The following is a 72,089-nucleotide window of genomic DNA, read 5'->3' as shown; positions in this document are numbered from 1 at the left end:
ACATTTCAAAACTGACAGGGTGTAGGTAAAGCAGTGTTTTGAGAGAAATTTATATCAGTGAATACTTACAGTAGAAAAATGGAAGCTATAGAAGCTTCTAAGCTTTTGCTCTAACAACTAGAAAAAGAAGAGCAAATCAAACTAGAAAAAGAAGACCTTAATGTGTGGAAAAAGAAAGCAATAAAGAAAGTTAAATCTCTAAATGCTATAGATATGTGGTTAAAAAAAAAAAAGGCAGTAAAACCAGTGGAACAGACAAACAGTAGAGAAAATCAATGAAACCAAATGCTGGTACTTTGAAAACATTTTTAAAAATGTATAAACTCTAACTGCAAAATTTTAAGATTAAAAGAGAGAAGACACATATTACCAGTTATCAAAAATGAAAGTGAAGACACGCTATAGATACTATAGACATTAAAATTATAATAAGAAATCAGAATGCCAATAAATTCAACAACTTGTATGTAATAAACAATTTCCTTGAAAGACACAGTTTACCAAAATGGACAGAAGAAGAATTAGAAAATACCAGAAGCCCTATTAAAGGATTTGTATTCATGATTTAAATTTTTTTCACATCAAAAAACCAGTAGACCTAGGTTCTTTTAACTGATAAATTCCCTCTATTTAAGAAAGAAATGGTATTACTTTAAACAAACTTTCAAAATATACAAGAGAAGACTTCTCAACATTTTTTTGATGACAACATTAATCTGATGCTAAAATTAGACAGACATTATAAGAAAAGAAAATTTTAGTCAATATTTTTCATCTATGTTGCAACATAGGTGAAACAATTTTTTAAATATAGTAATGTAGCTAACATTGAATTGCAACATATAAAATTGACAGCATATCATAACTAAGAGGGATTTATTTGAGGATTGCAAATTTAACTGAACATGCAAAAATAACGAATAAAATTCATCATATTAACAGAATAAAATAGAAAATTTATATAATATTTCAATACATATTTATAAAAAGCATTTGACAAAATGTAACATTCACTCAGGCTAAAATCTCTTAGCAAACTAAGATAAAATGGTGCTTTCTCAATCTGATAAAGAGCATCTACTAAAAAACTAGAGGTAACATCATATTTCATGGTGGAAGAATGAATGCCTTCCTCACAAGATTAAGAACAAGACAAAGACATTTGCTTTCCTACTACTGAAGGTTCTAGTCAGTGCGACAGGCAAGAAAAAAAGATGAAAAGCATATATTTTTGAAATAAAGATGTAAAACTCAATTCAAGAATGGCATGATCATGTATGCAAAAATTCTAAAAAATACACAAAAAACTGCTAGAACCAATGAATAGTTTTAGCAAAGTCATGGATTAAAATATAATATAAAAATATTAGTAAACAAATCATTAGAGATAGAAACTATAAAAAGTACATTGTTTATAATAGATAAAAAACATGAAATACTTAGGGATATCTTTAAAAAATATATACACTGAAAACCATAAAGCATTGCTGAGGGAAATTAAAGAAGATCTAAATAAATAAAGAGATATACTATGTTCATGAATCCAGTGATTCAATTTTGTTAAAATGTCAGTTCTCTCACATTGATGTACAGATTCAACCAAAAAATCCCCCAAACTCAGCAACTTTAAAAAAAAATTGACAAACTGAGTCTAAAACATATATGAATGTAGACATGCAGATATATTTATATTACCTTGTTTTAAGACTTACTATAAAGTTAAAATAACCAAGAGAGTATAGTATTAGCACAAAAATAAACATGCAGATCAACTGAACAGAAAAAAGACCCTAGAAATAGATATACACATATAAAGTCAATAGATTTTTGACAGAAATGGTGAGATAATTCAATGGGAAAAGAAATCTTTTCAACAGACTATGCTGGAACAACTGGCTATTCTGTTGGAGAAAATAAATCTTGACTTTTATTTCACATTGTATATAAAAATTAACTCGAATGACAGGCCTAATATAAAACCTAAAAGTAAAAAACACCTAGAATAAAACATAGACAAAAATCTTCGTGATACTGAGATAGGCACAGATTTCTTATGCAGAACATAAAAAACACTAATCATAAAAGAAAAAAATTGATTCAAATAAAAGTCTTCAACAAAATGAAAGTCTTCTGGTTTTAAGTCACCATTAAGAAGAGTCAAGTTACAAACTAGGAGGACTTATTTATAAAACTTACATTAAAAAAGGCTCATAACCAGAGTATAAAGAAATAAAAATAAAAAAGCAATCTTATAACTCAATAATAAAAAGACAAATAACTCAATATAAAATAGGCAAAAGATTTGGAACGACACTTGTCAACAAAGATATGTGAATGACCAATGAAGGGTATCTAACATAATTAGTCATTAGAAAAATGCAAAGTTACACCACAATGAATATGCACACCTACTAGAAAGACTAAAATTTAAAAGCTGACCAGGTGTGGTAGCTCACGCCTGTAGTCCCACCAGTTCGGGAGGCTGAGGCAGGCAGATGGCTTGAGCTCAGGGGTTTGAGACCAGTCTAGTCAACATGGCAAAACCCCATGTCTAAAAAAAAAAAAAAAAAAATTAAAAAGTTAGTAATACTTTACATTGGACCATACTTAACAATGGGATAAATGTAAAGCAACTAGAACTGTCTAATATTGCTGGTGAGTAATTTGTCCAATAAAATGTACAGAGAGACAAGGAGATAAAAAAAAGAAGGAAAGGAAAGAAGAAAGAGGAGGGATCTAGGGAGGGAGGAAGGAAAGAAATAAAAAAGGGGCATGGAGGGGAGATGAAAAAACTTCAATACATGCACAGTAGAAATCCCAGAAGAAGAGAATGGTAAACAGAAGAGCAAACAGAAGAGCAGTATTTGAAGAGTAAACACATGCAATTTTTCCCAAATTGAATAGGGATATGAGTCATTAGATTAAAACTTCCCTCCGAATGTAAAGAAATATAATTAATGTAATCTACACCCGGACAAATCATAGCAAAACTTTAGACTAACAAAGATTAAAGAGAAATATCTTTAAAACAATAAAATAATATATTCAGAATGATGAAAGAAAATACAAATTATAATTTTATTTTCAATTAAACACAATTCAGGAATGAGAGAAAAATTAAAACATTTTCAGACATAGTCCAAGAGAAATTACTACCCATGCATCCTTACTAAAAAATCTGGTAAAATTTGTACTTCCATAAAAAGAAAAGTGAATTCAGAGAGAAAGCTTGAGATACAAGGGAGAAGAATGAACACAGACACTGATTGAAATACATTTGGAAATTTAATAGCTTATAGCAAGTAAAAAATGAAACAAAACAAAGCAAAAACAACTCGAATGTGTAAAACTAAAACACCAGAGAATAAAAAGTTAACAGAAGAGTGGTGTTTTATAACCAGGACACTAAATAACTCAGTGTTTGGGAAAACTGAAAAGCATGTTTAATATATTTAGTAATTGTTATAAAATTTTATATTTAAATGTGGAAGTAAAAATTAAGAGTAAGCACTAAATCAGTAGAAACTTAATGTTTAGCTTTAAAATTAGCAGCAGAAAATAATGTATCACTTTAACAGAAAGTAGGGATGGGGAAAGAAATGGAAGTGAAAGAAAAGAATAGTAAATAGAAAACACAAAATGAAATGGCAGAAATAAAGCCGAATACATCAGTAATCATAGTATATGTTAATGGATTAAATATTAGGAGATAGGGAATATTAAAGTAGACTTAAATATATACATCTACATGTTCCTTAAGGAATACAATTAAAACAAAGTCTCACAAACCTGTTAAAAGTTAAACAACAGGCTGGGCCCAGTAGCTCACACCTGTAATCCCAGCACTTTGGGAGGCTGAGGTGGGAGGATCGTTTGAGCCCAGGAGCTCACGACCAGCCTGGGCAACATAGTAAGACCCTGTAACTACAAAAAAATACAAAAAATTATCCAGGCTTGGTGGTGTATGCCTGTAGTTCCAGTACTCAGGAGGCTGAGATGAGAGAATTGCTTGAGCCTGGGAGGTTGAGGATGCAGTGAGCCATGATCATGCCATTGCACTCTAACAGGGTAAGACCTTGTATATATATATATATAAAAAGTCCAGGTTTTAATTGAAAATCATTTGTTATAACAACAAACTGGGGAGAACTCAAATTGAATGAAAAATAACAATGAACAGATGCCAATACTGAGATGACAAAGAAGTTAGAATGATCTGAAAATAAATTTAAAGCAGCCATGAAAAATATCCTTCAGTGAGCAACTGCAAAGACACTTGAAGCAAATGAAAATATAGAAAGCCTCAGAAAAGAAATAATTTCAGCAAAGACATAGAAGAATAAAGAGCCTAGGGGGTTTACTGCACTCCAGCCTGGGTGACAGAGTGAAACCCTGTCCAAAAAAAAAAAAAAGTTAAAATGCCATACAAAAAAACAACCAGAAGAAAGCTAGTGTAGTGGCGTGAATATCAAAAGAAAAATAATTTAAGACAAAGGCATTCATTGAAATAAGGATATCTAGAAATCCCCATCATCTCAGCAAAAAAGCTCCTTAAGCTCATAAGCAACTTCAGCAAAGTCTCAGCATACAAAATCAATGTGCAAAAATCACAAGCATTTCTATACACCAACAAAAGGCAAGCACAGAGCCAAATCATGAATGAACCCCCATTCACAATTACTACAAAGAGAACAAAATACCTACGAATACAGCTAACAAGGGAAGTGAAGGACCTCTTCAAAGAGAACTACAAACCACTGCTCAAGGAAATCAGAGAGGACACAAACAAATGGAAAAACATTCCATGCTCATGGATAGAAAGAATCAATATCATGAAAATGGCCATACTGTTCAAGGTAATTTATAGATTCAATGCTATTCCCATTAAACTACCATTGACATCTTCAAAAAATTAGAAAAAAACTACTTTAAAATACATACAGAACCAAAAAAGAGCCTGTATAGCCAAGACAATCCTAAGCAAAAAGAACAAAGCTGGAGGCATCACGCTACCTGACTTCAAACTATACCACAGGGCTACAGTAACCAAAACAGCATGGTACTGGTACAAAAACAGGCACATAGACCAATGGAATAGAATAGAGATCTCAGAACTAAGACCACACATCTACAACCATCTGATCTTTGACAAACCTGACAAAAACAAGCAATAGGGAAAGGATTCCCTATTTAATAAATTGTGTTGTGAAAACTGGCTAGCCACAAGCAGAAAATTGAAACTGGACCCCTTCCTTATACCTTATACAAAAATTAACTCAAGATGGATTAAAAACTTAAATGTGAAACCCATAATTATAAAAACTCTAGAAGAAAATCTAGGCAATACCAGTCAGAACATAGGCATGGGCAAAGATTACATGATGAAATCACCAAAAGCAATTGCAACAAAAGCAAAAATTGACAAATTGGATCTAATGAACCTAAGGAGCTTCTGCACAGCAAAAGAAACTATCATCACAGTGAACAGACAAACTAGAGAATGGGAGAAAATTTTTGCAATCTATGCATTTGACAAAGGTCTAATATCCAGAATCTACAAGGAACTTAAACAAATTTACAAGAAAGAAACAACCCCATTAAAAAGTGGGCAAAGGACATGAACAGATTTCTCAAAAGAAGACATTTGTGTGGCCAACAAACATGCTCAACATCACTGATTATTAGAAAAATGCAAATCAAAACCACAACGAGATACCATCTCACACCAATCATAATAAAAAGTCAAGAAACAACAGATGCTGGCGAGGCTGTGGAGAAACAGGAACCCTTTTACACTGTTGGTGGGAATGTAAATTAGTTCATCCACTGTGGAAGATGGTGTGGCTATTCCTCAAACACCTAGAACCAGAAATATCATTTGCCCCAGCAATCCCATTACTGGGTATATACCCAAAGGAATATGAATCATTCTATTTTAAAGATGCATGCATGCATATGTTCATTGCAGCACTATTCACAATAGCAAAGACATGGAATCAACCCAAATGCCCAAGAATGATAGACTGAATAAAGAAAATGTGGTACATATACACCATGGAATACCATGCAGCCATAAAAAGGAATGAGATCATGTCCTTTGCAGGGACATGGATGGAGCTGGAAGCCATTATCCTCAGCAAACTAACACAGGAACAGAAAACCAAACATAGCATGCTCTTTCTTATAAGTGGAAACTAAACAATGAGAGCGCATGGAGACAGTGAGGGGAACGTCACATACTGGGGCCTGTCAGGGGGTTTGGGGGAGGGAGAGCATAATGATAAAGGGCTAATGCATGCAGGGCTTAATACCTAGGTGATGGGTTGATAGATGCAGCAAACCACCATGGCACACATTTACCTGTGTAACAAAGCTGCACATCCTGCACATGTATCCCGGAACTTAAAATAAAATGAAATTAATTTTTAAAAAAAGAAATAAGGAGGAGTATTGCAAACAATAAATGGAAAAATCTAGGAAGAGAAATATTTTAGCCACAAACTTGTATGTACTAAATTAACAAAGGAATTTCATTTACAGTGAGGTTTACCATATCCTTGTCAAAAACTGATGAATCAAGTGGGCCAAAAAATGTTTTCAAACAACAAAATTAGCACTTTATCTAATATATAGAAATAGGCTTCTGCACCTCACAAAGAAATTATTTTCCAAGCACTTTCTATATGAGATCTATTTTTTCTGCTTTTATTGTATCCTATGTAACCTACTAGATGGGAAATTTTATGTTTTTAAAGTACATACTTTAAAAATAGACTGATCGAGAAAATGAATCAAGAAAATGAAAAGATAAAGGTACAAAGTAAAACAATACTAAGGACAAAAGTGGAGATATTAATTATAGAGATTAAAAAACATGACTAATGTGAACTTTAAATCAATAACTTTGAAATCTTAAAGTGAACAGTTGTATTGGAAAATTTAAATTACCAGACTTGACTGAAGAATAAATGGAAAATTAAATAACTCTTGATAATAAATAATCTTCAATCCTTAATTTTCTCACATGGTGAATTTGCTTAATCTCAAATTCACCAGGACTTGATAATTTTCCTAAATGTAAACTTTATGAAACATTCAAATAGAATATTGGATTAGTCATTCATTATGTTATAGAAAATCCTGTGTCATGATTGGTAGATCACACACACACACACACACATAACATCCATTGATGGTGAAAAAGGAGCTCCTACACGAGCAACACCAATTTCCCATATCTCCTGGATTTCTTAGTGCATTCATGTTTTATTTCCCATTTCTTTGCCAAAATATTCTCTAAAATCCTCTAAAATATGCTCAGTCTTAAATGACTAATAGTAGTATAAACTGTTACCACTGAGCAGCTAGGAAAATGATCTTTTACCAAATAAATGTTAAAGCTCAATATAGAGGGGAATATTTTTAACTAGGACCTCCTAGTGATCCCAGTAGTCAATGTCATTTCCTTCAGTGTGAGAATAAGCTGGCTAACCAAAAATAAATAAAATGAAATAAAATAAATCAGAGATAAAAAATGAACCATGCATTCATTTATTATGTATTTTTTTCTAATCATTAACAAAAAAATGATTTTCTGGCTAATTTCCAGAACTAAGTCTTAGATTTTGAAGAACTTGGAAATATGCAGTAAAATGCATTTTAGAATCAACATGCCATCTTTACTTTCCCTGGTTCCAACTATCTTTTGGATGGTAAAAGTTGCTCTGGTAACGTAGAAGTGTGTGTCTCCTAGTTGCTTCACCTAATACTGTGGGTACTTTATTACAATGAAGTAGGATCATGGTGGTTTGGAATCCTAGCAAAATGCCATAAAGAAAAATCACCATGAATATAGTAGAGTTCTTAGATGTTATTTAAAAGAAACGATATCTCCTTCTTCCCACATTTTCCTTGGTGTAATATTGATAACCTCCTGATTTCTAGTTCAACATAAATGGGAAAAGTGGAGTTGGAAAGCACAAAATCTACAATTTCTGAAGGTACACTTTTGATTGTGTTTAGTCTGAATAAAAAGCAAAGGGTGTATATTGAACCATTCAAAAGGAACTGGAAATTGCATACTTCAAGCACACCTTTGAAAGGTCTACTTCTGTCATTACTGTATTAACAAAAGGCTGTAGGGATGCCGGCAGTCGTATCTACCTACTTTCTGGGGAAGAAAATCTAAAATGAAAAGACCCAACAAAAGACAAGAAGATGGAAAGAGATTGTTGTGAAGGAAATGTCCTGGATTTCTTTTTTTTTTTTTATCTGTTACCCAGGAGCCCAGAACCTGTTTTACACAGAATGTTTCTTGGATATAGTGCTGCTAATAACCCTAATTGCGAGTCAGGTAAGACATGCAAATATTAATACATCTTTTTTTATATCATGTACAATCAGGCAATTGAAAATGCTGTGACTTGATAAAACAAATAAAGCATATACTTTTGGTGATGGATATGCATGATGAAGGTAGAAATAAAATGAACAGGTCACCTAAAGTAGAATAGATGAAAGAATACTTTAGAGTTCATAAGAAGTTTTCCTTGCAAAAAGATCAAAGAATAGTTGAAAGTATATTTAAAAGCTGCATTGTGGTAGAGCTTCTATTCTAAAATTCTTTAGCTATTCCATTTGAAAACACACACTAGCTGTTAGGTTAGCACCAAATATGGAAATGTCAAAATGACCATGGTCTCAGTAGGGTTAAAAGGAAAAATAAGAATTTGTTGTAAAAACACATCATTAACTATATTTGCACCTCTGGTTCTTTGGCCTTGATAATATAGGTTGTTTATCTTTACCACCACAGTCAGTTCCACCCTCTGGAACAATGAACCCTAAGCTTTGGCTAGGTGTGCCTGGCAGTTTTCTTTGAAGATATTATGTTGCATTGTAATGAGGTCTTAACTGGATTGATCTAAGTCACTCTCAGATCATCCTGGACATCTTTAAAAAAAATAGATTTCCTTTTTTAACAACAGGAGCATAAAACAACCACCACCACAACAAACATATTAAGTAGGTCTCATTTTGAAGATTTTAGTGACTAGTTTAGTTTTTCCAAAATCATCTACTTATCTTTTTATTTCAAAGCAACAAGGTAGGACATTCAACCAACTTAGACTTATTTGAATTAAACCAAGAGCTTGTTTCTCTCAGCAGCTTAGTATGGATTTAAAATGACATGAAGTGAACATACATGTTGGAGAAATTACATTGGAGTATATGATACGTTCAAGAGACTTCTAGGTTTATAACTGACAGTATAGCCAGGCTTGAAATATTCTCTGTGTTCCACTCTCCACTCTCTGATCATGTGGGCAGCATCTGGGGTGAGAAATTAACCTGGGCATCTCCACTGAACACATCTTCATATTTGCATTAATCGAAAATATTAATTCATTCCTCATAAGCTCCTTGATAATAAGGACTAGATTTATCTTCTAATGATGTGTATTTTTAGTGAATTTTGAAAGAATAAGCTAGATAATGATATCTTGATATACTACACTGTCCAATGCACCTCTTGTTCTTTTCCTTCTTGTACTTCCTTACCTGTTCTCTGTTGAATTTTCTCTGCAGCAACAGATGAAACAGTGCCATAACCTAATGCCATTAATTCAGTTTCTTCCCGGTCACCTCTCCACTTGTATAGCATTTTTATTTGTGGGAAATGATAAGAAACCCAAGACTTCAGAAAAGATTTAAGTAGCAGTAATGTATTCATAATTTAGATTCTGGGTTCTTTTAAGATGTAAAACTCACCTGAAACACATACTTTGCGATAGACATGTCACCTTGCTGAGTTGTATTCTAAGAAAGCCTACACCTGTTTTAATCTGCTCTCCCTTCTCCCTTCTCCGACTGATTCGAGGGTTGCTACACTACCAATGGTGAAGTGACATGACAAGAGCTTTCCAGGAATGCCGTCACTGCAGGTGTGTGTAACAAACTATTCTAGGGCAATTTTAAAGGAATGGAGGGAAAATAAGGACAGGAAATAAAATAACTTAAAAATGAAAACAACCATTTGTTGAGTACATGCTCTGTGCCGGACACTTCATAATACATTTTTTTTTCATTTAACCCTAACAATAACCTTATCAAGTATGTATGACTGCATTATTTCATACCTTTGAGAACCAGAGTTGCAGAGAGAGGTTGCATAACATACTAAACAGAAGAGCTGGGATTCAAACCAGGTATACTTGACTCTAGAGCCCATGCTTGTTCTGTGCCCACAGCCCTTATTTCCAGGAAAGCAGTGATACATTTTACTTTTATTGGTGAGAGTCACTCAATCCAGCCCATTCTCTGCCATTGAACCCTGCTTTTGCCAAACAAGTCAGTGAAGGTAAGAATGATACCTTGGGTGGGTCAGTAGAATTATGGAAAAGTGATCACTGTATCAGCATCCCCAAAATAATCACATTATCTCTAGAACATAAATATACAATGTTTACTGCTTATAGACTTTTATATAATTTAACTTATACTTGCAAGAAAAGAGCACCTATCATCTTAGGCACTTTCCTGTCATGCGGTGATTATCTCTGGCCTATAATGAATAAAAACATTTCTATTACATTTTTTTGTTTGGTAGGAAGAATAGGATCTGTGGACTCACCTATTCATGTTTTGGAGATATTTTTCAAGAAAGAAATTGAAGGAAAGCAAGGGAAGAAGAGAGAAGCCTCACAGAAATATTCTTGAGTGCTCACACATTTTTCTTAATATTCAGATGGCAGATGTTCAGCAGGAGTTAGTGCATCAAAGATTTAGGTTTAGAAAAAAGTAGAGAAAGGATTAAAGGAAGTCGGTGGGAGAGGCAAGGATGTGTGGTGAGATAATGATGAGGAATTTGTTGTTGCTCTGTAATTATCTTCTAGATTTGTGTCTCTGCCACTACTGTGATGTACTGAGAATACACTGTAAGATCTGATGTGATGCAGGGGAGGTTTAGAAAGTAACTCTTAATATATTGCATTTTATTTTTTTCATTAAACCTTAATTATCTACAATGTGTAAGACACTTTGCTAGGCACTTAAAATAAAGCATCTTTCACTTATTGGATGTGAGTTAAAGGAGGGTACATATTCTCCTCCCATTTGTCAGAAACAGCTCCATGGCAGGGGTGGGGGCGGTCAGGGGGTGTAAAAAATCAACTAGATAGTTACCATTTATATTATTGGTGGTAAATAATATAAATGGTATTATTTATATTATTTTATATATATTTTATAAATATATATTTTATATTTTATATAAAATATAAAATATTTTATAAATATATATTTTATATTTTATATAAAATATAAAATATTTTATAAATATATATTTTATATTTTATATATTTTATAAATACCATTTATAAATAATATAAATGGTATTTATATTATTTTATAATATTTACTCAGGGCATAAATATTACATAATAGGATGTAAATATAGTTTATTTTAAAATGTAGGAAACAAATTATCCTTTTTTTTTCCTTTCATAGACTTAAAACAGTTAAAAAACTGTTGAGAATATTAACAGGACCTGTAACTCAAGCGCTACATTTAATAGATATGTAAGTTAGCTCTTCACATGCAAGTCAGATGAAAAAGTTTATAGAAAGCGGGCAATAAACTTAATAAGGTGTTATATAATATGCAGAATAAATATTAGTACAGTACATGAACCTCTATGACAGCAACAAATTATAAAGCTTAGCATGCAATTAAAATCACTAATGGAACACTGTACAGCGAGAATGTATTCATTCTTAGATCAGTCAAAGAGCAGCTATTTGGTGTCAGAGCCACCACTTGAACTTAATGACACCCTCTTAAACTTATTTTTAAACACTCTGTCTGTCATGCAATAGCTATACTTTATGGGTGTCTTCAGTTCTGTTTTAACATATGTCATACCTGCTAACAAAATATATCCTCAAGACAGAATGGCCCTTGTGGCCAAGAGACAATCTTCTATGCTCAAGTGAATTTTTCTGGTGTCAAACTTATGAACAGATAACAATAATGGTGTATCTATCAGTGATTGGCATGCCTACAGTGTCTTAAGATTTAAAATTTAGGAACCAGAGAGCTGCCTGAAATTTATTAGGTCATCAATGCTGCTGCCATGAAAACTATTTTGTCCTGATCTTAAAAACAACATTGTGCTTTTTTGGCTCCATGCTTTTTTGTCTGTGATTCTATCTGTCAATATCATTTACCTCATCTTCATGTGTACAAATCTTACTCATCTCTCAAGACCCAGATTAAATGCCATGTTCTCCATGAAACTCTCTCCCAGTTTTCACAGTTGGAAATAATCTTCTTTTTTTGAACATACATAGCACTTATTTGCATTTCGTTAGTGCTTTTTACTATCTAACTAATAGTAGTATATGACTGTTATACATTTTGCATAATTTTATAACTATATTTCTATACAATATATTTACTTTTCTGTGAACATTGTCACTTTATTTGGACTAATAGAGGGAAGAAGTGTCTCAGAATTAGATATAGAGGCAAAGGGTTGCCATCTTTGGTTTACAAGCTAGATGTGGATATTTACTGGAAACTCAGCACTTAAGTGGGGGATATCTGTCAGATGAGGGAATGGCTTTGTAGTCTTTGATGGCACTGACACATAGAGATGCCCTTTCTATATGTAAATTTAAAAGTCGACGTCTGTCAACTTTCTTGATGAAAGAAACATTTCTATAAGTGAAAGATTTCAAATCCACGCCCACATTTGAATGAGAAGAAAGACATGTGTTAGACATGTCGTCTCCCTAAGTTGTGTTCTAAGAAAATCTCCACCTGTTTTAATTGGCTCTCCCTTCTCCAACTGATTTGAGGGTTGCTTCACTACCGATGGTGAAGGTAAGAAATGCCCTCCTATATTCAAGAAGAAAAAGCTCACAGAGCTCATGGTAAAAAATGAGAGAGAAAATTGAGTATTGGAATTGCATCTGATCTGCTCACCCTTAGAAACCGGGAGCCTTTTCGTTTCTGTGGTCATGGAGGTGGGCCACTCAGACCTTCCCTCAAGACAGAGTGTGCTCAAGAGTGCAATCAGCAGACAGCTTCCAGATGCTTCACCTTTAGAATCCACCACAGCCTCCATCTTCAAGTCTGTGCTCTTTTAGCACTGCTCCCAGTGAGTAACTGGGTACAGGAGGGGTTCTGTGAGCCAGGCCGCTTCTGCCCAGTGAGAGGCTCCTCTAAAAAACAGTTTGTTCTGTGGTTTTCTTTGTCGTGGCTAGGACTTTCTCCAGCTACACTGCTGTTTGAAGCACTTCCTTCTCAAACCTCCTTCCTTCCTGCTCTCTTTTCACAGGTGTTAGATCAGCATTGTGATATAAAGTTTTTCTCTTGCTACAATTGCTTTATTTGTCCTCCACAGAGAAGTACACATGTTTGTACTTCTAATTCCATCTTTGTGTCTGCCTCCAGGAGTGCTGGCACTGATGGAGCTGCAGTCTAGCTATCATACGGACCAACCATTATGGCAAATTTGGACCCAAGTCCCCACACCCATGAATTCATTCATTTAGTTGACTTATTTTAAAATATTTTTGAGTGCTTTCTATGTTCAAAGCACTTCTGTTCTAGATATTAGTGATATGGGAATAAACAAAGCAGATAAGATTGATATTTTGAATAGAACTTACATTATAACAGCACTAAGTTACTATTCTTTTACATTTATCCAATATTCCATAAGGTTGTGTAGCTCATGACCATTTTCCAATTCTTAGCAAATTAGTGTCTGAAAAAGTCTCTTCATGTCCTTGTCCTTGTCTTTCCATCCATCTTTCATCTGTCAGAATAATTTATTATATATGTGTATAATGAAAGAAAACAGAAGCAGATTTTAAGACTGTGACTTATGAAGTAGCATATCTCAGGCAAAGTATATCTCATAACTTGGGCAGAACGAGGGAATGCTAATACGTTATCAACATAGGATAGTGGAAAAGAAGGGGGAGTTGGGCCTCTAAAAATCTATGGGTGGCTGTGGATTGGACTTGGGGTTAGACGGATTGATTTCTTTCAAGTCTCAGGGAATTTTGTATGTGGAAAAAAAACTCAGTACCATTTGTATCTTGTTTAATGCCTATTTTTGAATTTATTTTAAAACTCTTTAAAATATAAAACCATTATTATTACTGCAAATTAGAAGTTGAAAAAAATATAGCCCAAGGACCAAATCTAGCCTGCTGCTTATTTTTGTAAATAAAGTTTTATCAGGACACACCATGCCCATTCATTTAGGTATTATCTATGGTTTCCTTCATGCTACAAAAATAGAGTTGAGTAATTGTGACAGAGACAGTCTGGCCTGCAAGTCTAAAATATTTACTATTTGGCCCTTTTTAGACTAAGTTTGCTGACTTCTGGTTTAAATATTTTCACATTGCTGACCCAGCTACTATGAAAATACTTATGGTTTTGTCAAAATAAGTATCCCAACCTATAAAAATTAATTACATATTTAATCCCTTTCTTTGATTGTAATTAAATCTGTGAAACTTAATATATCTTACGCTCTTAAATATTTTAAACATGTCTCCAAACAAACCAAACATGAAAAATTTCACAATGATTACAAAATATCAGTGATTACAAAACATGTAAAAACTTACACTAAAAGTGTTTATGAAAGTTCTAATACCATGGAATGGATTTGCATTTGTTTCTTCATTATCTCTCTATTCATTTCTTAAATTTTAATTTTATACCTTTCTCAACACTGCCTTCCTGGTTGCTATAACTAAGAAGATACTATTTCTAGGGTTGCAGTAATCATCCTAGTTGTACTAATATTATCAGGCATAAAGAAAAAAAATGGAGACCAGTTCAGGCTGCAGGATTGGAACTGATTCTTGCAGAGACAATAATTGATTGTATGAGCCAATTTAAATGAAACTCAAGTCTATGATCATTAGGATGAAACCTTTTTTTAACGGTTAAGTTTCATACTTGGTGGTTAATAATGGGAATTCTAAAATCCTTTACTTTTTACTTTTTTTGGAATTTGGAGTCTTCCCTGCCTATAATTGGGTATTGTGCTGCCATTGTGATATGTTTATCTGGTTTTAGCACTACTGGAATCAAATTATATATCACGTAAGTATTTGATTTTAATAAGTAGTCACCCAGAGGTTTTCTCCACAGACAATGAGGGATCAAATTTGCTCAGTTAATTCTCTTCTTTGGGATTTTGTTTTAATTATTCATTGTGTAACACACTGTGAGCTCCTCTTTTTAATTTCTGTTGTGTATGATCTCTGGGACTGACCAACTGATAGTTTTTTTTCCCACTTGGTTATTATCTGTGACTACTGGTGTTAAGCAGTCCTGTCCTGTTGTTGGTACTGTGAGCTTTTCTGGATCTATTTGACTTATTCATGGCTTCCTGTGTTCACTCCTTCCTGTACACACAGATAAAAACAAGTATATCACTATGATTTAAAAACACACACATATATATATGGAAATAATTAAGAGCTCAAGTACATCAACATTTCACTATTTGTTAAAATAAATAAAATGCTATCTTTGTGTTACAATTACTTTTATACACTTTTGAAATGAACTTTTCTCTTTTCAGTGCCATAATGAATTCTACCTTTCACAGATTCAACTATTCTAATTAGCCATAATAATTATCATATTTTTGTTTGCTTTGAATGTTTGAATTATCACACCTCGTGAGTAGTAGCACTTCAGCTGTATTTGTTGTCTTTCTGGCACATCCCCTGGCATCCTAGAAAAAATGCTGATCTATAACTACAAGACATATCCTTGCCATCCTAATTTTTCCTACCCTAAAACATGAAGTCAGGTGCTTTTTATGAAGTCCTGGTTCCTATGAGTGTGATTTGAAAACATAATCCGTGCTTTATGAGTGCTCCTGATGAACATTGTGCATGCAAGTGCTGCTGTTGCTGCAGGTGGAATGATTTTAGTGGCAGGGCTGGGAAAAACTTTAAGAGTCTGAGCTTATATCACATTTTTTCTCAATTAAAAAATTTTAATTATATGTTTTCATGCTGCATTCACATGAAAAATAAAACTGCACAAATAGGTTTTGTAAACCATGGATGATTTCTGTCCAGTACCAATATTTTCTGAGATTAGCTATGATTGAATCTGTAGTATTGGTTTCCCCAGCAGCCCTTTCTCCTTTCTTTGTTAATAGTACTTCAATTTTTCATTCTGGGACTTCTCTCCCCTCCTCCCTTGCTTTTCTGATGAGGTGGTCATGTTCGCTATCCTCGCTTTCTCAGACACATCCCATCTTCTCAGAATTTCAGATATTCACTGATTGGACATTAACACAAAGCACTGACATGAGTCTTTCCGATGGCTGTCTCCTAAAAGCTAAAAAAGATAATCTTTTAATACCTATTTCCTAATTTCCTGGAGCATCTCTGATCCTATTCTTTCCAAAGCCTGAATGTTCACTTTTTCTTTAGATTTTCTAATTTATTTTTTATTGTTAATGATTATTATGATAATTATTACTTTGCTTAAGTTAACTGGGGTCCATTTCTGTCACCTCCCACCAAAGAATCCTAACTGAGACACTCATTTTAGTGGATGGGTATGTGGATGTCCGTAGCTTATACTGTAACCATGGCAAGTGATTTTGAAAATCATTTGCATGATGCCATCATCAGTTCATTGAAAGAAGATTTCAGTCAATGACGAGGTGTGTGGGAAAAATGTGGGTTATTTTTATTCACAAAACATGTTGTCTTTTTTTTTTTGGAAGCTCACTTTGCTTTTCTATGTGTTTTATATACTTTTCTATGTGTTTTCTCGGAATTATTTATTTTTGTATGAAAATGATAGATTGCTCATAGTTTGTCATTTTCACAAAGAGAAAGCATAAGGCCATCTTTGAGGGAAAGGCCTGCGTAACTTCATCACCCTGGCCCTAAGGTTATCTGAGGTTGCGTATCCTGTATATATAACATAATTACTCAGCCTCTGTCTTCATGGGGGGGAAAAGGCCAGAGGTACTTTTGGGTTGTTTTCTTTGATGTCTTGGGATGGTTACTGACAATGGCTTTAGGCCATCAAGTGTTTGAACTTGTTTGAGTTGAACTATATGACTCCTACCAGCAAGGGTTCTGTGTTTTTCCCATTTGTGAAGTGCTATTTTTATTTCCTGTGTTCTGTAGACAATAATAACTGACCTTGAATTTTACTGGGCTAAAGTGCTAGGTAAACAGTAAATAATCGTAGTGACTCCATGAGATCACTGTCTAAGTTGGGTACATTTTGCATTCTTCAACACTCCATTGTTGGTTCAGGTTTTCTTTGGTTTTTTTTTTTGTTGTTTGTTTTTGTTTGTTTGTTTGTTTGTTTTTTGACAGAGTCTCGCTATGTTGCCCAGACTGGACTGCAGTGATGTGATCTCGGCTCACTGCAACCTCCATCTCCCAGGTTCAAGCTATTCTTGTGCCTCAGTTTCTTGAGTAGCTGGGATTACAGGTGTGTGCCACCCTGTCCTGCTAATTTTTGTAGTTTTAGTAGAGATGGGGTTTTACCATGTTGGCCAGGCTGGTCTCAAACTCCTGACCTCAAGGATCTGCCTGCCCCGGCCTCCCAAAGAGCCGAGATTACAGGCAAGAGCCATGGCATCTGGCTAGTTTTTGGTTTTTAAATTGCCTGACTTAATCTTCAGATTATAGTAAATGATTCCAAAGCATAGCTACAATAGTAGCTACCATTTATTGAGTATAGTGCCAGACACTGTAGTAGGTGCTTTGTAAAAAGTGTGTTTTATATTAACCAAAATCTTGGGTGGATATTGATGTGGTAACACTTATAGACAAAGGAACCGGGATTTGAAGTTCTGTGATTTGATAAAAGTTTTATCAAAAATTCCCATGTTCTACATTTTGATATTTATTCAAATGAAGTATGCCCTGGTCCTGCATATTTGTACAGAGATATTACAGTATGTCTGTGCTTCTCTAGTGGGTGCGTACTTGCTGAAAGCCAATACTGTAAGTGAATCCAATTTTTCTAGGAACTCAGTTTTTAAAGGGTTTCTGTTGCCTGCAACTTTTTAGGAGTGCACTGGTACGATCACGGCTCACTACAGACTTGACCTTCCAGGCACAAGTGATCCTTCCACCTCAGTCTCCCAAGTAACTGGGACCACAGGTGCGTGCCACCACACCTGGGTAATTTTTGCATTTTTTTGTAGAGAATCTCACCACGTTGCCAAGGCTTGTCTTGAACTCCTGGGCTCAAGCGATCTTCCCACCATGGCTTCCCAAAGTGCAAGGATTACAGGTGTGGGCTACTGTGCCCAACTGGCCTGCAATTTCTGATCCACTACTGTCTCCCAGATATTTTCCTTTTCATTATGTATGAGTTAGATAGGAGAGAGAAGACAAAATAAACAAAGGCTGGGAATGATAGTCCTAAGAACTAGATGCACACTAAAAAACTCCACTTAGTCTTCTTCTCTAAGTGGAGTCATAAAATATGCATTATAGTCATAAAATATTGGAGTTGGAAAGTATCATTTTCTTGAACCCTCTATTTACTTAATGCCTTTAATCTCACAGCTTGTAAGTAGTGGTTCAAATTCTAAGCCGCAAGTTTTCTTACTTGATCTAGAAATCTTTCCACTACTTAACCATGGCTGGCCTTCTTAAGGGCCTGGAGAAGATTCACTCAAACACATGTCATATTGAACACGATTTAAATAAGCACTTTGTTATTTCTGTAGGTGAGTGACCTTAACCTCTTCTCAACAGAGAAGCCTACTTGGCAAAAGAAATAAAAGCCTTGACAAATAATGGGATAAAAACAACACATATGCCTACTTAGCCCTTGTTTCAATCATTTTCAAATCCCAAACTTTTTACCCGCTTATTCTTTTTTCCACATCCAGCATCCAATACCTTCTCCAAGCCAGAAATCTGAATGTTACCCTTGATTTCTCCCTCTTTTTATTTCCTTTAGTCAATCACCCAGCTGGTTTTGTCACCATATCATTTGAATATGACAATTTTTATTTCTTCCTACTGCTACCACCACAGTTCAGTGCACCATCATCTCCTCACCTCAGTGATGGGATTGCTGCAACAATATTCTAGCTGTACCTAAAAGGAAATACCTCATGTTGTCTATGCATAACCACACCTCTTGGAGCCATGGGCTTTTGGGGATGACTTGGGTCCTAGAGGGCATAGAGCAGAGTGAAATTGGCTGATAATGGGTTGCCACAGAACTGGTGAAGAGTACAGATTGGCACAGTTTGTTTCAGTGCCAGGCTAGAGTTGTCACTGGAACTCTTTGAACCAAGGATGAGAGATTAAATTATTAAACAGGAAATTCAGCTAGCTTTGGACTCTAGGCATAACAGAATAGTGCTTCATGCTTTAGAGGCTGGATGAAGGTATTAAGAGATCAATGGGAGGTCAGCAATAGACGAGAAAAAAACAAAATAAAATTGGAGAAGTAAGATGGTTACTTTCCTAATACCCAGTTCTAAGTAGGACATATTTGTTGAATTGTATATAGACTGTAGTCTTGTTTATGTGATATCAAGGTCTTCCCACGTTGAGAGCTGGCTCAAAGTGGCTAGGCCAGTATAGACATTTAGGAGCCAAGGGCTTGAAGCCTGAGTATCAGCACTATGAGTTTAGTAAGTTCTTTGATTATACCTTTTCCTTAGCTAGAGATTAAAAAGTGGCCTTGTTATACCCAAACAGGTTCGGTCATGCTTAATTTGGACTGTCCAAAGGCAGAATAAAAAATTAGTAACAAAGATACAGATAGCCAGATTAGGTGAGATTTTTAAAAAGATAAAATGGAAGACGGCAGCTTTATATGAAAAAGACTTTGTTAGCAAAGAGATCAGCCACTACAAGTGAAACTGAATGTTAGATGGAATCCACAAGGCTAAGGCTGAGGCTGATGGGTTTTGCTAAATCACTATGGGATTATATTTACCAAAAGTACCAATTCATTGTGTAGTAAAGAGGGTCTTGCTGGACAAGCATAAACAGTGGATTCCCTATCAAATAGCACACTTAGCCTGGGAGAGAAACTGTATGAGTCTTTCATAGCCAAGATGAAACAGTGTTTCATTGAAAACATTCTCACTTTAAGCTCACAGGTATCCTGATTTCTAAATTGGTTTCAATTAAATATATTTTTTTCCTTCTAAAAAAACAACATACACCTTTAATCTCTTCTAACTATTGGCAGATCTGTGATGCTGTAGCACTCCACACCTTCCCAGTGGCTGCAATTACACACATCAAGTTTCAGAATGAACGACAAGGTAAGATTCTGGAGGTAAAAGGCTACCACTTATGGTCCCCATTTTGCTCTCATGTGTCACAGCCTTTTATTGTCAGGAGTTATTTAGAGAAACAGTCACCGGCTAACAAAACCATCTGTTAGTTAACAACAGCAAAATATGAGGCTATTTCAAAATGGCATGGGGCATTTCAAGTTAAGGGAGAGGGGTGCCAACTATTTTTTCCCTTTAGTCTTTCCTTGTTAAAGAAGAATGCATTTGTTATCAAAGCCAGTTTGGCTAATGTGCTTTCACCTCATACGTATCTAGAAATCAAAGCTGCCTAGAGAGTTATTTGAGGGTATGTTCCCCCTTTGGAGCCCATCTTGCTCCAGCCATGCTAATAAGAATTTCATGTGTGTGTCAAGAAAACAATATAGCCTTTATGCCATTCAACCAACACGTCCTACTCAGAACATGGTAGATGTTGGGAAAGCAAAAACGGTCTCTCTGGACAGATTTGGTAAAATTCTTCACCTTTGTACTACTCCATTACTTCTCCCAGCCAGGGGACGAGGGGTGGTAGATGAAGAATCTCTGTACTGCTTTTCCCTCAGCCAGATAGTTTCCCAAATCAGCTAAATATAACTCCATTTATTGTCATGCTAAAACGTTCTATTTAGCTGTGTTTAACTGGATATCATGGTTTCATGGGCCGACCTTTCACTTCTGGGAAGTCTTTTTAAATTCAATCCCCAGCAAAGGAAAATCCGTCCAATTCGTTGGCTGTGAAAGGTCACAAGTGAGATGTGTTTTGATGGTATCTGCCTATGGCTTAATTCTCAGTAAACCTGAGCACTAACTGGGCCTCAATTGTCCTTTGTCTTGGGAATCTGAGTTCTAAGAAGCCTGGGAGAGCTGAGTGGGAGACATGGGCTGAGTTGCTGGCATCAGGAAAGGGTACACAAAGGTACCAGCTGAAAGGTGAGGTTTATGGTGCTAAGTTAGGTCAACTCTGCCTTCTTTCTGAGCTGATCGGGGATTCAGACAAAATATATAGTTTCTCTTCTTGTTTCATTTGATCTCTTTAAGAGGGACATTTCCCACTTTCTGGGAGGCAAAGAGGGCTTAGGTGAGGTAGGTAAGGAACTAGAAGTGTGTGAACCAGTCAAGAGGAAATTGGAGTATCTGAACATTTAGCCATTTCAGGGTCCAGAATTTCAAGTTTGAATATTTCCCTTTCAGGACCTCTTTCTCTTCACAGTCCAGTAGCACTTCAATCTATTCTGGGCTTTCCTCGCCATCATCATGATGCTAATTTTTTACTGAATTAAAATACCTTCAAAAATCTTATCAAAGAACCTCCCACTTAAAAAAAAAACCTCATGTTTTACCAAGCAAAGGTAGGAGTTTTGTCAGACATAGGAACGAGCACAGATTGTATGACAAAGACACCAAAAGCAGTCGCAACAAAAGCAAAAATTGACAAGTGGGATCTAATTAAACTTAAGAGCTTCTGCACAGCAAAAGAAACTATCAACAGAGTAAACTGACAACCTACAGAACGGGAGAAAATATTTGCAAACTATGCATCTGACAAAGGTCTAATATCCAGCATCTACAAGGAACTTAAACAGATTTATAAAAGAAAAGCAAACAACCCCATTAAAAAGTGGGCAAAGGACGTGAACAGACATTTCTCAAAAGAAGACATACATGCGGCCAATAAGCATATGAAAAAAAGCTTCAGTATCACTGATAATTAGAGAAATGCAAATAAAAACCACAATGAGATACCATCTCACACCAGTTAGAATGGCTATTATTAAACAGTCAAAAAATATGGATGCTGGTGAGGTTGCAGAGAAAAGGGAACACTTATACACTGTTGGTGGGAGTGTAAATTAGTTCAACCATTGTGGAAAGCAGTATGATGATTCCTCAGAGAATTAAAAACAGAACTACCATTTGACCCAGCAATCCCATTACTGGGTCTATACCCAGAGGAATATAAATCATCCTATCATAAAGAAACATGCACCTGAATGTTCATTGTAGCACTACTCACAATAACAAAGTCATGGAATCAACCTAAATGCCCATCAGTGACAGATTGGATAAAGAAAATGTGGTACATACACACCATGGAATATTATGCAGCCATAAAAAAGAATGAGTTCATGTCTTTTGCAGAAACATGGATGGAGCTGGAGGCTATTATCCTTAGCAAACTAACGCAGGAGCAGAAAACCAAATACCACATGTTCTCACTTATAAGTGGGAGCTAAATGATGAAAATTTATGAACACTAAGAAGGAAACAACAGCCACTGGGGTCTACTTGAGGGTGGAGGGTGCGAGGAGGGAGAGGAGCAGAAAAGATAACTATTGGGTACTGAGCTTAATACCTGAGTGATGAAATAATCTGTACAACAAACCCCCATGACATGTGTTTACCTCTGTAAAAAACCTTCATATGTACCCCCAAACCTAAAAGAAAAGTTTAAAAAAATACATTCAAAAAAAGGGAGTTTTGTCAGAGATTTTTGAAGAGTTCAGTATATGAGGTATTGGGTGAAGGTTCCGTATTTTTTTTTTGCTTTTATTCTATTTCAAAGTTTTAGTGACTCTATGCCATAATCTTTCAATCAATAAGGGTAATATCTGGCTTTTTCCTACTTAGAAAGAAGCTGAGAGGGCAGTCTGTCCTTCCCATCACTCCATTCCTTTATTACAAACACAAACTATGCTCGAATCCAGAAAGTATTCAATGATTCTTGAAAATTACTTGAAAGTTTGTACTTCCATGTCTATGTTTATGTTGCTTCCTCTTCCTGGGACATCTTCATTTTCTCATCAAAATTCTATTCATGCATAAAGGCCAAAATGTCACTTCTTTCTGTAAAGCCTTCAAAAGCTTTCACTTACCTTACATTGTCTCTTCTCTCAAATCCATTCTCCCATGTATTGAGGGGACCTTAATGCATTAGAATTCCCAATTGGAATTCTAATGGGGACTTCCAACTGGGACTCCTCATCCCTAGTGGCCATAGCCCATCCTCTAGATGGAACTGTCACTTGCTAATAACTTATAAGCCATGCCTCAGTTTGTGACTCCCTTCGAATACCATGTCCTTGATTCTCTGTCTGTTCTTTAAGATCAACTGCTTCAACCAGATGAAGTCTCTCTAGTACTGGGCTCAAATTATTTTGAGAGGGTCTCTGCTCTGACATAGCTTGTTTTTTCTCCATGCTGATTCTGTCTTGTTAAGGGTCAATGTATCTTGTTTATGAGAGATAGGCATAAAAGTAGAAACCTGTCAATGTAGATTTTTCAAATTAAAATATATTCATGCTATCTAGTTCTTAGATATGCTATGAACTCCTCAGAGGCTGGAATCATGTCTTAATCATTAATCATCTCTGTATTCCCAATATTTAGTATAGTATCTGACAGCAGGCATGCAATTTATTTTTGTTGAGTGAATGAATAAGGCAATGCAGGTTGTTTTGAAAGCCATCAATATATCTCAGCATTGCAGATCCATCACTCATTTAGCAAGCATTTTTTGAGAAGTTGCTTTTATGTGCAAGCACTATATTAGATGCCATGGAAATCTGAAATAGCCTTAATGCTACTAATAATCACAACTACCACTAATAATTGCAACCACACAACAATAACCAACATATGTTGCATACTTATTAGATTACAAGAACTGTGCTAATTGCTTCATAAGCATTCTTTTAACTCTCACGACAACTCTGAGTCAAGCATATTATTATTATTCCCATTTACAGAGAGAGAACTGATTTTCAGAAAGGCTAAGTAAATGAAAACAAGTTGGGAATATGACGTTTACCCAATAGAGTTAGGGAGATACAAGAGTCATCTGGAATGTCTTAAGTGTCACAAGGAAATACATTTGCAGTTCTCAAATGTTGTTTGAAGAGCCCTTGAATGCTAAATTGATACAACTGGGGAATTGGAATTTACTGGGTAACCTTTATTTAACCTGCATATTATCACTAAAGAACTCTGCTTTCTTCGTTCATCCATCCATTCACCAAACATGAATGGCATGTCGGCAGTGTGCCAGGAACTGTACCAAGCATTGGGGGCAGGGTGTAGGGAACTGGGAGAGGTGAGACAAACATGTAAAGAGGTCATTATAATTCATAAATAAATGCTATAACAGTGATGGGAACATATTTCCAAAGAATATTTCCAACATTTCACCATTAAGTATGACATTTGTAGTAGGTGTTTGTGGTTATCTGCTATTAGGTTAAGAAAGGTCCTTTTATTTCTAGTTTGCTAAGAGTTGTTTTTTATTTTTCCTAAATCATAAATAACCGTGCATTTATTTCCTGTAATTTTTTTCTACATCTCTTCAAATGATATTTTTCACTTACAGAGATTATTTGTCCTCTTTTATTTATTGTGATACTTGCATTGTCTGAAATATAATATTTCTTAACATTAAACCAACCTTGCATTTTTGGGATGAACTGTAATGTTATAGACCTATTCAGATTTTATACCTTTTTTCTTTATTTAAAAAATTTTTTCATTCACTTTTGTTATGTATTTGTAGGAATATATCTATTTTACCTAAGTTTTTGAATGTATTGGCATAGTTATCACACTATTAATTTATCATTTTTAACTTATATAACATCAGTAGTTATGGCCTCATCATTTTTAGTATTGTTTATTTATTTGTTCTCTCTTTTTTCTCTTCATTAACATTATTAAAAAACTTCTCAATTTTATTAGTCTTTTCAATAACTACATTCTGGCTTTGTTTAAACCTAATTATTTTCTAATTTCGTAATATACATGTTTAACTTATTTAATTTTGAGCCTTTCTTTTTTTTTCTGTAGGCATGCAAAACATACATTTTCTTCCAAGAAATACCTTAGCTGCATCCCTCAAGTTTTGATGTTTATTTTTCATATATAATTTATTTTAAAATTATATAATAATATAATTTCCATTATGATTTCTTATTTTGCCATGAGTTATTTAAAATGTATTTTAAAATTTCCAATGAAATAGATTGTTATTATGTTCTTTTTGAAAAGTTATCTTTATTACATTGTGGGCTGAGGATGTGGTGTATAGAGAGTGTTTGAAATGTATTAGACTTGCTTTATAACCTAATGCATGGTTAATTTTGGTAAATAGCCCTCATGTGTTTGACAAGTAGTTTGATGCAGTGTTCTAAAAATATGTCCTTTGGATCAGGCTTGTTATTTTGTGTTGTTCAAATCTATACCCTTGCTGTTTTTGGATTGTTTGATCCATCAATTACTGAGAGAAGTGTGTTAAAGTGTATGAACATATAACCTTCCCTTAACTGATATCTCAATTTTGTATTTATACATTTTGAAGCCATAACACATACCTAAGAGTTTAAAATTGTTATATGTTCCTTGTGAATTGAAGCTTTTATTACTATGTAGTGACCATTCTTATTTCTAATAGTGCTTTTTAGCACTATTAGACCTTAAAGTCTATTTTACATGATATTAATGTAGGTTCACCACCTTCTTTTGGTTCATATTTCTCAGAAGGAAGTATTTCCAAAAGGTTAACAGTCATTAATGCTGGGTGATGAGATAAAAAGTAGTTGTTATTTTCTTTCTGCTTTTCAGTATTTTCAAAAATTTCTTTAATAAGCATATACTATTTTCACAATAAGAAAAACTACATTTTAAAAATTTAATTTAAAAAATGATTAAGAGTCCAGAGAGATCCTCCTTTTTGATCAAGCTTAGTATGTGGGGTCTAGATTCTCATGTAACAGTTTATATGTCATAAAAGTAGCTCTTACCACTGAAACTTTTTAAAAATTAATTTCTATTTTTATTGCAATAGTTTTTGGGGGTACAGGTGGTTTTTGGTTACATGGATAAGTTCCTTAGTGGTGATTTCTGAGATTTTGGTGCACCTGAGCAGTGTTCACTGAGCCCAATGTGTAGTCTTTTATCCTTCAACCCCTCCGACCCTTATTCCTGAGTCCCCAAAGTCCATTGTATCATTCTTATGCCTTTGCGTCCTCATAGCTTAGCTCCCATGTATAAACCAGAACATATGCTATTTGCTTTTCCATTCCTGAGTTACTTCACTTAGGATAATGGCCTCCAGTTCCATCCAAGCTGCTGCAAAAGACATTATTTCATTCCTTTTTATGGCAGGGTAGTATTCTATGGTTTATATGTACCAGATTTTCTTTATTTACTTGTTGGTTGATAGGCACTTAGGATGGTTCCATATCTTTGATACTGAGAGCTGGGCTGCTATAAACATGCATGTGCATGTGTCTTTTTTGTGTAATGACTTATTTTCCTCTGGATAGATACCCAGTAGTGGGATTGCTGGATAGAATGGTAGTTCTACTTTTAGTTCCTTAAGGAATTTTCATACTGACTTCCACGGTGATTGTACTAGTTTACATTCCCCCCAGCAGTGTAAAAGTGTTCCCTTTTCACCACATCTGTGCCAACATCCATTGTTTTTGACTTTTTAATTATGGTCCATTCTTGCAGGAGTAAGGTGGTATCTCATTGTGGTTTTGATTTGCATTTCCCTGATAATTAGTGATTTTGAGCATTTTTTCATATGTTGGCTGTTTGTATATCTTCTTTGAGAATTGTCTATTCATGTCCTTTGCCCACTTTTTGATGAGATCATGTTTTTTTTTTTTTTTTTCTTGATGATTTGTTTGAATTACTTGTAGATTCTGCATAGGAGTCCTTTGGTGGATGCATAGTTTGTGAGTATTTTCTCCTGTTCTGTGTGTTGTCTGTTTGCTGATTATTTCTTTTGCTGAAGCACTGAAACTTTTTGAGGTCTTTCTTGATAAGTAATATTCTATTCTACCTACTGCATTATGTATTATCAAGGATGATGAAATGTGATGTCTTACCTAACACTTGCTGGCAGAGATAGTGACCCCCCCTTCTACGTTTTCACTCCTTTTCTGGGTTTCTGGTTTTTGAGTACTCATCACTCTACCTCGTGGACATAAAGTTGCTTGGGGGCAGGAATCTCTGGCTTGCTGAGGGGGGTCCAGGTTGTAAGCCAGCAAGGTCCATCAGACAGGAAGCAAGGTCCAGCCTCAGGGCGTTGGTAGATGTGTGGGGTTTCAGAGCCGGGCTCCCAGGCTGGACTCAGTACCTTTGGCACCTGGTGTCAGGGGACAAGGAGTGCTAGCTGATGTCATCAGGTCAAGTCAGTGTTTACTAAATGGAAACATATTCATAAATACCAATTCTTTAATAACCCTGTAATGGATACATTGTTGTCCCTTATGACAAATTGTATGGATAGGCTTGCTCTGCTTTTTCCCACCCCTTCTGGCGTGCCTTCTTCATCTGCAGAGGCTGTACATGTAGCAGTGATATTTTCCACAAGCCCTTGCAGCTGTGAGGTTGGATGCAATTCCAATTTTACCACTTGTACTCTCACAAGACTTGGGTTAGTAATAAAGTTGAATATCGGGAGAGAGATTCAGCATGAGGCATCCATCTTGCTAGTAAGGAAGATGCCAGAGGTAAGTGGTTGTCTCAGAAAACAGCAGAGGCCTATTTACCTAACCCTTCTAATGCTTTGGAAAGTGACTCAGTGATAAATTTCTTCTTATTTTAATTAGTTAGCAAGGATTTTGTTTTCTGTAGTTCTGATCTGACAAATAGATCCATTGCACACAAGAGAAAACAGACTTGGAGATGGGAAGCGACTTGCCCAAGATCTCACTGCTAATGAGAGTCAGAGCTGGACTGTGAGCCTAGGCCCTCCAATGCCAAAATAGCGCTCCTTCGGCAGCAGGACAAGTGACAGTCTCAGAGATCAGGCTATAGACACCCCCAGGGTCACTGAGATGCTATTAAGAAATCACACGTCAGCTTGGTGCGGTGGCTCATGCTCATAATCCCAGCACTTTGGGAAGTCCAGGTGGGCAGATCACTTGAGGCCAGGAGTTCGAACCCAGCCTGGCCAACATAGCAAAACCCCATCTCTACTAAAAACAAAAAATTAACTGAGAGTGGTGGTGTGCACCTGTAGTCCCAACTACTCTGGATGCTGAGGCATGAGAATCGCTTGAACCAGGGAGGCAGAGGTTGCAGTGACCCGAGATTGTGCCACTGTACTTCAGCCTGGGTGACAGAGCAAGACTGTCTAAAAAAAAAAGAAATCACACATGCAGATCCAAGGTCTTGGTGCCACAATGATGCTTTTGATGACAATATCTAATAAGGGCTGCTGCCACTCAGCGCAGGCCTGGGCTAGAAGATGGCTCCCCACCAATCCCACCCCTATTACTGTCTCTTTTTTTGTGGTCCTTTTGGCCTTTATTCTAAATGTATTACTTGCTCTCTTGTATTTCTGGGTTAGTATTGAGACCCCACACAGATCTGTTTGCTCATTCAGTCATGTTCATGTCGCAGTGTTTGCTTCTTTACTGAGCTTAGAATATTTTATCGCTTCTGCAAAACTTTTTAAGGGTGAAGGAGGGAATGATGAACCAGTAGGTTCAGGCAGAGAAGCAAATACTGAACTATAATGATCAGATTATTCATCCCGTCTCCTACTAAGCTATCTATTGTAGATGTCCTGTCCATCTTAGTCCATTGTTGCCTCATTTATGGCTCTCCTCATAATTTGTAATTCTTTTATTTTTTTTCTTTTGGTTCATTTGTTTTACTTTACTGTTTTCATACTAGGAAATAAAGTTCATGAGGTCAGGGTACAAGTCAATCTCTGTCAGGGCTGTTGTATCTGCAGCCCGTAGTTCAATTCTAGCACAAAGTAGGCATTTGAAAACATTTACTGAATGAATGAATGAATGCATGAATAGCAGAGACCATGTTTATCTTTTCATCTTTGTATTTTGGCATCCAGTTCAGAGCCCAACATGTAGAGGTTACTGATTCATTTTATTGAAAAAGAAGCTGTAATATGTATGACCTCCTTTTATGAATAAAAATTTCACTTTTTTCTCTTTAGTGTCTTCAAAACTGGAAGCTTTGGGTCACCATTCACTTGCGATATATTCAGCAACTATCAGTACAGTGAGTTGATTCAAAGATAAATAAGAAACACACCTTTCACAGCTTTAACTTTAGTAAAGAATTCAGCACATCATATATCTTTAATATATTTTATAATGGATGAATAAATGAACAAATAAATGCTAAATTTCTGAGGATTGATATTACCCACAGAAAAAAAAATCTGCATTGTTGGGCAACAGGATAATTTCAGCTATGCTGCATTGATTGAATATACTGGATATTGTCTACATAAGACAATATTTCCTGGATGGCTTTCTCTCTGGTTGTTTCTCCTTTGGCTGGTGTTACAGAATAGATTCCGTAACACCTTTGTCTCCGAGCTTTGTTGGTGGGTGAGCAATGCCTATGGACACCACTCCCAGAGCTGAGACACTGGCAGAAGAGAGTAGAGAATAGGATAATGAGAAAGCAAGAAGAAGGGAAAAAAGGGAAATGGGAGAGGTCAGGTGATGCGAGCAAAGAAAAGAATGGAGGAAAAGGAAGAAACAAAATCAATAATGTTTATGATGCCTGCTAGTTATTGAATGCCTATCATAGAGGTTCCATGTTGTGTTCAACACATGTGTTATCTCTAATCTTTACAACCCACCCAGCAAGGTCAGGAACATTTATTGTTTTCATTGTGTAGATGAGCAGATAGGTTCAGTGAGGTTAATAAGTAACTTGACCAGCTGCACACTGCTAAGAGGGACAGCCAGGATTTGCTCTCAGGAGTATCTGGCTCAAATCCATAGTGTGATCCCTTGGTGAGGAATGACAAAGATCTTCTAACAGGGCCCTGCAGGCCTCCCATAGGACATTTGGATTATAGATTGTCAAACACCTACTCTAGGTGGAATATCTAGATCTCAACACTTTAAAGTATATCTGTTTATCTGCTAATTCATACATACACACACACACTCACACACACACACAATCAAACAGGAAAAAGAAAAGAAAAATGGATTAATTGGATTTATTTCTGTGTACAATTCGACCAAAATCTTCTGGAATAAACACTTAGCAGAAAAGAGGACTAATGGATGACAAATGGCCAGCATTCTCAAACGCCATAATTCCAGAAGTAAAGAAAAACCCTCTAACTCCACCCTCACCCCCCACATATAGTGAGTAAACAAAGTCACATAGACCAAAAAAGCAACAGGAAAATAACAACAAAAAAAAGTTGAGGGGCCATGAAAATACTGTCTGAATATCCTTTCCCCAAAGGGTTGAGGTCAGGCATATGGTTCTATTCACGAAACCCTAAACAAAGGACTTGGGCTATTTTATGCACTGATCATTATTGTTGCTTAAATTAAAGCACGATCAAAAAAGTGTAATGCAATGTTAATTTTAGTCACTGTAGCTAATTGAAAACATAGCAAGAGCTGTGACTATAGAAAATGGAGTGAGAACACTCAGATGCACGTCCAAATCTATCTTACCCCTTTTAAGCTGGGCAATAGCATATTTTCAAAACATGGCCATTATCCCCAGAGTCTGTACTTAAGTGCATCAGGAGAAATACTTGGCCTGGGAAAAAGGAAAAGCAGTTAACTCCCAGCTATCAGCAGACTTCGAAACTTCAAATTTAATTTGAAAACTCTCAATGGTTAATTTGTTCACATGAAAGACATTACATATATATATATAAAAATATATATATAAAAATATATATAAAATTCCTGTCAAGCCAAGGACTGAGTATTTTTTATCTTGCTGTTCGCTGTATGAAGCTCAGATCCTGGCATCTACATGACGCTCATCAATAATTGTTGGATGAATGAGTGAATAATTGTTGAAGACCTTTGTTTAATAAATGAGAACCCTGTTTTTCTTAAATGATTGACCTTCTTCCCCAGTGAAAGTGCAGATCAGTAAGATCTGAGGGAGAAAAGACAGCTCTTCTCTGACTTGGTACAGAAGTCTGAGTGGTGCGGAATGCAAGCAGGAATTTTTGTCTATTTCATTCCAGTGCCTAGAACAGTACCTGGCACATGTTAGTCCTCAATACACATTTGTTGAATTAATAAATAAATGCTTGGCATGGAGTTGGAAAGAGAGAATGAGTTAAGCAAAGGAGGCAAAGTGGAGAACACAAAACTTTACCATGTCGTTTTATTTCTCTGCTGAGAACTCTGCCGAGTTATCAATTCCCAAACATTCTAGGCATACTGTTATTTGATATAAGTACAAGAATCCCTTCCTCCCTTCCTTAAATCAGTATAATCTGCCTTGTGGGGATTAACCAGGTTTCTGTTTATTAATATGAGGGACTAGGGTGATGCTTTTAAAGGCATCAGTTCCAGCAACTTAGTGGAAGATGCTCTAGAACAATTTAGGATGCAGGGGAACATATTAGGGCAATCAGGCATTTTCATATCCTAGGAGAACAGTGTGTCCTTAAAAAGAATGCACATTAAGTTTCTGGGCTTTGTACTCTCAACTTCCACTACCTATTTACACCCATTGATTTTTCCTAGAAGAGGCTTATTCTACTCATTTTTCTTCAAACAAAAACACTTTACTGATTATCGAAGGCCAGTGACGCAGAGCATGTACATGAGAGGCCATGTTTAAGTAGCAATGAGAGAAATGTTCTTATGAAGGACGTTCCTAGGACGTGTCTTGAGTCTACACTTGACAATTAAATGGAGAGAAACTGACAAAAACAAGCTGGATGCACTTTAGCAGGATTAATTTGTATGGAGTTGAAAAAATGTCATTAACGTTCAATAGTTACCCTATATGGCATCTGACTTTTCTTCATAAAGCAACTGTGTGTGGTTCTGTGTATGTGGGTGGCATTTTTTGGCCTTTTCAGGCAAGTATGTGTATGTTGTTTTTCGTCTTCTCCTTTTGTTGTACATTTAGCCATCAATTTAAAGGGGTTGGGGGAAAGACTGTTGAAACAAAATTTATCATTTATTGTAATTTAGGCAAGTACCACATTTTCTGAATCCATTTTGAATTCAGTTCAAGTAATGGAAAGTTGGTAAATTTTGCGCAGAACCATAAATCTGAAAAACTGTCACAGAACTTATTCTTCCTCTATTGTTTCATGATCATACATGGGAGCCACAGTTATATACTTTTGAACACATCTCTTTTAAACAGAATTTCCACAACTGTGGTGCAAAGATACAGACAGCAATTTTCACATGGTAAGAAAGTATTCAGTGGGCCTTTGCATTTTGTTCTATCCCCAAAAACTATTTGAATGTGACTCTTTGACATCACTGGGTGAAGCTCTCAAGTGTTAGTGCACACAATGGGGCTCTCTTTAGTAACCAGGAGGAGGGGAAAAGTCAAGAGGGCAAGCAATAAAGCCAAGAGGGAATATAGTTTGTGAATGCAAAACTTACAGTAGAACTTTAGACAGGAAAAAAGTTGACGATGCAAGTTAAAGCTGGCCCCAGGCAGCAATAACTTACTGAAGTGGCATTTATTTGGCTGATAACCCAAGGTCTTGCTGAACTTGCTAGTACAACAGAGGTAATCTTTATGGAAGAATGAATTACAATAGCAGCTTGCAGTAACATTATTTGATCTTTCCATTATTTAGAATGACCTTGTAAGCTCCCCCAAAGCTGCAAGTTTCAACTTTCTGCTGTGACTTTGAAACTGAAACAGGAATTCTCCTACCTATCCTAAAAGATTTTTTTCAGTAGGTTTGCAGTATGGCTTCACCTGCAGAAGAGCGAGTGATAAAGATCTAACATGCGATTTGATCACAGTGTAACTGAGCTGAAAGTAGGTTGAGTAAATAATTTATACTCTGAGAAGTAAAGTGACTTGCTCAAGGTCATACAGCCAGGTGATCTGCTTCAGGTGCCATGTTGGTAGCTATTATTTGAGAGCTAATTAAGCAGGCTGAGATCCAGAAGGCCCAAGGTGGAAGAGGATTATAAGATCACAATGCTTTATGAGAAGCATAGGTGCCATGAGAGCAAGAAAGAAGAATGTTGACTTCTTTGAAAAGACTAGTTTTTCTTTCATTTTGTTTCCTTCCCTAATGGGAATGATATTAATGAGCATTAAATAAATTTGTAGCTAAACGTTAGAAATTTATTTAAAGTGCACTAAGAATCTTCAATATATAGACAAATGTTTGTTTAGAATGGAGAAGTTTTGGCGGGGCGCAGTGGCTTACGCCTGCAATCCCAGCATTTTGGGAGGCCGAAGCTGGTGAATCACGAGGTCAGGAGTTCAAGACCAGCCTGGCCAAGATGGTGAAACCCTATCTCTACTAAAAATACAAAAAAAAAAGTAGCTGGGTGTGGTGGTGGGCACCTGTGATCCCAGCTACTTGGGAGGCTGAGGCAGAGAACTGCTTGAACCCAGGAGCGGGAGGTTGCAGTGAGCCGAGATCACACCACTGCACTCCAACCTGGGCAACAGAACAAGATTCCATCTAAAATAAATAAATAGATAAATAAATAATGGAGAAGTTTTTTGTGGGAGTTGGGGGAGGGATTAAGCTTCATCATTAAGTTTAAGACACTTGTAGCATTTTCTCTTCCAAGGCACATGCACATTCCCTTACACACCCTCTGAATCCCGAACAGCATTTAGTCTGGGTGGGGTAAACATGTGACAACACACCTGGAGAAACAGCTGAATCATCCATCAGTTGCAGTTCAGGTATTTGGCGCTGGCTGGAGGCATAATGATGAGGCAGGGATTCTTGGTTTCTTGTCTACCTCCTCCCCTTCCAGTGCTTTCTTTCAACTTCATAGTTCCAGTTTGGGAGCATTTGGAGTGAGATAGAGACAAATGTGAGATAAAACTGGAAATATTGGGACAGGCAGACAGAAAGAACTTCAGAGTTTCTCTCTCTCAGTCTGCCATTTTTTTCCTCAACACACCAACATGGCTAAGTGCACACGTATGTTTATTGCAGCACTATTTACAATAGAAAAGACTTGGAACTAACCCAAATGCCCACCAATGATAGACTAGATAAAGAAAATGTGGCACATATACACCATGGAATACTATGCAGCCATAAAAAAGAACAAGTTCATGTCCTTTGCAGGGACCTGGATGAAGCTGGAAACCATCATTCTCAGAAAACTAACGCAGGAACAGAAAACTAAACACCGCATGTTCTCACTCATAAGTGGGGGTTGAACAATGAGAACACATGGACACAGGGAGTGGAACATCGCATACTGGGGCCTGTAGGGGTCAAGGGGAGGGAGAGCATTAGGACAAATACCTAATGCATGTGGGGCTTAAAACCTAGATGACGGGTTGATGGGTGCACCAAACCACCATGGCACATATATACCTATGTAACAAACCTGCACATTCTGCACATGTATCCCAAAACTTAAAGTAAAATAAAAAAAAAAAGAAAGAACCTACCTTCATCCTGTATTCCTCTTTAACAATCACCTTCTCTTTTCTCTTTCATAACTCATCTTCCTGAGATTTGTCTGAAGTCTCTTTCTTACCCTCACATTTGGCTTCTAAACTGTTCAATGTGGCCTGATGTGAGCTTCTATCTTGCCTCTGTAACTGCTTTCACTGAATTCATTAATGACACAACTGCAAATCTAGAAGGCATATTAAAGTTCTTATCTTAGGCAACACATCTAAGGTCTGATATTGTTGATCTCCTTCTTTTTTTTTGAGATGGAGTTTTGCTCTTGTTGCCCAGGCTGGGGTGCAATGGTATGATCTCGGCTCACCACAGCCTCCGCCTCCTGGGTTCAAGTGATTCTCCTGCCTCACTCTCCCCAGTAGCTGGGATTATAGGCATGCGCCACCACGGCCAGCTAATTTTTGTATTTTTAGTAGACACGGGGTTTCTCCATGTTGGTCAGGCTGGTCTCAAACTCCCGACCTCAGGTGATCCACCTGCCTCAGCCTCCCAAAATGCTGGGATTACAGGCGTGAACCACTGCACCCAGCCGATCTCCCCCTTATTCTTAAAACTCCTTTCCACAATTTCCTTCTTACCTTGCTGTCCTCTTACTTCATGAGACTCTTTCCCCTTTTATGTTGGTGTTCTCCGGTGGTCTCTAGGTACCTCTTCTGATTTTATTTTTCATACCCCATGTCTTCTACTCATGCAGTTTCAAAGGTTTTTTTTCTGAGCTCTGGGCCCATATTCCAATTGCTTTGTGGAAGCCTTTCACGTCTGCTCTGTGGCAACATCAGCCTATCACTGATGTGCTGAATTTATTGTCTCTCCTCCAAAATCGGTCCTTCCTCTTGTGTTTCTGATTCTGCTTACCACTTCCACCACACACTTGTTCTCCCATGTCAGAAATTTGGAAATCATCCATAACTCTTTCACCCTTACCATGTACATCATTGTCACCAAATTCTCCTGATTTTGCTTCTTAAATGACTTTCAAGCCTCTCTTTTCTTTTGCCTGCCCATTTTTTCCTGCTGTGGTTTAGCTACTCATTATTTTAAATTTTAACTGATTTTTTTTACTTCCAGTTTCTTTCTCTTTAAGACTCATTTGATATACTACTGTAACAATTATCTTTAAGAGATATTAATCTTAGGTCACTTTCCTGCATATAATTCTTCAATGGTTTCCCATTATTTATAGAGTAACAGTGGAAATTAGTGTGTTTATTATGTGCCAGGTACTGTTCTGATTGCTTTACATATACTAATTCACATGTTAATTCTCATAATAATCCTATGAGATAGGTAACTGTTATTATATTTTTATCTCCACTTGACAGATGAGGAAACAAGGGCATAGAAAGGGTAACGAATTTGCCCAGTTGGGGTAGGCATTAAGCCCAGACATTCTTAGTCCAGGGCATATGCTTCTAACTGCCACTCTGTTCTGCCTTTTTGTTGCTAGCACAGAATTCAAGGTCCTTGCTGATCTGGTCTCTGCTGAACAATCTGCTTCACTTCTTGCTCTAACTGGCAAAACCCCCCATTCTCCTGCCAAACTGGACCAATTGTCATAATCATCAAACATAGCTCACAATGCTCTGTTTACTTTCACATATGCTATTCTCTCTTCCTAGAAAATAGCTACCCATTTCTAACACATGCATTCACGTATTTTGCTTGGCTGGTCAAGAGTCAGCTGAAGTATCACTTCCTACAGGCTAACTTAGGGTTTTCTCTTCTGCTTATCTTCAAATCTGCGGCACATATCTATAACAGAACTCTCTAATGTGGTATACTTAGTCTTCATATATGCAACAGTCCACACGGTGTCTTCTTTGTACAATTGTACCTAAAATGATTATTGAATAAGTGGATGGATATTAAAAGCTATGGCAATAAGTTTATACTTAATTTGGGTTATGAAATGTTCCATTTGTTAAACACTTATCAAGAGGGTAACGGGATCAGAACTGCTGCTCATATATTAACCTAGTGGTAGCATGAAGTGTTGATGGGACATGAAAGATCTCAGGCAGTGCCATGGTATTGCATAATGAGGGCTTGATCTATGGTGGTATCAGTGGGAAGACAAAGGCAGGATGGATTTGAGGGGTGCCGTGACAGTTGAATCCGTCAGACTTCACTTACACATTAATTCCTAGAACAAACAGTTATTGAGATCTATAGGACACTGATGTCCACAAAGTTATAGTAGTGAGCAAAATATACAGGTTCCTAATGTCAGGGAGCTTCTATTCTAGAGAAGAGAGATGAACAATAAACAAGTTTCAAAATAAACAAGAGTTTAATATCAGTCATGACAGTTGTGATGGGGAAAGTATAAGATGGGGAAAGTGTGACGTAGCAGAGTTTCTAGGACCATCTCTCTGATGTGGTGATATTTTGGCCATTTGACAAGAAACTACCTGGAGGAGAGAAGTGCCACATGAAACCCCAAGGAGAGAACAAGTTTAATGTGTTTGAGAAGCAGATACAAGGCCAGAATGGCAAAATCATGGAAAGAAATCAAACTTCTTTCCATGGCCTAAAGTTCTCTATGTGATCTCTGACCTCATACCCGTTTACCACCTGGTATGAGGTGTATGAGGTCAGAGATTACATAGAGAGCTGTAGGCCATGGAAAGAAGTTTGAATTTTGTTCTAAGTGTGATGAAAATTTATTGTCCATGGGGACAGAAAGAACACTCATGGCTCTGGAACATTAGTAACAATATTTATCAAGATGAGGAAGCTGAGAAGTGCTAGTCTGATGAGGAAAAATAATTTTAGTTCGAGGAATTAATTGATGGCTCTGAAAGTGAGAAATGTGAGTTTAGGGACTGAGAAATTAGTCCCTCAAACTAAAATTCTCTTTCCTCATCAAACTAGTACTTCTTCTCAACTTCTTCATTTTGATAAATATTGTCATTTATATGTAGCCAGATTTCTAAGGAAGACAGTGAAGACAGAGGCTGCAAAAGAGGGAGAACTAAGGACGAAAGCCAAAGATAAAGCCTCAGAGAAGTGGAAATGATGGTAGAGGAAGAGTCCTCAAAGGAAATCTGTAAGGATAAGGAAGAGCTGGTCGTGTTCTCAGACACAAGAATGGGGCCACTGGCAGAAGAGAGTAAATGCTGTTAAAAATGCACAGTAGGGTGACTATGGTTAAGAATATTACATTCTAAATTTCAAAATAGCGAGAAGGGAGGAGTTTGAGTCTTCTCACCACAAAGAAATGATAAATGTTTGAGGAGAAGAATATGTTAGATACTCTGATTTTTCATACAATGCATGCATGTATTGAAACATCACACCATACCCCATAAATATGTACAGTTATTATGTGTCAATTAAAAAATAAAGTTGTGATGGACTAGGGATCAAGGTTAGCTGGGACCAGGCAGCAGCATGTAGGCCTTAAGGAAGCATGAATTGTCAAGCTGAGGCTGCCTAATCAGAGCAGGGAATGTAGGCAGAGAGAACTTCAGCCAGTTATATTCCTAGACCCAGCAAGGCAGCCCAAAGCCTATGTCTAGTTTGGTCACGCACCAGCACCAGGAGTTCATGCTGCCTGGCCCTCCTCAGTGAAATTGGCCCATAGGTCATCTCACAGGAGTGAGGTTAAATTGAAGGAAGTTAAGGGGTGGGCCCTGGAGGTTGACGAATGTTTAAAATAGCCACTGCGGCCTCCTGCAATAATTAGTCAACAAAGGATGTGTAAAACCATTTTTGAGGATCAGTGAGAGCCCAGCTGAGGTTGGAAAGCTTTGCTTTAGGGTGGCCCAGTTTCCATGGTTTCCTCTCTTATGCGGTTTGGAATAGGGAGCAGAGAAAACCAATTATTAGCTACAATAAGTCTAGCTTGATGTTAGAGACTACTATATGTTTTTTTACCCCCAGTGCCACAATATCATTTTAAATTTTGTAGAAAAACAGACAGATTATAGGTCAAATTAAAATTTGTTATTTATTAATTTTTTTTGAGATAGAGTCTTGCTCTGTTGCCCAGGCTGGAGTGCAGTGCCATGATCTCAGCTCACTGCAACTTCCGTCTCCCGGGTTCAAGCAATTCTCCTTCCTCAGCCTCCTGAGTAGCCGGGATTACGGGTGCCCACCAACACGTCCAGCTAATTTTTGTATTTTTAATAGAGACGGGGTTTCACCATGTTGGCCAGGCTGGTCTCAAACTCCTGACCTTGTGATCCACCCGCCTTGGCCTCCCAAAGTGCTGGGATTACAGGCACGAGCCACTGCACCCGGCCTAAAATTTGTTATTTTTTATATTAAAAAATTATATATGATTTCAGCCTAATTTTGAAAATCTGCAATAAGTGAAACCAAGGTTCTGCATTAACAAGCCTACACCAATTTATGTTCAATTCTAATTTTAAAATAAATGTGAAAATGTTGGATCACTTGTTATAATGACTTGGGCTCTTATCCTAGCAAGTATGTGCATTGGAGACCAAGAATGTACAAATAAATAGTAATGGTATAACACAAATTTCAAAATTTTTGAGTGACAGGTTAACAATGCGAAGTTTTCCACTGACTGATATTTTAATGTCACACCCCCAACAAACCTATAATTAAAGTTATTTTGGCATTTTCATCTCAAATCCTTGCTTTTGGGGGGTGGGTGGTGTATAATTCCACTTTTTAAATGAGCTTCCAGATACAATTTGACATAAAATACAAAATCTTATTCTGGCAAAAATTTCCCCTCTACCTTTCCATTGTGAAATATAGGAATATGTGGCTTGTCAGTTTAAAATGTTATAAAGATATTTTAAAAGGGAATTGAACCTTTTGTGTTTGTTTGGATTTGTTGACCAGAATGTGTATGTAAGAACTAAAGTCCAGCTACTGTACAATTCACACAAACATAGAGGTCATTAGGACATACAACAGGCAGTTTTGGGAGAAGGGAGTAGCCCCACTTACTATACTCTTCCTTTAAGAGCATTAATTATTTTATATTTTTCTTTGAGAGAAATAATACTTGCCATGTCATCATTCCCAGGAAAAATATTTGGGTCTATAGCTATATATTTTAAACAGCATATGAATAAGAGAAGTAACAGTATCAAAATAGAAAACACACATTGAGTCAAGGCAGTGGGTGGAGAATCAATGATCACTCTTTTTGTACATTGTCTCCTTTACTCTTTTAAGCACAGAAATTTCAGGTGGAATTCTAACACCTTCCTTTCCCGTGCATTCCATATATATGTATCTTGTAGGTATACATGTAACAGCAGGGGATAAATCTCTTGAAGAGTCATCTTCTACTCCTGCTTCCTTGGGGATGGACTCTTGACGTAGGAGGGGAAAAGCTTTAGATACTTTTGAAGCAAGGAGTTAGATATCCCCCATGGGATTCAGAAAGTAAAAGGAAAGTGCTTGGGAAAAAATCTTACGCTGAGGTAGGGGGTCATAGAAAGGCCATTGAATTCTTACAGGAAGGTCATTGGGGCAGTGGGAGGAGTCATGGACCAAGGATGATTTGAAGAATGCCATCCTTTAAGGAGGTTTTAAGCACATCATTGGTAGGGAAACATCAATATGGTCTTTCTTGCCCAGACAATTGTAGGAAATGTCTCCCAAAACACTTCATAGCCCAGGCTGGGGGTGGGAGTGGGGTGAAAACTACAACAACCATCATTTATTCACATCAGATTAAGTCCTGACTCACACATACACAATTCTTCCTAAAACTCTTGGTCATCCTTTGTGGGCAAGGGCTTTATTTTCCTCAAGAGGAACATTTTTCTTATAAATCTCTTTCCCTCCCTCTCCCCCAAACTTATGAACAATCTAAATTCCTCCGAAATAACAGAGTCTGAGCCTCAAATTCGTCCAGACGTTTTATAGCTCACTCCTCAAATTCTCTGGTGTCACCATAACATACAACTAAGTAAGACAAGAAGTGATGTCAGGTGCTACCTTTGAGTTAAATGTAGTATTACTTAGTTTTTCTTGATAAACCTTTATGGCAAATTAGACGTTTCCCATTTCCCCAGTCGGCTGGCTATAAGATGATGGGAGGGTGTTTTTTTCTTTAACACAAGGCTCTTAAGAATTTGTAGCAATGCATTTTTAATACTGTCAATAAACAGCTTCCTCAAGACTCAGAGGGGCAATAATGGAAGCTGTTAACAAAGTGTGAAAAGCAACAGGCTAGCAAAGGTTAATCACATGGCTGCCCACTAATGACCTCTACAGCCCTCAGTTTAAACCCAACAGCACTTGTAAAGACCAATCACGTGAATAATTTCCTGTCTGAGGTAGCCTTTATGGTTAAGAATAAAAGCGGAGCTGATTGTGAATGGAAACCCCCCGGCAGGGGAGGTGGTTATTATTTTTAAGCTGATCTAAACACCTGGGTTTCCCACTGGACCCTATTAAACTTCCCCCATTATGTCTAAATATTTCAATCATTTCTGCAGCAGTTGTGAATTAGTGCATTACTAAGGTAGGCAAGAAGTAAGAAAGGGGGCAGTGGACAAATGGCAAAGCCCCCCTTCCCCAAGGTGATGACAGTCAGGTAGGGAGAATCCCAGGCTTTGGGAAAGGATTTGGAGGGGTCATCCCTCCTCTGTAGCTCTCTGACCCCATCCCCCCTCAAGGAAGACCACACGTAAAGCCATTCAGACCAAGAAAATTTTACTATTTTAAAGGCCTCCAGATGAGGAGATTCTTTAGCTTGCCCTGGTAACCCATTTCATTGTTTAACAGCCCTCGCTATCAGCCAGCAGTTTTCCCATTGGAAGAATTTAAGTAATTTCTGCTGTGGTTCAGACCCATCTTCCCTGCCTTGTCTTTGGGTGGCTGTATTTTGCCGATCTTTCCACATTTTATTATTGACTTGGTTAAACATTACTCCTCTCCCAATAAAATTGCTGAAGTCTTTGAAGATTTTACTTTCTACCTCCAACTTACAGATCTGAACATATTTAGGTGAAAAGCCTTGACTAAGGCTCTCATCTTGTAACAATGACATTTTTAGGTTCATGGCAAGGACAGGGCTTAAAAGTGGTAATAGGGCTTCAAGATTCTAATTTGGTACCTAGAATTTGGGTGGTCCTTTGGACAGTGGGTCAATGCATACTCAATGTTTCCTCTCTTCTCATTTGCATCATCTCATCTCTTATTACTTTTTTTGGCATAAATTCCGTTTTTCTGAATTATTTTATAAGACCCCATAAAGGGCAATGTGTAGCATAGGAATAAGAACAGGATATGGATACAGAGTCAGATGTCTAATTTAAGATTTTGTCTCTATTTACTTTCTATGAGAACTTATTGTGGTTGGTAACTTAGCATAGAAGTTACCAACCACACTAAGATTCAATTTCCTAAAAGCAATACCTGTTTCTTAGAGTTGCTGTGAAGAAGAATATAGCAACTTATATATACTATCCAGAATGTAGCAGGCATTCAGTATGTGTCAGCTCTTGTTTCTTTCTTCTTTATTAGCAACCCTGAATCCAGCTTGGTGGCTTATACTTGATTAAAGAGTCACAGGAGGCATTCAAATTTAGCATATTGGAGATTATTTGGTTCCAAGTAGCAAACCTACCACTTGAACTAACTTAGCCAAGAGGGGGATTTACTGTTTCCCCTTTCCAATCAGCAGCTTGTCTCAGAGATACCTGGAAACAGGAGCTTTCCGGGGGACCGTCACCAGGACACTCTTCACCTTTCTTCTCCACTCTTCTCCTAGATTCCTGACTGTATTTTCTCAGCCCCACTTCTACTTGGCTTGAAAGATGACCTTCTATGCTCTCAGGCCCACATCTCTCAGCTTTACCACTAGAGAGGGGGCCAATCCCCTCTGAGCTCCAGTTAGAAAACTCTGGGGGTAGGATTTGGATTGGTCCAAATGGGTCATGAACGCATTCCCAAGCCTATCAATTGAGGTTGGGAATTGGGAGGAAGAACTGTGATTGTCACTTTCTATTAAAGTCATATGGTTGAAGTAGCGGTAGGGTCAGTTTCCTAAAAGAAGAGAAGCATTCATACTACTGTACACCAAACCCATCCTCCTGTTAGCACACAGTGCTCAGTAAGCCTTACTTGAAAACAACAACAGCAAACCAGAATCGTGAGTAGACGCAAGGTACAACAAGATTGAATACTGACATTGATTTCCATTATTTGGCTTTCTCCCCAGGTCCCCAGGGCCCAGGCTCTAATTAAGTCACCTCTCCTTGGTCTACCTTCTCCAGGCTGCACCTGGTTCCAAGCTCACAGCAACCTGAAGCCTGTGATTAAAATCTACCTCTCTATCTCTTTCCCTAAAGGCCAAGCTGTCTTCTGTGGGACCAAAAAGCTGACCTGATGAGTTATTCTATGTCAATAGTAATAATATTTATGATTATAAGGCACATTGCCATGGATGATGTTAATATGCTAATGGGAAAAGGCATGTGAAAAGAGAACAGGTGTTTTTTCAAGTGTTTTCTGAAGATGCTGCATCTAGCCCATGCCTGCCCCACCTCAGATACACACAAACACGTATAAACTTATGATGGTGTGAACGTCAGGCTAGATAGGAAGAGAGGGAAAGGTTAATGGGAATAAATTATCAAGAGGCCAGGGTCTTGTGGATATATCTGGAAATCATGCTGTTTGGGAAGACAGCCACTTCATCTAGTACTAGCTTTAGCCTTCCTGATTCTGACACTGTTTGTTCTCTTTGAAGTTCAGGATTTTGTTGCATTTTATCAGGGATACAAAATCTGGCAAAATATGGAGTTAGCTGAATTTGAAATATTTATTTCCAGCAACGTTTTGCTTCATTTTTATTGGTTTTAGAGGGCCAGTAAAATAATTGAGTTATGAATATTTGCTTGAACTGCATAGCAGAGGCACCAGATCTGTCTGACTCGACACTACAGAGATAGTGGGAGAGAATGCTGGAGTGAAGCCTCTACTGATCCTTGAGGATGTTGCTTTTTCCCCTGTGTCACAGCACTTCATATTTATGGCTCCATCACTTATTTGAAGGCTGACTTACAGCAGAATAGCATATATTCACATATCTCATTCCAAAGCATTTATTAAGTGCCTACTGTGAGGTGAGCACTGTCTTAGGCATGAACGATTCTGAGATGAGTAGTACAGAATTCCAGCATCAAGTTTCTTACAGTCTACTAGAGGACACATGTAAGTAAAGAAATTACAAAATGGTGCCTACTAAGCGCAATAGAATATTCAAACAGAAGTGGTACGGGAGAGAGACTAGGAAACTGCACAGGGGTTGGGGAGTGAGAAAACTCTTCCAACGAGGAAGTGACATGAATTTTACATCTGATGGGATTTCCAAGCACACTTGATGAGTCTCATTCTCCCACACCGCAGCAAAGGGTGATCTGATCCATACAGCTGTAGCTCTTCACTAATGATATGAGCCAGCATCTATTGAGAAACCTCTATTCCAGACACTGTCAGGGTGCCACATTTATGATCTCATTAAATCCTTACAACTCTTTGAGGGTGAGTGCTCTCCATTTTATAGATGAAGAACATGAAGCTTAGAGAGTGAAGCTTGCGCAGGGTCATACAGTTGACAGGAGGCAGTGCCAGGATTCTAACTCAGATGGGTTCGACCCTGGGCCCAAGCTCTTGCCCAAATAGTGTACATAATCAAGAGAGGCCTCGGGTACAGCACTTGGCACTTTAGACTTTTCACAGTACTTTCACCTGTTTCGACTCATTTGAACCTCTCTTAAGCATCCCGGGGATGACACTGGCAGGGCATTATCATTCCATTTGAAGACAAGGAAAAATGAAGCTTTAGAGCAGGGAGATCACACAGTCACACAGTTAGTAAGAAGGAGAGCTGGGCTAGGACTCAGGCTGTTTGACTTCTAGTGTAGTGCTGCTCCCTTCACTGCAGAATGAATGGAGAGTCGGCCACATGCATAGAAGCGATTGCTATGCTCCCCACGTGCTGCCCTGCCTTCCACCACCCCGTGATCCCACCACCAAGTTCTGTAACTGATTTAAAAAATCCATAGAAGAGGCTGGGCATAGTGGCTCACACCTGTAATCCTAGCACTTTGGGAGGCCGAGGTGTGCAGATCACCTGAGGTCAGGAGTTCGAGGCAGGCCTGACCAACATGGTGAGACCCCATATCTACTAAAAATACAAAATTAGCCAGGTGTGGTGGCACGTGCCTGTAATCCCAGCTACTCGGGAGGCTGAGGCAGGAGAATTGCTTGAACCTGAGAGGCGGAGGTTGCAGTGAGCCGAGATTGAGCCATTGCACTCCAGCCTGGGCAACGAGAGCGAAACTCCATCTCAAAAAAAAAAAAAAAAAAAAAAAAAGTCCGTAGAAGATTTCTCTACACAGACATGCAGACATGCAGGGATGAGGGAGCAAGAAAGATGTCTTCTTTCCTGCACCTGGTAGGGATGGGAAAGACCTACCTTATATTCTTTCTCAAAAATTATTCTAAAGAAGGAGGAATGTAGGCTGTTATGTCATGAGTCTAACATGTCACTGAAGAAAATTAGATGTTCTTCAATTTTTATTTTAAAGGAGCAATAAGAGGTGCCACCTCTGTAGATGACACATCATGAGAACTGATAACAGTGTATCACTGAATGTCAATAAACCACAGGTTATTATCAAATAGATTTGGATGGTTAAAACATGGGCTGTAAATGATATTACCACGTAGGCTGAAAGATTAACCATACCCATTAGTCAATGAGGTGAGCCTTGGTCCCACCTTCAGTGGCAATACCTTTAAGGGTTTTCATAGACAAAACTACTTTCTCCTTGTCAAGCGAGACTCCTCCAGGGTTCAAGGTCTCCCCTTTTGTACTTCAGCAAAGAATTCCAAATAAACCTTCATTAGGAACAAACAAAAACTTTCTTCATGTGATTTAAACTATTCACAGAATTTGAATGTTTAAATCTCACTCTTTTGAAAAAATGTTATCTTGTTCTTTTCTTGAAAATTTAATACCACTCAAAAATTTTTGCTCTAAGGAATATATGGAAAAAAAAGACATATATGGGAGACCCAAACTTAATCTCTCTTTTGCTATGACCTCAGGTTGAAGGCTGAGTTTAGTTAGATGCATTTCACAGATAGAAAAAAATATATGAGAAAACTCTAAAGGAAATTCACCTTCTTGGAAAGGTAAACTAAAGCACAGATAAATTCACGATATCAAATATAATACAAGTGCTCAAGGGGATATGAAAAAGGCAGTATTGTAATAATATATGAGAAAAATGTTATAAATTGTGAATTGTTATACATATGTCAGGAATTTGGTAGCTCCCTGCCATTCTCCCTTTTGAGGTCACCCCATGAAGAAACCTTTCTCTAACTTCCTGATCATTCTTCTCCTACTGGGTAGGCACTTCTCCATTGACATTCACATTATCCTATGCATAGCACTGTCACTAAGCTCATCACATTGCATTATGATAAGCTGTTATTATGTCTTCCTCACTGGACTGTGGGCCTGGGAATTACCCATGTGGTGTCTTCATCCCTAGCATAGCTCTGCCTGATGCAAAGCAGATACTTGGTAAGTATTTGCAGCCTTAATGATCAAACAAATAAGTGAACTTTTGGATCTTAATTCTTAAGTGGAACTCTGTTATAGAGATTGGAAAATCTTTTCTGCTAAAGGCTTTTTTTTTGGTTTTAATTTAAATAAGCCTAGGAAGACTGACTGCTACCTGGGCCGCTTGGAGTGTCATGATGTACGTCAGTATATTAATTGCTCTGAAATATTTTTACTGTAAAATTTGTCCAACTTTGTTTAATCGAGCTATACTAGATTCTGACCACAAAGTCATGTTAAGAAACACCTAGTAATATACTTGAGCAAATGCTGCTTTAAAAGTTAAATAAAAATATGAAATAAAATAAAATAAAATAAAATAAAATAAAATGTGTCACAAAGTACAGTTAATACCAGATGAGTGCTAGACTCTACATGGCACCAATTTGAAAAGGAGAACGATTAATATGGAATGAGCTGCAAAATCTTTTTGAAGGAAAATGGAAGCTTGAAAGATAGATTGAATCTGGCTGGGTGGGAGGTAAGGAAGCACTATGGTTTTTCATCTTTTTCTCCTTCTACCACCTGATAGGACACACTCCAATTAACAGTAGTGCCTTACTATGGGGTGAGGGTTTTGAGTTGGGGGAAGAAGTTGTGAGTAGACTAAAAATGCTCTTCACTTTCTGAAGAGCTTCCATTGCAGCTGTGCGTTATTGGAGATTCACCACTTTGAAGATTTTAATCATGGTAGAGGGAAAAGAATATGCTGTCTAGCTTTTCTCCTTAACTTCCACAAGTTACCATGAGTGCAGGTAATTTCACTTCCATGATTAACCAAATTGTCAATTTTAAGAGACTGCGAGGCTTGCAGGCTTTCAAAATGGGCATATTTTCACTGGGACTGATGAGCATGTCCAGTATCCCTGGCTTGGGTCCCTTTTAAACTCTGTTTTTGACCAAAAGTTGTATACTTTCTAAAAAAGAATCAAGTCTACCATAGCTCAAATTCTCCAGTTACTCAAATAATTCCTTGTAAACAGGAATGTGCTGAGGCATTTTAGCTATATGCTCCCTCTCTTGAACTCTTGCCTCTCTTCTTGTGATTCATTTATATTTTCAGACCCCAAGCAATGACTTAGTTAATTTCCATGTCTTACTAATTTCCAAATTTGGATTTCTTGTTGTGCCAAATGGTCTGTTTATTAATCCCAGAGATCCGGACTGAGAAAAATGGTTATATTTGAAATAGATTTTATTTAATTAGAGAATGGTGGCATTTGGAGCCATTCTGGGGGAGGGACCATAGTCCTAGTGAGTTTCACAATCTTCTTCCCATTCCTTCAGATTTCTGTTTAGGTTGCTGGGTAGAATAAATTTTCAATAAAAAAGAGAGAAGTGTTTTTAAGAGTCCAAAGAGAGAGCCCTACAAACACTTTCCCACTTTTCGATATGAATTATTTCCTTTTGATTTTTTCAAAGCAAGCAGAGACCAGGCCAAGCTTATTTAGAGGTCAGTCTGAAAATAGGTGAATCTGGATCTCTCTAACAACAACAAAAAAGGCCTTTTCTGGGGCACTCAAGCACATCGTTCACGGCAGACTGTGTGTGTTATTGTTCAGTGTGGATACAAACATATATGATAGGTCACGTGTGCAAAGACCAAATTATGTTTATGTAGTGAAATAACTTATCTCTTACTGTGGAAATAGAAATCCCTGGAAGCAAAAATTCTTGGGAACAGAAATTGTGGTTTATACATGACCTGATCTGGGATGTGGGGCTTTTATTTTTTTCTGTTTATTGTGTGTGTGTGGGTGTATGTTTTGTTTTGTTTTAGTAAACCACAAAGGGTTTTACTGTAATACTGAGAATAGGCTGTGTATGTGCATTTATTTGTGTGAATGTGGATATAAAAAAGCCTCATTTAGACTTTTTCTCACTTCTTTGGTAAAGGCCTGGTTGAAACAAATTCCTATAGTTTTCTTGGTGAGGACAGAAAACACAACTTCAAGCAAACGTTAGGGAGGAACTGCTTGAGCTCTCTAACAGCACACGCTTACAACTCACTTTAGAATGAAGTGTAGTGTGCAAACACCTAATTTTTACAAAACTGCTTGTATTCGGAGTTACTAATTACAAACCCTCATGCTCTCCCTTCTTTTTCTGTTCAAATCTGCAAGGTTATTTAATTGAAGTCCTATTTTGTGGGTGCAGATGCATGATGTGTTTGAATCATCAAACAGATTTAGTGTGTTTTGATTGTTGTGTGTGCCTCATTGCTATTCCCAGAATGTCGAGCGGAGCTTATGCTTCTCGGGAAGACTTGAAGCATGAAACAGTAAAAGAGTCCTTTCTTCTCCTCCCACCCCCTCGCCTCCCATTTTCGTTGAAACTTTGCCAATATCAGATCGCACTCTGTCTGTTGCTGCATTAAAATGAAGTCATTCCCTCCCAATTGCCCCCTTCCCTGCTGCCCTTCCCTTTGCTCTCCAGCCCCACAATTTTCTTCCTAAGTGGGGAAACTTGCTTGCTTGCTATGGATGAACATCTTTAGTTTTATATTTTTTCCGCCTTTCTCTCCTTTCCATTTCCCTCTCCATTTCTCCCTGCTTCTTTGCGGTGGTTTTTGGATTGGGGGTTGTGAATGGGAAAGAGAAGGGGCCTGTTTTCCTTTCGAGGTGAAAACAGCCTTGGAACCGGCAGGTGCACGGCCCTGAAGCAGCTGCTTGTAACTTGCAAGCTGAAGCGTCTTGCTTCCCCCTCCAAGCCAAGAGCACTTCATATAATCCTCTCATGCAATTCACACTGTAATTGCAGAAACCCCAACTGCTAGGGCTCATATTATTATTATTATTACAATTATTATTGTTGTTGTTTTTCACTGATAACAACATCTTCTGCAAACAGGAAACTGTCATGTTAATTAGTTTTTGTGTAAGATGAGTTGCTTCTCTGGAAGCAAGATTTTTTTTTTCTTTTTTTCTTTTTTTTTTTTTTTTGCTCTGAGCCCTGTCCCCTGGCCCCCTCCAGCTCTAACCCCCTTGAAGGCCACTCAGGGAGTAGCACATGCGGAACTTTTATGTGGTTCTATAGGGCCTTTTATTACCCTGTGGGCCTCATCCTCTTCTTAAGAAAGAGGCCGGTGGTTAGGTGCTGGCAAGGAAAATTATTTTCTTGAACACCAGCTTGTTTTCTCAAGGTTCTTCTTATTCCTTTGGTAATTATGAGACTAAAAGGTCTTTTTTCTTTTTTTTGTTTTATCCATGAGTGCTTTAGACTATGGAACAATCATTTCATGGTTTTGAGGAAGAAAGGGAGAGGCATAAAAATATGGGGAGATTCTATTTTTTCATGACATTAAAAATGCTTAGACAATTAGTAACAAATACTTTTATTGCTGATTTTAAAAAATCTGATATTTTGAGAGTCAGAAAATATTGAAACTATTACTGCCACCTGTGCTAATTTGTAATTTTCATCTACAACTTTGGCCTTTTTCATTATTTATCAAAATCCAGCTATTTATAACCACTGTCATGATTTTTATCACAGCTACATGCTACAAATACCTAAACTGTTGTTTAAATAGTATTTTCTTTATATGGACTTTCCTTTTAAATGTAATCTACTTGCAAAAGAAATTAATTGCTACAAAAATATCACTTCTATAAATGGTACACAAATGCAATTTACCATAAAGACAAAGTAACTACAAAAATTAAATAAATGCAAGCAATTGCTGTTACATTATTTCGTGTTACAGGTGTTGTAAAGTGTAGGAAAGGTGTTCAAGATGAGCACTGAGACTCTGTTCTTACTATGATCAGAAGGACTGAAAGAGAACTGAAAAGAGAACGACTCTCTCACTTTGTGGACTAGTGGCATTTAATGCCATGCCAGTGTACCACTGCGTACTGCTCTCCTCCTGGGGCTTGTCCCCACGCAGTGCAGGTCCTGCGCTTTGGGAAACCTAGTCCACTGTTTTGTTTGTGGCTCAGGTGGCCCAAAGTCCACCATGAATATTTGGCTCTAGAATGGCCATTTATTTTTTAAAGTTGGCTCATGATGTATATGAGCTATGTATTTCTAGTAAGAGACAGACAAAAACAATTGCTCATACAGGAGAATTGGGATCTAGTCGTAGATTAGTCAAATATCGAGCATACCAAAGTTCTAAAAGAATATCAAGGGGAAACCGAGGAGGAACAAGTTCTAGGATACAAATGGCAATAATAGGAACTAAAACTGGGAGTCAAAATGGGATCAAAAGTCTGGAGAAAGTGAAATATAGTCAGAAATGGATTGAGATGGATATTCCAGAAAAAAAAGCATTTGTGATCAGAGCTGAGGTATCTGAGATTTTCATGTAGTAGCAGGTGATGTGCGAGATAGAATGGCTGGGTAAAACACTGGGTAAAATCAGAGTAGAGAAAGAAGAGCAATTCTTAGCTAATTATTGTGAGTCATAAAACACAATGTCTGAGAACTCCTCAGCTCACCTCCATACACCCACACCCGCACGCACTATAGAGGTAAAAGGGTTGATAAACCTCACAGTTTTTCTTAATCATAAATAAAACATTTTCTAAATATTTATGTCCCCAAACCTTCCACAAGCCCATTGTGACTTCACTATGTAAATCTATCCAGTCATTCTTAATTGTTATATGGCCTTTATCTCCCCATGATACTCCTCCCACCATGTTATTCAGCCTTCAGATGGAAGAGACAGCCTTTGAAGATGCATAAATAAGCTAGAAAATGTTTCTTCAGTAGAAATTTCGGTAGAAACTTGGTAAAATGATCTCTTGACAACATCCATGATTTTATTCTCCAGGACAATATGGCAGGATGGTGAGTGCTGATGTGTTTCTTTAGGCCTGTATCTGTTCTGTGGTTGGCTGGTTAATGGCAGTTTCTAAAGTTGATGAAGCTTATTATTATTATTATTATTTTGAGATGGAGTCTTGCTCTGTCATTCAGGCTGGAGTGCAGTGGCGTGATCTCAGCTCACTGCAACTCCACCTCCTGGGTTCAAGTGATTCTCCTGCCTCAGCCTTCCGAGTAGCTGGGATTACAGGCATGCGCCACCATGCCTGGCTAATTTGTGTATTTTTTAGTAGAGACAGGGTTTCGCCATGTTGGACAGGCTGGTCTTGAACTCCTGACCTCAGGTGATCCACCTGCCTCGGCCTCCCAAAGTGCTGGGATTATAGGCATGAGCCACCATGCCCGGCCTGATGAAGCTTATTAAAGATAACTTTTATGATCAATGTGTCTGTTTTATATTGGTAAGTGAAGATGATCCTAGCATTGTTCTAAGTACTCTGACAGATAGAAAAGAAACCTACTTAGGCCAGGCATGGTGGCTCACGCCTGTAATCCCAGCACTTTGGGAGGCCGAGGTGGGTGGATTGCCTGAGGTCAGGAGTTCGAGACCAGCCTGACCAACATGGTGAAACCCCGACTCTACTAAATACAAAAAATTAGCCGGGTGTGGTGGCACATGCCTGTAATCCCAGCTACTCGGGAGGCTGAGGCAGGAGAATCGCTTCAACCCGAGAGGCGGAGTTTGCAATGAGCTGAGATTGAGCCATTGCACTCCAGCCTGGCAACAAGAGCAAAACTCTGTCTCAAAAAACAAACAAACAAAAGAAACCTACTTAACAAATATTTAACTGAGGACTTACTATGTGAAAGGCTCTGTGTTGGGGGTACAAGCACGTAGTCTATTGCAATGATATTTGATAAAAACTCTGATAAGGGTAAGGACTGGAACTTCATAGAACACATGAGCAGGCCCCTAACCAAATCTTCTAAAGTCAGGACAGGCTTCCACATAGGCTGAGAACTTAAGGCCAAACAGGAATCAGTGAGGGGGAGTCTAAAGGGAGAAGTTCAGGGAAGGAGAGGATCCCTGAAGGCCTGGAGGTGAAGGTGTCTGTGGGGAGTTTCGAGAACTTTAAGTAGCTCACCATGGCTGCAGGTTGGGAGGTGGGTGGAGAGCAGAGGCAGAAACTGAAGCTGAAGAAGGACGGGACTTGAAGGCCATGTGAATTAGTTTAGATCTGATGCTGAGTGAAACAGAGAGCTAATGAAGGAGTTAAGAGAGCCGTACTGAAATCTGGGAAGAAAGGCTGCCCTGGAGAGGAGCGAGAGGAGGTGGAAATGTAGGTGATTGCACAGAGGGGAGGGTGAAGCATGATGAGGAATCTGACCAATTGAGCCTGAGGGTGCTTATAGGGTGGGTCACACTAGGCCAGCTAGGACAGGCAGTAACCTCGCAATGATCTCCAGGGACCAATGGCAAAAGTGCAGGTCATCACTATCCTAGCAGAGAGGACTGTCCTATAGGCTGAGCACCATGATAATGGCTTGGGGGTGAGATCATGTAGGGGAGTGGGGTAGGAAGTATGGAAGCCCTTTGGTTTTTGATCAAAGAGAGTATTTTTTGAAGATTTTTGATCAAAGATAATATTTTTTGGACAACATTTGGCTAAATGAGCTGAGTTACTTTCCTATTATAAATGTCCAGTATGCTTCATGAACCTGTTTTACTTTGGCAATGAGCCTGTAATGTTAAGGGGAGCATCAGTTCTCACCATCTGGTAATGGTATTAATGAAAGATAACATTAATGAGGTACCTAATTTGGAGCAAGCACTGTGCTGAGCACTTGACATGTATTATCTCATTTTTGCTTCCCCAAACTCAATGAGGTCTTGTTATTATTATCTGTATTTTACAGATGAGAGTACTGAGGCTTAGAGAAGGTAAATAACACCATAACTAAATGATAGAGGTAGGATTTCAACCCAGGGTTGATTCCAGAGCCTGAGCTACAAACCAAACTGCCATAGTTAAGGATGTATTGGACACTGAGTCTAAGGATTAACTATGTACTAATCAGACATTTTAAAAATGAACAAACACAAACAATTAAAAGTCTTTTGGTTTCTTTCTGCATCTTCCTCTTGGAATTTTGCTGCAGGAAAAAGGTTTGATTAATAAGGGTTACGACTACTTGTTTGAAATTAAACTTGGGTTTGCTGAACATGCAAAAGCAAAAGGAAATACAAGTAGGATTTTTTTTTTCCAGGTTTTGATACTTTAACTTTTGGAGGATTAAATTTGTCAAAACAGTAAGTAGGCTTTTATTTTTACATTTCACATATGGAGGCCATGCACGTTCACAATCCTTAAACTGGAAAAGATTCACAGAGTTAATCTACCCTAATCATTTAGTAGCCGTTCCCCTTACTGAAAAACAAAATGTGTCACCAGAATTATTACAACATCCAAATAGTGAAAAGCGTTTACAGATCAAACGCCTAATCTAACTCCTTTATTTTACACAGGAGGAAGCTGAGGACCAAAGTAGCTACAGGACTGACCCGCCCAAAGCTACACAGTGAGTCTGCAGCCCGGCTTCGGACCAGAGTTTCTTCTGACAAGTGGCAAGCTCATTGATGGCCACACCCGCTCATCCTGGATAACAGTATTCCCCAGTGGAATTAACACGATGCATCTTCCTGGAGTATCATTTTTACTTTAAGACTTAAAAGCAAGCAACAAATTAAATAGTCATTTAAATCATATTTATATTAAGCCTAACATGGCCATATTGTAGAGTAAACCATAAGGATTTAATAAACAAAACAGGAAACTTCAAAGAAATGCTTTTTCTTGGAAAGAAGGCAGGAGAGCAAGAAAAGGGACTGCCTCAGCCTTTATCACGTGCGTCTTGTGGTTTAAATGTATTCTCTCTCCTTTAGAGATTTTCCAGAGGGCAAGTTTTTTTTGTTTTTGTTTTTGTTTTTTTTGAGACACTCTGGGATCTCTTAGAAGTGTGACGGACAATAGTGAACTATCAATTAATAACATTGTTCATGATTATGCTGTTAAATGACTTTGAGAGATGTCAGAAACATGCCTTGCAGTTTCCATTAATGTATAATTTAAAATTGTCTAAATACATGTTAACAGATCCTTTAATACAATAGATTTTAACTTTTTATCTTAGAAATTTATTTTTTGAGGTAATTTTAATAGATAATGTACTTGATTAGAAGTGTGTCACATGAATGAATGCATTTTGCATTCATTCAAGGTTATCTTTAAAATGATGTGAGTAATCTGTTTCATGCCCGCAAGTACTATGAATGCTAACACTTCATTCTTAACTCATCTAGTTGTCATTAGGTACAGCAGCTGATACAATCTTCCATTAGACAGTCTCAGAACTGTGGGTGGTCTTGGAAACTATACCATATGAACTATAATACACAATAGAGTGAGTTGGGGATTTTTTTTAGCTTTAATTCTGAATCATGAAGCTCCTATTGGTTGAAATTGAGCAAAATAATAAAAAGGATCTTACTCTAGCATCAACGTATACTGATGTGTTAGAGCAGAGTTCCTTATATACTCTTTGTTACTTAAAGAATTTAAATTTGCCACAGTTATTTATATTTTTTTCAATTTAAATTGTTTATTTACCTAGCTAAAGGACCTGAAATAACAGTGCTAGCAAACAGGGGGCACAGTTGACTGTTCACATTTTTAAAAAGCTACATGATCATAAAACAAGATATTGAAGAGAAAACAATAATGCATTTTAACTACACTTTTGATTGAACCAGCACTGAGTACATTTCACTGGGACATTTTGGAAGTAAACCATGCAATTCACATCAATACCAAATTGGCTGTGCTCACTGTGGTGTTTATTATAAAGGGAGTTAACTCATAATGTTTGGAAACTGATGTCACTTTAAAGGTCTGAAACTTCAGTGTTATACATTTTTTAAAATTTCTTTATAAAAATACCTTTAAGTGCCTTAGATGTAATAAACAGTAAGTAGCTATTGATTTAATTTCCACCAGAAACATACTGCATTGGAAGTCAGAATAGAAGTAAAATGCAAAGCAAATTATCAATTTGATATTTACTAGGTGGGTACGGAAGCAAGTGATATGTATGGTTTTGGCAACTCAAGAAAGATATATCTGCCCACAGAACTCTACACAAGTAATCATTTGCTAATCTCAAGAGAAATATTCTTTAAAAAACAAATCCTTTTGTGTATGCTTATAAAGATTAAAAAATCTTTCAAAACATCATTGAAATGACAAGCAAACTATCTTTCATTTCTGTAAATGAGCTACAAATGTATGCTTTTACAATTCGAAAAATATTTACATGAGAAATCTGCAACCACAAAGAAGTTTAGACCGAAACAGCGCACTTTTTTTTTTTTTTCCTGGCATAGATGATCCCTTAGTCTTTTTCACCATAGTCTGGTGTCCTTGTAAAGAAACCACACACAAGTTATTCTCTGCCCAGAAGCATTTTAGCTTCCAACTTTAATTTTTTTGTTCAACAGGCAGATAGTTTAAAAAGTTTTCTCTTCCATCTTATTTTGTTTCTTAAAATCCTTCAGATCTTAAAAGGATAGAATTACAGTGCTGTTCATTTTGTACCTTCCATCCTACCTGCTAAGTTGGTTTTGTTTTTTAGTAACCTAGGCCTAATTATTAAAAATTCAGTTGCTCTCCTTCCTTTCCCTCTCTCTCTCTCTCTCTGTCCCTCTCTTCTTCCTTTCTTCCTTCCTCCTTCTCCAAGTCCCTCTTGTCCTCCCCACTCCCCCCTTGTCCCCTTTAGAAGCCCCTGGGATGACACTGTTCATTGATGCATCTCCCTCATTAGCATTGCTGCAGCTTGGCTCAGTGGTTTCAGAGGCAATCCGTCATGAGAAAACTGAAGAATGTGCCCCATTTGCATGATTCTGTGCCAGAATGCAACTTTTTCTCAGCTGTTCTTTGTGTAATTTCCCCTTGAGCGTTCAACTTTCCCATGAAGTCCTAGAAATCATATTACAGATTTCCAACCCAATTGAAATGCTCTACAGATTAGTTTTACATACTTGCTTCCTTCCCCCCAAAACTTCATAGTTCTTCATAAACAGAGCAAATTAGTACATAAAAAACAGGTTTGGCCTTTTATTGTTTGAAGTGTAGGGCACATTAAATGAACAATTTTGCTTTGAAAATGCAGGGGTACATATTATATGTGCAAATATATATTTATTACACATGTCCAAATGAGGTCACAACACTACTAAATACTTGGGCAATTTCTGCTTTCTAGTCACTTAGTGCCACTTGCAAACCACATTTTGTAACCCACCACGGAACTCAGAGCAAAACATAGCAAAAAGATGGATGAAATGCTCACTGTTTCTTTAATAAAGAGAGCTTCCCATGTAAGTCAAGATCTGTTTTGCAGTTCTTGGTGAACCCATTTTAATAAAAGAATGAATTCATAGCTAACTAGCTGCTAATTAAATAAGTATTCTCACAGCATTTTTTCTGGATAGAAAATGACAACTAAAACAACTGTGAGATATGCAACCTGTTACCAAGATTTCCATTTTCCAGAAATTAAGATAAATGTAATATGGTATATACACAAAAACACTACATTCCAGAAGAGAAAACATTCCATTAAAGAATGTTTATCACATTACATTTGAATTAGCAAGAAGAACCCAACTTATTTACACACACACACACACACAAACACACACACACTCCGTAGCCCTTTTTAACGACGTTATTCTTCTCAGTATTATTATATACAAATCGATAGAGTCTTTTTATTCCCTTTTGACTTTTGGGTGCAGTTAGTAGTAAGAATAAACCATTTCTTCTTATTATTCTCATTCTAAACACCGTAGAATAAATTATTTAAAAAATTACTTTTTGACCATTGGTTGGAAAGTAACCATAAAATAGTGAAGATATTCTAAAAGTGTTTTAGTTATAACTATTTAAAATTTTAAATGACTTCATAATCTTTGGGAAGGAGAAGATGAATTTAGAATGAGAAGGCTGAAAAGACCAAACTTAAAACCTACTGAGTATCAAACAGAATTAAAATAACTTAAAGATAATTCCCTGTACTAACAGAAAAAAAATAAAGCCCTTAAAATACAAAAATTTGGTCGTTGAAGAGCCGCTCACACGGTGATTAGAATTAGGTTGCAGAAGATTTCATTAATTATAGGTGACTGATTTTCCCTGGGCAGACAGCTCAGGTCTCCCGGCCCCCTCCGTCCACCCCCTCCCCAGCTCATCTCAAACTGTTGTCTAACCTTTCCCTTAATCCATCTCATCTTGAGCTGATGGGAACTGCTTTCATTCTACCTCTTGTGGAGGTAATGAAACAATCTTCTTATTCACTTGGTTCCTCTGAGCCGGTGACATGCAACAACAACAAAAAAAAGCGAGCGCCCTGATTAATGGCTGCTAATTAGCAATGTTAATGACCAGGTGTCCGAGAGTACGGCCAGCTCCTCTCAGCATGGAGTGATCGCTCAATGAGGGCCCTGCAAATCCATTCCCAGTGACCCTTCCCCTCAGCTGCCAGTAATGAAGCCCGCTTGCTCGTTACTCCCGGGAGAGGCGCAGGAGGAGACCTGGGCCTGGGACCCAAACCCTTGCCTGGGGTCTAGTGGGTCTTCCATTAATTAAGGTTAGCATTTCTGGCCCCCCAAAAGCTCAAAGGTAGAGGAGTGAGGAACAGGGAGATATACTCAAACCCTCTTTTGTCCAGAGGAGATTCTTTTTCTAAATGGAGCCAGTAATTAATTTTAACCATTTACATGTACATCTGTAATTTTGACTATGTGCTAGCTATACATATCATCTTCTCAATCAGATTCTTTTATTATCCTGAGATGATTCACATGGGTGAAGCAAATCTCATATTAGCTTTCAAATACAACTTTTTATCTGTGAGGTTTACATGCTCTTTTTACCATTCAGCACAGATTACCTAATGACAGCAGAAACTCAGTGCGCCTAGAGGCATGCTTAAAAAAATAATAGTAATCTTTGAAAATATTTTTTCTAGTTAGAAGGTAGATTAAGTATGTAAGTGCCCTTATCTCTCATGTTGGAGTAAGGGAATTATAATAACTTTTAAAACAAAACAACAAAACAAAAACAAGCTTTTCACAGAGCTTTATAGAGAATCAGCTCTATAAAGACCTGAAGAATTATTTTACTAATTAGAGTTGGTTCCTTTTTGGAATGCTGACCAGAAAATTGAAAAGTGACAGAACTGAAGTCTTTGTAGATAACTAATCATTAATTGTATTTGCCAATTTCTGACAGGCTGATTCTGTCTGAGTTTACACAATTATTTACTTTCCCCTCACTGGAGAATGGCCTTGTACTTCCTCCAAGCAAAGGGAGTGGGGATTCAGTTTGGAAGAAACAAACTAAAATGGAAGAAAGTATGCTATACCATTGTTTTTGTTTTAGCACACTCTTTCTTTTTAATGTATATGTCTCAGGTTGGGATAACACCTTGGTGGATTTAGAAATACTGTATATATACACGAGATATACATATATATATATAGATATATATACACACACACACACATATATATCTTACTTGCTGAAAGGTCGTATGTTTGATATCATTGTGATAAGCTTCTGTTAATGACATTTTTGATACATGTGTAATTCATTTTGGTAGAATAAGTGTTATTGTAAAAATTACCAACTATTCATAGGTGATGAAATACCACCCATAACTGCACTTAATAGCAGGGTTTGAAAAATTGTGGTTACTACTTTGCTCTGGGCTAATAGGTCCAAGTAAAATTTGACAAGAAAAACTTCAGAGCTTTACTTCCAAGTTTGGACAGATCAAGCAATATCACCTCCTAGACCACAGAGGAGGAAGAGGCTGCCTAGATAGGCATCTGGCTCCTCTTTCATTGGAGCCCATCTTCTGTTGCACTAATATTTGATGTAGATTTCTGGGGAGAGGGATACAATTTTTCTCCCCATCATTAAATAATTTAGTACATTTTCTTCGTAGGAAATTTAGAAAACATTGAAAAGCATATGCATACATGTTCACATGTATTCACACATGCACACACAGCACCCACAATCCTAAACAGAACTATATCCATTGCCAACATGTTGTCATATATTCTAGCTATCTTTTTTTCTTGCATAGATACGCTTTTGCTTTTAACCGAAATTTTATCATACTGCAGATAATATTTTATAAATTGCTTTATAAAGTTAACAATCTGACCATAACTTGTCGTGAAATATTCTTCTACAATAGCATATTATGGCAGCCTCTACTAAGAGCCATGAGTCTCCATTGACCATGGATGGTTAATGACGATTTCTAGAGTGACTACAGAGCCACATTATTGTGATGGCCCCGTGCTAAAGGGAAGGGCACAGGCTCCATCCTGGCCAGTTCCTCCCTACCCAGTGAACTTTGAGAGTTTGTAGAGGATCGAGTCATATCCCTCCATTAGCTTAGATCCTGCTTCTTTCTCTTCTTTCTGCAGTCTACAGACCAGTGCCAAGGAGCCAAAAAGAAGAAATGAGAATAACCAAGGTATGCTGTGTCCAATTAATGAACTATTAGCAAACAAAAGACCAAACAATGTCACTGTAAGCTTCATGACAGCAGGGAGTTTGTATATCTTTTCACCTGTGTATCGGCAGTACCTAGCACCATACCTGGCACGTTGTAGATAATATATATTTGTGGAACAAATGAATGAATGAACAATTAAAAGATACATTTGACTGTTTTCTAGTTTGCATTTTCTTGAGTGGCAGAGAGAGTAATGGACTTTTAGTTAGTGCCCTTGGAATGCCCACAGGGACGTATCTCCAGAAGGAACTCATTCTCTTGCATGTTGCATTGGAAGTAATACACATGAGCAGATACATGGTTTTATGCTTCTGGCCAGAATGCATGAAAACCCTGAGATCTATCTGTCTTCTGCTCCTGTGTGGCTAGTTCTGCCTGCTCCTCAATTTGGTCAAAAGAGAAAAACAAAAACAAAAACAAACAAACAAAAAAACATTTTGAGTCCCAAGGTCCTTAATTTGAACTTGCAATTAACGTGCATTATAAATTAAATCTGGCAATTTAAAGAATTAAATATTTTACTTATCTCTTTTTTCCTTTTTTATAGGTTTATGAAACCTATATAAAAACCTATGAAACCTACACAGTCTGTGGATGGAATGTGTACTACTCTAGGAAATGAATAAATACGTTATCAATAGCAGGGCAATCAGTTGCACTTAACATGACTCAAAGTTAGGAAGTGTGGGATTAAAAAAATGTAGGGTTCGTTGGATTTTTTTCTTTCTTTTTTAAATTTAAAAAGTACAAGTTACCCTGGAAAAAATGGCCAAGAAATAATAGAAAATAACCACTTTGCTTCAAAAGATGTTTTGCAGCAATTAGCCAAAGAAGAAGCCGTATCCTCTGCAAGACAACCTCCTCTATTGTGTGCAGTAGGGATGGCTGTTCCTTGACCCCTCTCACTCACCTACCTCTGGCGCTTTGTTCAGGGGGCAGAGGCAGAGCGAGACCCTTTGGGTAAATTTAGCCTGTTGGAATAGCAAATGGAGAATGCTGTAATGCATTCACCCTTTCCTCTATCCATCATCAATCGTCGTATTAATCAATCAATTGAAAAGCCTGTTTAAGCATCTCTCTACAACCTATTATCCACATTGAGTCAAAGAAACATGGCTTCTATGCTTTGCAGCTTGTAGTTTAAGAGAAAACAACAATGGAGGTAGGCACGGAGGATAAATAGACAACAGGTAAAACACTGAACAAGTATGTGAAATGAAAAGAATGATAATATTAACATTGTCAATCAATTAACAGGTAGTTATGGTGTGGTAATTACATGCTCAGCACTGGGTTTGGGTGTTCTCCAAGTTAAATAGCTAAAAATCAGGAAGAATTTTTTTTTTTTTATTAATTACAGTTTTAAGTTGAGAAACTAAAGAAGTTTACTTTCCATTCTTCATAAAGCTTTGTGGAGGCAACAGGATGGGAATGAAAGGAGGTTGTGTGTTCCCACTTTGGTACTTGTCGAAAAGAATAAAATAGCTATGATGGGAGAGTGAACAAGTGATGGTTGAGACACTTGGATAACTTTAAAATCACAAAAGTGCAGAGTTGGAATGGGCCTGAAAAATCATTTTTTCAACCTTCCCACTGTATGGTTAATTCCATCTAAAAATTGAGGCAAATTCAGAGGTTTGTTTTGTGGAGAATAAGATGTTGGTCAAGTAGGCATGAGAGGAGTCTGTCAAGGGACACAGAAGGAGACACAGGAAGTGAGGCCTTCCTTGGATGTTATCCTGACCCAGAAGAGGCCTCCAAAGCTGCTCAAAAGGGTCTTGTTCCTTATTTGTAGTCCATTTAAGAAGGCCCTAGAGGAGAATAGGGTTGATATAATCAAAATGCATAGTGAGATGATCTCTTCAGTAACAATAAGAGGCTGGAGTTCAGTGAAGAAATTGTATTAATCCAGGCAAATGGTGCCCAAAGCCTGTATTTTGGATGTTTCACTCCTCTAATTTATGCATCAGGAAAAAACAAAATCCTTATTACCTGCTTAGGACTACTAAATTCCAAATCTTAATCAAAGTTCGCTGACATTGATATCCCAGCTTAATATATAATTAACCCATTTTTGAAATCTGGATAAAAGGTAAAGTGAATACTTTTGGACAGACTGGGCTAGCTGTGGAAACTAAACCGAATGATCATAATATCATTTCAAAATACCTAAGGAGTGAAGAAATCAAATCTTTGTTGACTATCAACCCATAGTAGTTATTGTGCTAAGTGCTCCAACATTGCCTAATTAATCCTTATAATCCTCAAAATAAAGTAGTATTATCCACATATTACAGACTCGGAGGCTTAAAAAGTCAAGTAACTGGACCCAAATCCCAAATAAAGTCACTGAGTGATAAGGAGTGGGTCTTATGACAACAAGCCACTGCTTTGCCACAGCACCACGCTGTCTCACATAATTTGGACATTTTTTTTTCTTTTAGGGATAGATTGTCTCAGAGTTGGATGAAATCAATATTTCTCACCCATGCAGTCCCCCAACACCCAATTCACTGGGCATACAGGTTATAATGGTTGGGTGGATATGTGGTTCTTCCTATTTTTGGTACAATCATGACATATCATTTGGATATAGTTGTGGATATCCAGAAAGTCTTTATGCTCAGGATCTGGTAAGAAGCCAAGTTGGCTAAAATTTTTAAAGAATCAGAAAGAAGTAAAAGTTTTTCCCACCAGAGAGGATAAAACTCCAGAAAAGGACTGAGGCTGCTGATAAAGTATCTTAGACCCCCATCCTGCCCTTCTGAAATCAAGTTCCAATTTTAGGAGTGCTAATGTGTCAATCTGTACTCCTAAAGTTTTTCACCGCAGACCTGGGATTATGATTTACTGCTCACATTTGTCCTGAGGTTGTGTCTCCCAGACCCCTATGACCACGTCCTTGAAGACGTTGGAAAAGACTGCCCTTCTCTTTCCACGATACATGAACATTTCTTCTAACCACCTTTAAAAAACGTAATTGCGAGGGGTTTTCAGTGTAGAGGATCTCCTGGAAGCCCCCAACTATTTGAGATCGGTTCCATATAATGAAGACACTGATGCCAGATCACGAGGTGATTGGAACAGAGGCTCTCAATGATTGCTTTTTGACTAGCAAGCAACAAGAGGCTGCTGGATCGTAGCGCACCATCTGGGGGAGCTTGTACATATGAGCTGTCCATAACCATGGCTGCTGGGGACCCCACATGCAGCTCTAGGAGTGTGAGAGCGTCCTGAGGATTCTTAGTTTCTTGCTGTTTGAGAGACGCTCAGACATTTTCAGGGGTCTCTGACAAAAAGCAACATCACATTTTCCACTCAAGACTGAAAGTTACAGTGGAGCAAGAGAAAACCTTGAGGGGGTAGTGCTTTTAATTTTGAAATCTAAAAAGAGCTAAAAGGTTCTTTCTGCTGTGTGTCAGGCCATTCCAAGAGCCATTCTGCCCAAATAATACCAATTTAACAGAGGGTAGGGAGATGGGAAAACTAATAGAAATTGCACTAAACTAGGATATTTATAATGATTGCATTTTTCCTAGGTGAGAGGTATTATTCTTTCTATTTTACGTATTAAGAAACTGAGGCTCTGGAAAATGAGAAGTCACAGAGTTGGTAAGGGGTAGAGCCACATATTCAAGTCTTGGTGTGACTGCGAAATCCTCCATAACAGTGCTGTTCAATATGATAATTATTAGCCATTATAGCGCTTTTTATTAAAATTAAAATTAAATTTAATAAAATATTCAATTCCTTAGTCAAATTAAAATTAAATTTAATAAAATATTCAATTCCTTAGTCAAACTTCAGGTGCTCATTAACCGCATGTGGCTGGTGACTAGTATTGAACAATGCAGATATAGAATATTTCCTCCATCAAAGAAAGTTCTGTTGGACAGTGCCTCTCTATAACCATGCTAAGAACTTTCTTTGGCAGAAGTATTTGTGGAAAATAACAGTAGTGGAACTCTTCTGCTATGTTAGTGAAGAATGGTGGAGGTAAAGGGAAAGATTGATGTACTCGGAAAATCTTTAACAAAGCAGTTTAGTTGTAGACACATAGTATTAACTAAGCCAATGGCAACGATAATAGTAATATCTAATTGTTCACTGCTTCTTATGTGGTAGGTACTATTCTAAACTTTATGCATATGAACTTATTTAATCCTCACAGCAATCCTACAAAGTGGATGCCATAAGATCTCCATTTCATAGATGAGGAAACTGAGGCACAGTGAAGTCAAGCAACTTCCTAAGGTTATCCAGATAAAGGAAAGTAAAGCAGGATTGCAGCCCAGATAGTCTGGCTTCAGATACTGGATGCATAACCATTATGTCACACAAGAATGTTTTATAGGCATACATAGGAGAAAGTTTTGAGAGTAAGCTGCTGGTTAGAAATGGAGGTATAAAAAGCAATGCATTGTTTTTTAAAAACAGAATAACCTGAAAACCAAGCAATACTTCCTCTTGCATGCTGTCTGTGTGCATGTGTGCACAGTATGTTAAGTACACATTACATATAATTTTATACATATAAAATACATATTTTAAGTACATATATACACATACATACAAAATTTGTGTTTGTGTGTGTGTGTATGCATAGCAGTTTATGAGACCAAGTCAGATACAGTGTTATTAATGGGAAGTAAATAAGATAAAAGGAGTGGATATTATAATTGGAAAGCAACAACTATGACATAGTTAATTATTGGTAAAATTTATTTTCTCTGCCTGCTTCAACCATAGGTAAAGGAGAAAAATATTGGTTAAGATGAAACCCAAATGAACTAATCTCATTGTTTTTGTAAATTTTCCAGTTTGCAAAGTAGGTTTAAAAGTTTGGCAAATGTTTCAGGAAAATTTTGGAAGGACTTCAGGTTTGACTTGAACGACCAGAATTTAAATTCCTGTTATCTGTGTGTAAGGTGTGCACTTGGAAGTTAAGAATTCTTTTGTATCTACTTATCTAATGCATTCCCAAATGATGTTCATTTGTCCATCCATCTCAGTTTTATCCTCACCGTTATCCTTACAAAGGATGATAATTTTTCACAACAAGTACCATGTGCGTGTTGGGGCCATTGCCCTTTCAAGTGTTAAGAGTGGTTCTAGGCTGGGTGTGGCGGCTCACACCTGTAACCCCAGAACTTTGGGAGGCCGAGGCAGGTGGATCATTTGAGGTCAGACGTTTGAGACCAGCCTGGCCAATATGGTGAAACCCCATTTCTACTAAAAATGCAAACAAAAAAAAAATTAGCCAGGAGTGGTGGCACACACCTGTAATCCCAGCTACTGGGGAGGTTGAGGCATAAGAATCGCTTGAACCTTGGAGGTGGAGATTGCAGTGAGCAGAGATTGCACCACTGCTGTCAGCCTGGGTGACAGAGCAAGACTCTGGCTCACTAAAAAAAAAAAAAAAAAAAAAAAAGAGTGTGGTTTTGTTGATATCATACTTGTCGGGTGGGTTAGTCCTGTGGATATAGCTTTTATTTTAAGTAAATACAGAAGTACTTAGAAAGTTGTAGCACTTATGCTTGTAATTTTTCAATTAGGAACAATAATATGTAAAACTAAATTAAATTTTCATCATTAACAAAGTCCTTTAGTTCTCAAATGGAAACAATTCAAAACTCAGTTTATTTTGTAACATTTTTGCTGATGAGTAGTTTTTTTTTTTTAAGTATGGGAAACAAGGCTTTTGTTTTTTAAATAGAAATACAACTAGTATTTTAAGTTCTGTTTAGTATAACTTTCTAAATTAAGATATTACCCGTGAAAACAAAAATCTCATTACCTTTCTGGTGATATCTAAGCGTCACCTTAACAAATCGGTGTGTGATATCAGACTACGTTACTATGACCATATATGAAAAATTCTCTTAGCTTTGTAATGGTTATAATCTCACCTGTCTTCCCTATCACTATGCCCATTTTAAATACTTATTTTAAACCAAATGAAAAATTTTTATTATAGAGTGTTACAGAATGGAGAATTTTTAAAAGAATTATTCATAAAATTATCCATTTTTTTCTCAAGAAGATAAAGTGCACTGACTATTACATACAGGAATTGGTGACTTGAATTTTATCTTTTTGAGCTGTAATTTCAATGTAGGAAACAACTTTAGACATCATCTCGCCCTTCCCTCTTAGAAGCTTTAGTAGACCGACCCCAACACTGCACACAGCGAAGACTTGAGCCTGGATTTTCTCTCTACGAGTCATTAACCAACCAAAGCTCACCATTTTTTGTTCACTTTTTGATCAAATCTTGGATGCATCAAATCTTGATTTAATAAACATTTAAACCACTTGAGAAATAGATTGCTGTTTTGCTTTGCTTAGCTGCTGCAATCAAATATGCACTAAGTCTCCTGTGCACATGATCCATGCAGCACTGTGCTGAGTCTATGAAACCACAGAACTAGAAGGGACCTTTGAGATTATCTAGTTCAAATGCCTTGGCTTTCAGATGGAGAAAATGAGAAGTGAATGGGTGTCACAGGGCCACACAACTAGCCAGCATCAGATCTGTGCCCCTATTCCAGATGGCCTGACCTCGAGTCTGGTCCTCCTATTACTATGCTATTTCCAGTGCAGTGTACAGTTCCGAGGGTATAGTCAGGTGTTCAAACAAGGATCCAAACATTGCTGAGGCCTATTGACTTTTGTTCCTGTTGCCTTATGGGTGGTTGGGACATTGACAAAGCATAAATATTTGCCAAAGAATCATGAATAAGCTCAGCTGGGAATCAACTTTGATATGCAAATGACAGAGGTGGTTATAAACATGAAAAAGTTTTTTTTTTTTAATTAAAAAAAAAAGTGGTAAAGCACATGGGGTCAGGCAAGCCATTTAAGAAAATGGCCTTCTCCATGGCATCTCATTGCTTTGGGAATATTGCAGTGGAATGGGAGCTTTGATAATCTCTGTGAAGAATAATGGCAAGGGGAAAGAAGGCTGCTTGTCGACAGTAACCTACAGACAAATGAAAACCTGGGCTGTGTCCTGAGAGTTTTAGGTAATCCAGGCTCGTAATTTGATTTGAGAAGAGCTACTCCAGGCTACTGTGTAATTATAGAAGCATTCACTCGGCTGGCTCCTGTTCGCCTCATCACGTTCTACTTCATTGCCCTTTATACTAAAGCCCCTGTTGATGAGAGGGCGGAAACAGTAAGTACAAATAAAGCAATTAGCAGGTGGGGAATGCTACCACTGTTTAAGGATAACATATAATCTTTATTGGTACTTATTAAGTAGAAGTCTAGAGCTTAGAGACAAAGGGAAATATCACAAGCCACAAAAATGAAAAGGAGTGTGGGAACAAAAAGAGAATGGGGAAAAATTATACCAACGTTATCTACTTCATATTTCACAAATCTTATCCCAGAGGCTGGTTTAAAAAATACTATTAAACCTCCAGTTTATTTATATTATAGTGAGTTACGTTCTCAACTAAAATTCACCTTCTAGTTTTCTCCCTTCTTCGGACCTACTCTTTTATGATGTGAATTAACTTGAAAAACATTTTAAACAGTTAACTGTGTTCCATTGAGTTTTGAATCTGGGTTGTAGTTAAATCCGCCAGCAGGGGGAGTTAGGATAATTAACAAAACTTGGCAGGTCCTGACATTTAGAACGTAGATTCATAGGCACTGTTGGCAGCGCTGAAAATGCCCACTGTAGATAAGGAATATAATGGGCAAAAGGAGGAAAGCAAGAGGATTTCAAGAACACTTGAAATCCCAGCACAGGATATTGAAGATGGACAAGAAAATAGGGCACAGGCTTTCTACCTCCATTTGCAGAGTAATCCGCGCACTCTGATTCTTGGTTTACTTATCTGAAAGCAGGGATAATATAACTCTGTTCATCCAGAATGCTATAATTCTCATATATTGGTAGATAGCATTGCTCTTCATGTTCTAGCCTTATTTCTTCTTTCTGAGCACCAAGGTAGAGTATAAATAATTGCTGTGCTTCTCAGAGCAGCCATAAGAAGATGTCGCTTGCATCTGATTTGGGCCTAGTGCCTTTGTCCTTGCATGCCTTATTAATTAAAGCTCTGCTGTCAACTTCAGCTACCTAAACAGGATATAGTCTCCAATTTGAATAGATTTCCAAGCAGTCAATTTGAAAGAAAGGTATGGGAGTTTGCAGAAAAATCAATATGTTTTTCCTTTGCCTTAGTAGCAGGAGGGTATTTTGGGCAGAGACGTGTACAGATACTTAGAAAGATAAAGTTTTATACTGGCAGTAGAAATTAATATTGCAAAATTAAATCTTTATTTTCATCTTAAAAAAACTTAGCTTCTTTTATGGAAAACTTCTGATTCTCTCTTCAGGTTTTACCCATTCCTTCTCTTTTTCATCCTTCATCACCTAGCAGCCACTTGAGGCAGACCCAGAGTGTCAAAAGTAAAATCTCTTGGACAATAATACTGAGAAAAATGTTTATTTCACCCTTTGACCGAAATCACAGCACCTTCATAGGACATTATCTCAGCCAGATCAAATGTCTAAAGATGATCGTGACCAAGCCTTCCCAAGTATCATTCCAGGGAGGTGACTTATGTGGGCAAAGCAGGGAAGAACAGCTTCCAGAAGTATGCAAAATGCTTAGCACTTAGTGTTAACATCTTTGGTACCTTTTGATAGTGCTAGTAAATATATAAATGTGCACATCACGAATTTTCTTTTGGAAAGTGTACATTGTGTATTTAAAACAGATTTTATTTGAGGATCACCAATATGCTCATGAATTTTTATGATCCCAGTCCTACATGTCCAAAAACATTGAAATTCTCAAATGGCAAATACTAAGCCATAATTTCATAAATATACAGAATTTTCATTTGTAGTCTCTCTCATTTCCATCATCTTTCTCTTCATAATTGCCACTATCCACTGAATTTGTTTTAGTGCTTCATAGTTTTAAAGGTGTTTCATAGTCATGAACTTACTTAATTCTTAACAATCTGTGAATTTGACAGGTAATACAATATGATTTTGCAAATAAAGAAACAGACACAGAGAAGCTCTGTGACCTACTCGGGGATGGCTCTGTTTGGGATAGTATTTAAGTGTCTAGGTCAGTTTGAATTGGGTCTCCATCTATTATCAAATGCAAGAAACTGGAAATAGTCTCAGTAACTATTCAGCTCTTGAATATTATTAGTACTGAGTAAAAAAACAGAACAAAATATTCACACATCCTCTTGTGCCTGGGAATCTTGGTATTTTAGAAATGTGGCAAGTGGTAGAACAGGATACAGAGAGTATGATTCACCTTTCTACCCCTCCCTTTCTCACCTCTGCATCTTTCCTTTTGTGTCAGATTAAAAAATAAAGTAATGGGCAAACCTAGATGGTCGTGGTTGAGCAGAAAGACTTGTGATTGTAACTGCTTAAACCTGTGAACAAGACTTCAAAAATAATCCCTATAGATACCTCTCTTCTCTAAGATCTCACCCCACTCTGGGGCACAAGAACTTGGTTGTACTTTTGGAAAAGCTGTCAAGAATTTTTCTGCTTTGGCAAACCCAGAGGTGCACCATTTCTGCCGTAGAGTTCATCTCCTCCAATGTAGACTCCTAGTAAACTATTTTTCATTACATATTGATATGTAGTTCACCTTTGATCATTGCAATCTATATTTGATGACAAGGAACCTTTCCAAGAACATACTCATTGACAGTTTGAAGGGCTGAACAAATGTCTTTATTTTTATTTATTTATTTATTTATTTTTGAGATGGAGTCTTACTCTGTAGCGCAGGCTGGAGTGCGATGGCGTAATCTCGGCTCACTCCAACCTCTGCCTCCTGGGTTCAAGCGATTCTCACGCCTCAACTTCTGGAGTAGCTGGGACTACAGGTGCATGCCAGCATGCCAGGCTAATTTTTGTATATTTATTTATTTATTTTGAGGCAGAGTCTCACTCTGTCACCCAGGCTGGAGTGCAATGGTGAGATTTCAGCTCACTGCAAGCTCCGCCTCCTGGGTTCAAACTATTCTTCTGCGTCAGCCTCTTGAGTAGCTGGGATTACAGGTGCGTGCCATCACGCCTGGCTAATTTTTGCACTTTTAGTAGAGACGAGCTTCCTCCATGTTGGCCAGGCTGGTCTCGAACTCCTGGCCTCAGGTAATCTGCCCACCTCAGCCTCCCAAAGTGCTGGGATTACAGGCATAAGCCACCGCTCCTGGCCAAATGTCTTTATCTTTAAAACAAGCATTTCAGTCTACAGTATTTGTAAAGGACTGGGATTTGTTCTAATTAGATTTGTTCTCATGGAGGACAGCATTGCTTTTATTGGCTTGTGAATGTGACCAGAGATACTTGCAATCTACCTCATGCATGGGTTCTCTAGTTCACAATGTCCCACCTGGATGCCTTTTAGGCTTTCTTCTCCTCGTGGTAGCCTGCCACCTCTTTGCGCCTGGCCTGTAGGAAGCCTAAGTGAATCAGCTCCTCACAGAATCAGTAGTAGACCATAAATGATGATGAATGCTTCCAGGTTGCCTGGAGCCACTGCACCTGATGCCATTTGAAACTCCCGCAGGAAATACTGGTCATCCTATTCCAAGTGTCCTTGAAGCCAGTGGCAAATTCCTCTTGTTCACTCAAAAAGCATGCTTCCTGTTGTTTTTGGGTGGTCTTCCCAATACCTAGACCTGAGAATGTTTAACAGAGAAAATAAAGAGCATATTTTAAATTCTCAAGTAAAATACTCTCTGATTGGTGGAACTTGGTTTTGATAGCATTGTGTGGAAATAGCATGGCTGTTTATTTACTATGAGCATTTTGTGACAAACAGGCCTGATTCAGGGTATGACAGCACCACCCTTCACTCTCTGAAGCAGCCAATTTCTACCAGCTGTTCAGGCCGGTTTCTGACTAAGCAAGTTGTTCCTTTTAGATCCTGTCTTCAAGGCAGTTTCTGATGGTAGACAGAGGACACATTTTTCTCTGCTCGTCCATGTGTCAGTACAATCATTGGCTGCTCAGACACTCCAGGTTGGAGGTCTATATAAGTTACCCTCACCAGCCTTTCTGAACCAGATGCCAAGGACACACCCCAACTGGCTTGTAAAAGCAGTACATCTAATCACATAATGCCTCTATAATGTGGTTTTTTAAATTAAGTGACCCGCAGGATATTAATCTAGTGGTAACAACTCCCAAGGGATGTAGCACTGGCAAACACTTCAAGAGCTGCTAGTACTAGTATTAAATGTGATGTTCATTTTGTCTAAACATATGGAAATAAAAATAAGCCATGGGAGAACTTCAGTGCTGCATATGCTATATTGTTCATAAACCTGTCATAAATAAGTGTCTCTTAAAAAGAAACCAATTAATAAATGTGCATTGAATTGCAAAGCTTAAATATTCTATAATACAGGGTCTCTCCTCCCCGCACCCTCCACCAGCATTCCTATCCCTGCCAGGGCCCCCCCACCCCACCTCCTTGTTACTTAAGCTGTTATAACATTTTCCACTTTGTGGCCCATCACGGTTTTGTTGTTGTTGATTGAGTTATTTGGTTGGCTCAGAGGCTTGAAAAAATAAAGAAAAAAAAATCTGTAAGCTATAAAATGCAGCTTCTTTCTTCCTTTGTCTGTGTATTAGAGTCTGGCTTGGCACTAGAACCCCACCCCCAAACCTCCCACTGAGAGTATGTCATATTTCTATATGCTCATGCATGTTCAGCTCTACCTTTTTTGAAATGATGCCCAAAGCCCAGCAATGTTTACATAAGTAAAAGGGAGTTTCACTTTTATGCTGTAATTTCTACATGGAGCAGAGAGTTTTCCTAGCCATACCTTATACTTTGTTCATAGGTGAACTTTTATTTTTCTAATGTGATGGTTTTATCCAGCTTTGACAACAGATTTCTTTAGGAGATTACACACCTGGAATTAACTTTTTCTGCCAAGAATTACAGTGCACCTGGAAGTACTAAATCATTTTTATCTATGTTTTAGAAGCTTTGTGTAGTGAAATTGCGTATCTCAAACTTGACTTGTCTCTTGAGGAGAAGCTTAAGGACTGGAGTCAGGTAGATATGTATATGCTGGTGTTATGGAGTAAATACATCCAGGGTGTGTTTACTTTTCACCAGCCGAATACTCGCTACCTGAACACCATCTCCCTGAGTACCTCGCTTCTTAAATGACTCTGCTTACTGCATAACATATGGACATATAAGTATGCACTTTCAGCAGATTGTTTGCTATGTTTACACCAGTTCTAACACTAATCCCCATTAATGTTTCATATAGTCCCCAATAGGTTTCAGAAGATATCAGACACCATATCTACTGTGTGTGTGTT

The 72,089-nt window shown here is 37.5% G+C and overlaps 1 long non-coding RNA gene across 4 annotated transcripts; it reads left to right on the top strand.

Annotated features, from left to right (window-relative positions):
* Nucleotides 1-21,199: 21,199 nt before the first annotated feature.
* LOC129058746 (uncharacterized) lies at nucleotides 21,200-59,906 on the top strand. 4 transcript variants are annotated; one of them, XR_008524088.2, is made up of 5 exons: nucleotides 21,205-21,269; nucleotides 29,302-29,366; nucleotides 53,366-53,408; nucleotides 53,625-54,003; nucleotides 59,658-59,856. It is a non-coding gene; the product is annotated as an uncharacterized LOC129058746 (long non-coding RNA). The 4 variants fall into 4 exon arrangements; XR_008524087.2 differs by lacking the exon at nucleotides 29,302-29,366 and having other exon boundaries at nucleotides 21,200-21,269; XR_008524086.2 differs by lacking the exons at nucleotides 21,205-21,269; nucleotides 29,302-29,366 and adding an exon at nucleotides 50,850-51,121 and having other exon boundaries at nucleotides 59,658-59,906.
* The last annotated feature ends 12,183 nt before the right edge of the window (nucleotides 59,907-72,089 follow it).

Source organism: Pongo abelii, chromosome 2 (genome assembly GCF_028885655.2).
Source record: "Pongo abelii isolate AG06213 chromosome 2, NHGRI_mPonAbe1-v2.0_pri, whole genome shotgun sequence".
Classification (NCBI taxonomy): Eukaryota; Metazoa; Chordata; class Mammalia; order Primates; family Hominidae; genus Pongo; species Pongo abelii.
Note: the sequence above shows the minus strand (reverse complement) of the source record. Positions and strands in the feature narration are given on the sequence as shown.